Here is a 72,089-nt window from a genome sequence, read left to right as displayed (position 1 = left end):
GCAGTAATGTATTTTAGCTATAAATGGTGTTTAAATTTTTCACCATTACAGTCATACAATTTAGTGTTCATTTTCCTTTTAAAAAATAGCATCTCGTTATTTCATAGTAATATCATTTTCAAATACCCCCCCCCCCCCCGGTATATCAGAAAATATGTTGTATGAATTCTACATATTAGTCTGTATCCGTACAAGTTATTAGTATTGTAAGATGTTTCCCAGCGTCAGTTTGTGTTACGTCGTCGCGGTATCAATTTATTATTAGTTTGATAGCATTATGATGTTCACCCTGTAGGTACAGATCCTGATAAATGTCATCTTTGATTCCATTTTGTCGTGAACATTCCTTTTATTTCGTTCGCTTTTATGTGTGAAATATTTCATGATTCTAATAATAATCTAACGTCTGCTAGTATTCCTGTATTCGTATTTCTATTATCACAACAGTCGCTGATTCCGAAAATGAACATGTGAAATATTAGAAAAGCTTCGGCTCATTTTAATACGCGTCTTTCTTTAATTATCTGCGCATGCTCACATATATTGACGAAACGATCTATGTGCCACAGACTGCACAGACTCTGCCTGCGCTTTGCGATGTGAACGTTTCAACAGTGTCCTACCCTGATAATCGAGGTAAGCTCTCCTATTTACAGATGAATCTAAAAGAAAATTAGCAATGATGTCGATGTATTTTCTTCAGAATTATTCGGTAAGAGCTAGGAAGTCTTAATCATACAACTTGTGACGACTGTACGTTTGATCTGTCTGCCCCAACAGGTTGTAATATATACATACACCGTAAGATGGTGCTTTCTTTAACCAAGTCAATGTTATACTCAAAGCTTTGTTATAGAAATGTGTGTCGCTTTAGTTCAACGGTGCCAACCAAATATGGTAAGGTGTCGCAGGATTAAAATTACCGGTGTGATTTTGAAATACGCGTATTATCTTTTCGAGGGAAGCAATCACAACATGTCACGCAGCACTGCTATGCACTTCGCCAGCCTGCTTATGTGAGCCTCCTTAAATGGGTCTTCATATCCGATCTCATTTCTTACTCCATCTTGTTTCTCAGATCTATAATCATCAATATTGAATAAAGTCCATCAATGGAAGTCAGGGGTTACCTTTTTATAAATCTTCAAGTATGGCTAACAGCTATCGCTCAATAACTCAACGGTGAGGTGGTGACTGCTGCAACGTCAATTCAATATGTTTCTTGTACATGGTAAGATCTATTTACATCTGTGTAAATATACTGAAGTCAGTTAACCCTGAAAATGACATGCTGCAAATGAGTCTGACGTGATTAAGCAAAGTATCAATGGCTTCGAGCAGCATGTGTATTACTGAGAAACACATTCGTCCGCCTACGACAAAGTTTAGACGATGCAGTAAATATGCTACGATCTCCGAATGATGTTATCAATGCTCGGCAGCTATGTGTCGCATATTAATCGTAACATAGCAACTATGCGACCTGTCGGCATGAAAAATTTACAATATTTTTTGCAGATTGTATACATGTGTCTCCTTCATTCATTAATTTCTTTTTAAATACATATATATATATATATATATATATATATATATATATATATATATATATATATATATATATATATATATATATATATATATATATATATATATATATATATAGATGCCCATAGCGGATGAGATAAAGCTTAAAACCTGGGCAAAACATTCGATAAGGTAATATGGATTTGTCAGTAGTCCTATGAGCAGCTGTCGCAATACCTATAGAATAACGATGTTCAGTGAATATGTGTTTAATGGCCCAGGCTCATTTATTATTTTTAATTGCCGGTGTGTACCACACAGCAATTGTTTGAAGGTCAAACTATCATTAAGTAAATGGTACATCAAAATGATTAAAGTGAAAAAAAATATTAGTTTTGTACTGCCAATACTATTTGGAAAAGGGAAACAGACACTCCTTGACATGAAATGGACACAATCATATACTTTGCGACAAACAGTCGACGACAAAATGGTTTATTTATCAATGAATGATTGATTGTGAAAATAGTCTTTCCCTGCTATTGTGGTGAATGTTACTTAGATATTCAATTATAGAATTCAAAAACTTCGACAGGTATAATAATATCATAAGGAATAGTCAGGAAGGAATTGAATATTTCATATTATTTAAATTTCCATTTTTAAGTATTGGGTGCAATAAATATGCCTTCTAATAAATGTTACAGTATGTTAAGGTATCGACAAAGAAAGTCTAATAATTAAATGATGGTAACCTATGTCAATAGTAGTGACCATGCATCATTTGAACGATCGCCTAGGTCTAGTCTATCGTGTACGCTGCAACCGCTTAGAGATCGGAATTGGTTTGACGTGTCAGAATAGCGTTAGCAAATGCAATTTCGTCGGAAACATCGACACTTTCTTTGAACTTTCTTTGCGTGATTGGAAATTAGAATATTGTCGTAAATATCGACTTTTTTCTATGTTATTTATGTGCCGCTTTTATTATCTACAACTCAACATAACCGATAAGGTCTCTGCTGTTGTTCACGTTCCTTGCGTTTCTAGTGAAAAGAGTATAAATCTCACTTTTAGAGGACATTGACAGTTGCTGTCACTTATCATCCTAAACTGTCAATCATTGGCTTTCCTCCTAATTGACAACAACCCAGGAGAAAAGTTTCAATATCTAATATGCATCGTTATCAAAATTGAAACATTTCTCGTTTGGTAACACTTGACCCTTGACCTCCGCCCTATGTCTGTCATTGAGAAGATTATAGGCAACGCAGGCTAATATCAAAATCAGGAAAGCTTCAAGTTAAATGAATTGATAAATCGATAGTCATATTGGCATCTATCTGGAATACATGCTAATGAAAAGCAGACATGGTTTTTTTTAACTTTTGGAATTGTGACTTCGGAATTATGCTGATAAACCAAATGTGCAGTGTACGAGAGTTTGAGTTCGTTAAAACGATAGCCAAAGGCTAACACCGAGGACAATTCTGCTGTAAGGACAAATTCTTTCCGACCACTCATTAACTTGTATGAAAATACCTCCCTGTTAATAATAACAATAACGCTAGATTGACTGTTGTCATAGAAACTACAACATTCTATTTAGACCTTGGGGTTACAGATTGCTCGACCTCGGAGGGCGACTCGTGCTCGTTTAATCGCATTATTAATCTCGAAGATGTCATAACAACCACCTCACTCACGCTAGAAAGTTATCAATTAATCGTTTTGTCCACGAGGTCACTAATTTGAAAGTGATGAAAAATCAATTTCAATTTGATATGCCATTGAATCCTCTTGCATCAGCCACTGTGGCAGAGTTAACTTCCGGTATACACTACTATTAGAGTTTTAAAATTGTATAGTCGTATTCAACGCTTTTGGTTAAAATTATTCTCTTATGAAAGTTGTAAAATGGTGTATTTAAGACAGGAATGTAGGAGTACACAAAATTGATCAACTAACTCTACGGAAGGACAACAACTATCATAGTGGGCCACTACCTTCTCCTTTTGTATCGACTACCGTGCTTATTTTAATTGGCTGTTTGTTTTTGCACAGGAATTGTATAGCTGCGAAATACAACGTTGATATACGAGCAACGAAATAGAATTGATACACGTGCAAGTCAAATTTAATACATTAAATTTGCCTTTATAGCAGCTTTAGGTTATGGTTTAATCCTTTGCCCGTTTTATACGCCACAGATTGTTGCTTTTTACTCGAGGAGAAAGTGCTGTCAAACGTTATATTCTCCTTTTCTCTGAGCGTTATCGTCAGTCATACCCCGTAAGGTAGTTAACTTTATTAGAGTCTTACTCTCTGCTACTGCTGTAGCTTTTTATGAAGGTCAAACGTGATGCACACACCTGGAAATATATTTACTACAATACTATTTCCTAGAATAACATTTTAACGACTGACCTGCCGTATAGTCGTGTCATGATTACCTCTTTGACATCAAGCGTAAACTTTTTTTTATTTACAAATGACAGGTGATATTATACTGCTTTAATCATTGTCTTTGAGTTATATGCGAATTTCCTTGATACCTTAAAGCTAGTCATTACCTCAAAAGTGGTGTGTTAGCTTTACTCCGTCATAAGGAGACTTTAAAGCGAAGAAACCCACTTACTAGCGTTTTCACTATCGCTAATTGTGGCACATGCCTAATTTACACTTTGCACTCGGGGAAGTAGCGCGTGAATGATGGAGAACCCTTTACAACAAACATGAAATGCATGTCTAACTGATACTTTAATAGACTCGTAGTACATTCTTGACAGGCACCATCATCAACGATTGAATTCTAAAGTTGACTCAATAAACTCCATTGTATATGCAGATACTATAGGTTAAACACTGTATGGTGCATTGGTATGAGCAGGTTAGACACCCCTGTTATGTAACATGATAAACTTATTCAAACTTCGACATAGACAAACCAAAATTAACATTAAAAAGAACATTTATATGGCAGTATAGCAATTAGTTAATTAATATGAAAAAGAAATAAACTGTAATGTGTTATTTACGTTAGGTCAAAAGGAATCAATCACACTTACTCTAAGTTCAAGGTCAGTGAGCTACTTATACAGATATAAGTTCTAGATCCTTATCAAGGGATGTTTCGGAAGGACGACTATTAATCATCGGTTCAATTTTTCTGTAGAATTTGATATCCGAAATATGACCCTAGGAAACCATGAACGAGCATAAAGTGTACACGTTACAGGTTATCGTGATATTGAAATAAAGCTCCTGGCTCCCTATTATGAAATTTCATCGTTAAAGGAATAGTCCAGTCAGATTCATTTATGCATTCACAAATATAATGTAGTACCCTTGATTTGATGACTTCATCAATCAACTTAAATATGATTTGAGGTATTGAAATAGCACCTTGGTAACTTACTTAACTTGGAAATTATGTAAAGAAGCCATACCGCATTTGGCATGTGTTTGGTCATTTTGAAGATTTCCTTCAAGGATATATGGGAAAACCTATTGTGATGCCATCACGAATACCGTAATATCTTTTTTTTCAATATCTTTTTTTTTTGCGAGAAACAAAACATTCACGTCCCATTGTGTGCACATATTATTTCGAAACCATGGATACACATGAGAAAATATCATCCTATTTCCTGCAATTGCAAGTAGATATGAGTTGTTAACTTATTGTGATGGGAGTGCCATCGATAAAGGACTTGCAAGTCACTGTCTTGGCTTATCAACATACACAATTGGTAAATATTATACTTACATATCATTATATCCATAACTTCTTGTACAAAAATGACATCAATTAAAACATGTCTTTCAGACTTGGTGAGATATTTACCAGTTTTACCTAGTGAACTTCAACTGAAACAGCTATAAAAGATACTTGTACTACGAATTTATCATGACACACGTTAGGTCGATGTGAATTCTACTGTTTGCCATTTTGAATACTAGTGTTTTGCTCCGTGTGAATAAAGCGATATTTGTCTTTGCTAGTTCCAGTAGGGAGTCGTAGGGCCATACGTAACCACACTGTGTTTCCGTATATGGACTAACAATGCGACATGTGTAGCTGTGTGTTAGCCGTCAATCAATTAATACAGGAAGTGTGGTGACCATGCGATTAATGCAACTGTACTTCAATTTACTTCTATTCAATTCTAACTAAACCAAACTGTGCCTGTATGTATGTATGTATGTATGTATGTATGTATGTATGTATGTATGTATGTATGTATGTATTATGTGTGTATGTATGTATGTATGTATGTATGTATGTATGTATGTATGTATGTGTGTGTATGTGCGTGTAAGTATATACGCGCGCGCGCGCGCGTGTGTGTGTGTGTGTGTGTGTGTGTGTGTGTGTGTGTTTGTGTTTACATGCATATACACTAGCGCAATGAAGTGTCGGCCAGTACAGTGTTGTTATAGAGCTATGAAAAAAGTAAGTTACGTTCAATATAGAGACTACAATACGGCAATACAGTATCATCTAGTTGTGACAGCACCATTGATTGGTATTGACCATACACCCTGAAGTGAAAACTAATGCCATCCTTTGCCACACGATTCTAAATAATTAATTATCCAGACCCTTCCCAAGCCGTTATTATTCTAGAACATACGAGAACAGTCCACAAAAATGTACATTTTAAACTTTCTGTATCAAGAGTTCATTTTCAAAGAAATGGTGAACTTAATTAATAGAAAAATCAAAGAATTTGTATAGCGCCAAAATCCAAATTGTGATGTTCTATGGCGTTGAACAGGGACAAGAGTAGATCGTAGTAAAAGTTAGAAGGCTCTTGCAAACAGAAGGCGATGCGTCTTGATATCTCCTCCTTGAATTTAACGACAGAGGGTGATCAACGAAGTTCAAGTGGTATACTGTTCCATAAGATGGGCGCTGCTCGCGAGAATGCAAGCTCAATATTATTACTTTGCATTAAAACTTAATGATACCTTAATTATATAAACACTATTGGTTTGTGTGCTAAAATTACATAAAGAGCCATGGACAGAAGCTGATGTTGTTTCTGAATTTAGGTACATCATAGCAAAGTTTAATGATAAAAACAATCATTTTCAATATTAGACCACTCAAGACACACTATTTCAGAAAGTTGTGGCACAGCTGACACTCCCACACTATTGCGCATGTTTCAGCTGTTGCTTAGACATATACGAATGCACCTCGAGATTGGAGTTTCAACATTGTGTACAATTTATTTTCCTCTATTTACCTCAAAACTCTACCGCCAAAATAATCTATCAGGTTTCCAAGTGATATCTAGTGACATTATCAATGGCGTGAAATTTATTTACAATACAAATATGTATTTGTAAGCACAAGATTGATATATGTATAAAATGTTTGTTATTGTTAGTTCGATAAACTTTTTGGACGTGTTTTAGCTTGTAATTTATTGAGTACACAAACACAGACTTGGTCAGTGTTATTTAACGTCGAGTTTTCAAGTAGGAAGCCATGAAAAAATTGAATTATCCATTAAAAATCCAAAATAAATACACAATCCTCATCATATGGCAACTTTAAATGAAAGCGTTGGTAAGTCGACAAGAATATAATGATGTTGGATTACCTTATAAATCCGTCTGATTTGATGCAAAGTTGCCAAGAGTGTCGATTTAAACCTTTAATACCAATCGCTCATATGTTCCGTCATGGCAAATGAAATTAATATTCCAGATTTAGTTTTTAATTAATAATTTACAGAAAGTAATGTGTTACTTTCAAAGAAGATACCTACCATGGTTTTAGACCATTACTTTTCCCAATTCGACTATTTTCCCCTAGTACTCATGACGAGATAGTAGGAAAGACATACAACATCCAGGGGGGTTCGCAAATTGTGTTTGCGGCATGATTTATGTGAGAGAACTTTCAAGCGGGAGTGTGTCATTTTATAGAGTTAATACTATTACCGCTGTTTTGATATCTCTTTTCTCTTGCGCATATGACCTTCAAACAACTGGAAAAGTCCTTTCTAAACCTTTGCGAACGGTTGCTATTCTCAGTATGGGACAAACTCATTAATCGATAAAGGAAGTCAAAGTAAAAAAGTGAACCGTGCTTCTCTTCAACAAAGAAGCTATTTTAAAGGAAGAGTGCCCCCCTGAGCGAACTTTGAAACTCCGATCAGAGTGCATTACTTTCTAATTGAACATGGTCGGGTAAAATAACGATTCCGTGCAGCAGTCAGTTCACAAATAATCATTTCCGAGATATAGTCCAATGGACACAGCTGTTTGATATAACAACATTTTAGCAAAGCTATTACTCAAACATATCGCATAAATATTTACTTTTCGGTACTTGATAAATTTCCAGTACTAAATGAATCATGCAAATATGATAAATGTACCACATTTATCACTATTATACGATACAGTCGGGATCCTTTAGGATTTAAAATTCAAACGAAGTAGTTGTAATTTGAGCGTATCGCTCCGGGTAAAATTAGATTCTGTTTCCCATCTTCTATTCCATTACTTTGTTTTAATTTTATAATGGTCTTGATTTTTATTCGTATTGACTGGCTCAAAGTTTATTAAGACCGTAGATACAAACCGAAACGTAGCGTCTGTGTACATACTAGACTTGTGTGTCCACTGTTTGTGTGTTTTAGTTTAAAGTTTGAACATCATGGTGTTATTTATATTGTTCTTGACGTGCTCTAAACTCTATATGAACATGATAAACGATAATTATGTAGATGTATTGTCCCGCGATATATTGAATAGGGCATAGACAAACGAAAATGGAAGAAAGGTAAATCAGTTACGTCTGTGCTTAGGGCTCCGAGGAGCCATTATATCTGAGGGTACTTATTCACCATATGCATACATGTCACTAGCATCCTTTCATACTGTGGTAAAGGTGGGCATCGGGGACTTATGTATGATGGATATCGCTTACTTCAGCATTAGATTGATTGTTATATTATGCATAATATGGGACCGTTGTAACAACATGCCTTCAACTCTGATGTTATAACAGTGACACAAATGCTGCCAGCAAGATTTGTTTTCGTCAGTTTCACTTTTAATATATTTATCAGTTTGAAAATATGGCTATCCTGTACCTCTAGGGCATAAACAGCGTTTTTCACAAGGAACGAAAAGAATACTATTAGACGGAAATGCTCAATAGATAAGGAAGGATGAGACGGGTAAATTTGTTAAGAACATGTCCATAATATATTAAATTTTATAACATAACATTTATTAGAAATTAGTTATTTTATTTCATAATGCAAGCAGCTTTGCAATCGCATCGTTCAGATTACTTAATGGATAATTTGTAGCCTGCACTTATTTAACCCGAAATCTTCGTAAACAGAAAAATCGCCGACACCTTCACAACTATGTCCAGTAATGAGTGCTCAAAGAGCTTTGGCTTTCTCAGCTCAATCTATTTCTCGGTGATTACTCCTAGATATGGCTTTAAATGTTTGGCTTAGTACGCATATGTTATAATGGGTCTATTTTCAATCATGCTAGAGAGGTAAACCAGATAGTTGCCCCCAATGTCATGGACGGTCGTATTTCTAGCATTTAATAGTCTGACAGCAGGACAAACCAATCTTTGACATAAAATTTATTCAGATGCAGTGTTTTATTATCTTTTTGTTAGTAGATTCTTTCCCGATCTACTTGTCTCTATCAATTTGTACCAAGTGCAACACATTGACGTCACGCTGTTCTCTCAGTATTTTACGATGGAGAGTAAAACATGACTGCGATTGATGATTTGAAAGGTTTGTCTCCATTAAGTGATGTGAACATTTTCTTCAATTGTCCCGTTCTTCCTAGAAATTGATGGTACATAAAGATGCAAATACCAAGTAAAACTATACTTGGTTAAGAGTGATATCTTGCAATTAGGCCTTCAGAAAGAGACAACATTGCGTCATTTATCTTTATAGTTATCGCTCGTAAGTAAGAAGTCTGACTTAATGTTCAATGTATACTAGCTTCTCGCACCGTACTTCAAATGTTTGATTGATCAATACTGCTGTTAGGATAGCGAATTCTGGTTAACGACAGAGTAGTTATCGTAGCATAGGTTTATGACGTCGGCAAGTTTTCATTCAGACCTCAACTTTATGTGATAATATACTGTTCGCTAAGCCTTACATCTTATGCCATTTGTCGCCTATTGTACACCTAATGGCTCGTGAGTCATGAAATATGGCCTCCGCGCATGTCTCTTTTAACTTGGTGTAGTTTTGAAGAACTTGAGATTAGGATTACTCTTTCGAACACCTGTTGATGAGGTGTAAATTTCCATCCACATGGATTACTCACAGTGGTGTATCACAACATACACGTAATTAATAGTCATAATTTCCAGGCTGTACCGCTAGACGGCGTAAAACTGTAAGACGTGGGTGAAATATAATATATTACAAAAAATACAAAGATAAGATACTTAATGGTCACATTTGTAAAATAGCTACTACCATAATAGTATGATAACCTCGGTGACATTTTTTAATGTAGTTATCGGCTCTGATATGCAATTTCAGTTCAGGTGAGTCCTTAAGAAACGCAATGGACTAAGCTAAGCGACAGAGTGGACAAAGAAGTCTGTGAACGGTATTGAAGCTGTATAAGTAGTAACATATATGTATGTATGTATGTATGTATGTATGTATGTATGTATGTATGTATGTATGTATGTATGTATGTATGTACGTACGTCTGTCTGTCTGTGTGTCTGTCTGACTGTCTATCTATCTGTCTGTCTGTCTATCTGTCTGTCTGTCTATGGCCCATCCTGCAAACCTAAACGTGTGACTGCGTGTGTTTATTGCATCTGTACTGTACAAGTGCAATGGAGATTAGCCATGTGCACTTTTATACGACTTTTTGTTTATTTGCTTCGTTGCTTCAGCTCTGAGAATTGTTGGCGCCAATAAGCAGTGATATGTGCAGAGTGTCCGTTTGATTGTATCGAGCTCAACACAGTGGAATATAGGTATTACTGACGGGTCACTGAATAATGTACAAGTCAATATTGATGTAGGTAACAATTCTTAACAAATATCTAATATAGAATTATGTATATTACCGATACTTTGACGTGGTGGATGTCAAAATTTAATTTGCGTTTATAATACCTACTAACTTTGCCATATCACATTTACATACTTTAATTATGTGAAGTACAAATATAACTACCAATATTCCATGCTGGAGTGTATTAAAACGCAATGCTTTGATGTCATCGACATCACAATTTCGACCATGTAAAATTCACACTTTTGTACAAGTGGAAGTTAATTTCTAGTAAAACGGGTAATGACAATCTTCTTCGAGCAGGTACAGAACATTGATTGAAAATTCCTTGTTTTCTCTATAAAATATCACATCACCTTGAATGAAAAGGATGGCCGTTAGGCTTTTGATAACGTAAGGGCATTGCATCCACTTATTTTTACAACATATGCAGATAAACTCATTATTGCTGAATGCAAGTTCTGTAGGGTAACATATATTCATTTCCACATCATCAAGAATTAACGAATATCCATTAGTTGAACAAAGAAATAAGACATATTTGAATAATTTGCCACAAGACAGAACACAAAAGCTAGTTAGAGATAATTAAATTGCTAGTATAAAGAGACAAAAAGGAATATCAAATAATTGTGTAGTGCAAAATCAACCTGATCTAGCTGTTTTTTGTTTCCCAAGATAATACTATGTGCGTTGTTTACCAGAAACTCAGGGGTTAGCCAGGAAAGTTTGTGAATTCGTTGATCATCATCAAGCTAATTCTTTCGTAGGGTAAATGCATACATCTTCTGTCTTATTACAAGCCATCAGCTGTCACACACGCTAATATCAAATGACAATATCAGCTATCGCCATCATATCTATGTACGCTTGGTAAATTTCACTAGTCCAGTGGGACTCATTAAATTTTGTCTAATGCACACACGAAATAATGTTTACTGATGTTTTTGTTAACATTTATAGAATCGTTTCAAAGCTTTACATGCTCCTCCGTATGGAATTTACTTTTTATGAATACTACACAACTTAACGGTGCCTATGTCAATGAAACGTATTTGAATGCTATTTCGTTTGCGAACTGATGTCATTTATATTCCTTACTAGCAGAGATTATAAGGAAACGTTACGCAACTGCTTATTATACACAGACTTGTATATTCAGAGCTACCTATATTTGAAGAATGTCATCATCAACTTAAGATCTGTTGGGTGGCACCGATAGAGTAGCCAGCCTCTCATATACTGTAATAAAACACCGCCTCATATTCTATGTCTGCATTCTTATCTGAGGAGTTTAAAGCTGATACGTGTCTACGCGCATATTCCTCTCCTTCATTCTGCCATGATAAACACTGCTGCTTATCTCCCACCTAAATTACCTTCTGTACCGAACAAAAAAATCCCTCCTTAGGAGTTTGTGGAGGTACACGAGCAAATGACTTTGAATCAATATAAAAAGAAAGCACCAAGTGACCTTGCAGATTGCAGACTTTGTCTCAAGTGTAATGTTAAATGGAGGTTATATGTTTAGGCGAAGGATGTGGAGTTTTTCACATGATGAAACGTAAGTTGCGACAATAATACATGCATTAGGACAATTTCCCTAGCCACTCCGCCGTTGATGAAAGTTAGTAGTGATAATAGAATAAAGCCCAATAAAAATGCGGGGACATAATGGCGACGACTTAGAATAGGTGAAAGGGAAGTCACGCTATCAGATACCTGCATTAAGGCAACTCTCTTTCCATGTAAGAAACCTTCTGATTACCATCTACAGCACTGAAAGAACGTTTTGACAGGAAACAAAAAAAAAACTTTATGCATCTCAAAGATATAATAGGTTTAAGGCGAATCTATAATATCACGTTCATCTAGAAGTGACAAGGAGGACGTACAGCTTAACAAGCAACGTGTCTATTAAACCAAATTAAATTTTCCACAGTCAACAAAGCATGCAACAATGTATTGTAAATAAGCCATAAGATGGACTTAATCTCCTTTTACAGTTTAACTCCTAAAGTAACAGAACTACTTTGTACATTTCACAAACCGTAAACTTTAGCTAAAAGCTGTCCACATACAAAATATATAAGGATGAAATAAAAAACCACTGAACATTTATGTACAGTGGTGAATGCTATCTGCGGCTGATATCAGTATTTGCGTTTATAATGGGTCACGGTGGCCTACACAATGTTATGATGTGGTGTGGTATGGTGGGGATACACTGGAGTTGTAATATACAGTGTATATATCGGGTCTGTCACGTGACAACAAGATAATATATACATATACCCCACTGGCGGACAGGAATATCGAGGAAGGGCAAATAAAAAATGGAACATTCCTGAAAACAAAGTAAAGTAATCGCTTTAGGTCTAAAATGGACACTTAAATTATTAAACAAAATGTTCTATGTATATTGATATATTCAGATAACAATTCAAAATAATTTAAGAGGCTCAATTATCGACAATGTCGCATTGAGCAAATGGAAGATAACACTGTCCGTTTCATCTTGTTAGGTTTCATCTTGCTAGGCTAATCTTGGAGATAATTAATAAAATGACATAGCCTGTTAAAATACCCAAAACGTAATTATTTGCTGATACGGAGTTGTACTACAATACGGATACTGATCCAAATATCCGAAATTAGAATTCTCCTCACATGGAAATCGTATTTGCGAGAGAAATTAACGGAGACCTGGAGTGTTTATCGGGATGAAAATATCAGCAGATTAAAGATTATGCTTTATAAGCAGAAAAGAATACATGAAGTCTCCAGCTGTTGAAATATATTGCAATATTTCTTGTGGCAGTTGTTAACGATGTTGAATACATAGCAAAATGTTGCCCATACTGAAATTAAGTTGTGCACATGTTTATTTGGTACGTTTCTTTCCAAGCTGAATTTCAACACTGCATGCAGGCAACAGCTTAGAATTTTTTTTAATATGCTATGTTTTGGGAAAATATTTCAGTATTGTGAACGGAAGACGTTAGCATTGAAATAACAAAGGTTGAAAGGATAACAGCTTTTATTTAATCATCACAAAGTTGACATGAATTACGTGGACAGTGTCTGATGAAAGTAATCATATACACCCAATATCCTAGCATAACACGCATTCCATTTACTACGTACACACATTTACAAGTTATGTATGTGGGTTGACCAATACATTGCTAATTAGCTGTGGATGTGATACTAGGCACATGTCAGTGGACACTTGACCCTTCTCGTTACGATTATTCGAATGTGTAGGCGTGGCAACCTAAAGCTTATAAACCGAACTATATGGCAAATACCTGGTGATAGCGACGAGTGCAAATGAGTGGTGGTCCCCCAGTGCTTTCATTTGTAACTATTCATACAAATCCGTAATCAAGTTTGAAGTATGATGACTCACAAAGGCTGAGCATAATTCCATTGAAAAGGTTTTCTTGTGTTTCAGGTACCTGATTCACTTCACCGATTTCAAGCACTCCCTAAGTAACAATTTTCTCCCTAAATAACAGTTTTCTATGTTAAGGAGTATGGGTTGCGGAGCGAATAGCGAGGCTTGAGGATGAAGCCTTCAACATCCATTTGCATCAATCCAAATAATCTAAAATATATGCAAATTAATGGTTTTTTGAATTATTTTCCTCTAAATCAATCAATCAGTGATGGGTTTTTTAATTCTTCTTACTTTACGTGAAATCCATGACATACACTAGTATATAAGTTTCTGATGATATGTGAACCGGTCAGGCCTTCAACCACAAAGCCTATCAAAACACACTATTTCACCTCAAGCATAGCCACATTTGTTGCATTTTTAAAAAGTTGCAAGGTGCGGAAACGAGTGAACATCAGTCGCACTCTGTATCCAGTATACAAGGGAGGTCTAACAAAATAGCTGCTGCCATTTTCTCTGTTGACATTAAATCATAAAGCTTTAAACAAGCATAGAACTCTTCGCATTGTGTAATGTCGTGTCACCTTTGTAATACTACTGACATTTTTCAGTTAAAGGTTAATGAGTAATAGATGTTTGATGACGAATTATTGTTTGCAGTCTGATATCATATCACTGCACTTCGTTGACATTCAGTGACATCCTACCTATTCATTTTATTTATTCATCTAAATTATGGTCAGCTGTCGCATCACCCATAGAGCTCCCTTTTAAAATCACCTTTCATCTCTTGCCAGTTTACCTACCAACAGTCACCGGGTATAATTTCATAACCTAAGCGGATGTCATCCATGTTGGTGACAAGACATAAAAATCACGTAATGTTCACTTCAGTGTAGACATATGTACGCTAGTATAAAAGGCTTTTAGCCTTTACAGTAATATTAGATAGATTACCGAAGATTTGCACTCCATTTGGCTTTGGGATCAATTTTAAAATTGCCAAGTGACGTGACTGGAACATTAATCTTCAGTAGCTAGTTTTTAGTTGTTCGCAGTTTATTGGCTTGTTTACATTTGTCAAATACCACCTACGATTTTTTGCAAGCAGACGTTTGATTGCCTATTTCTTGTTTAATTAGGGTCGCGACCCAATGACTGAACAATTTGTCATTTTAGCGATGATGAAGGCTTGCGAATTGGGGGACAACATATCAATATAATGAAAAAATAGTCCCTTGCGTTTGTAAGTTCGGGAATACAATTCCCGTTTGAAACGGTTAGTCTTTAGTCTCCGTTTAAATGCATTGTGGTATGGATATACACAACTGTGATTTCCATCCACTGGGATGCACTCAGCGCAATTCAAACCTGGGGCGAGCCCGGAATTCACGGTCGGATTAGTTCTATCCCGAGTTGTTGTAGAAAATGGAAAGAAGGTGAATAATATTGTTGCCATAATTGATTGTTAGATTGGCTTACATGTTGTTGAACACAGTATGAGACTTGCAAACCAAATAACTCATCTGGTCGGACGCCTTAACGTTCAACGTTGCATTAAAAACATCATATCTCAAAGTCCGTGCTTGCGCTACAACCTTTCATAACCGTGACGTCAAACCACACAGAATATAAGCTTCACTCAATAATATATGAACTGGGAACAGTTTTATATTATCATGTGTATTTGAATAACGTAATACTCTTTTGTCCAACCTTAGGGTGGCTTCACAAAATGTGTACTTTTCATCAGTCCCTACAGTGATTGTTAATTATCTTCTAATTAAATATTCATCGGATAATGAGTCATAAATGTTATTATAATAATATTCAGTTGCCATCACGTATTGTAAATGTGTGTTGTAGATTATAATTTTGCATTAATGTATGTGATACAATCCCTATTCGGATTATACCCCTCAAACAATAACACATGTTCTTGTATTTCATTATTATTTTATCGACAACGCATGTTTAAATTAATTCTGAAAGAGATGTATGGATAGGATTATCGACCAGACAAGAAAATTGTCGAATAAAGAATCAGTTTTTCCGGTATTCAGGAAAATCAATATGCAGGGACATTCACTGCTGTATCGTGTCGTTTTAATTCTGTTACACATTGATCAAATCTTTTGTACCCTGTCAACCAGAGAAAGAACGACATTGGTGAATATGATGGAGTTGTGTGTGTGTGTGTGTGTGCGTGTGCGTGCGTGCGTATGTATGTATGTATGTATGTATGTATGTATGTATGTATGTATGTATGTATGTACGTACGTACGTATGTACGTACTATGTATGTATGTGTGTGTATGTATGTATGTAATGTATGTAATGTATGTATGTATGTATGTATGTATGTATGTATGCATGTGTGTATGTATGTATGTATGTATGTGTGTGTATGTATGTATGTATGTATGTGTGTGTATGTATGTATGTATGTATGTATGTATGTGTGTGTGGTGGGCGGGATATATGGATGGATTAATGGATGGATGGATGGATGGATGGATGGATGGGTGGGTGGGTGGATTGATAGATAAATGGGTGGATCTGAATGGATGAATAACTGGAGGAATAAACATGAGTGAGTGAGTGAGTGAGTGAGTGAGTGAGTGAGTGAGTGAGTGAGTGAGTATATGAATGAATGAATGAAGGAAGGAAGGAAGGAAGAAATGAAGGAAGGAAATAGAACCCAAAACTCAAATGCTTGACATGTGAATATCTAGATTGTTGAAGGACAATCAATCGGCTAAGTCGTTGTATCCGGCAAGTTGAGTTAAGTAAACCTAGCCATTTATCTTCTCCATATCAAGACGGATTATGTTTACATAAGTAATTCTATACAGCTGTCAATTACAAGGTGTGCTATAAAGTCAGCACTTTATTGTATAGACGATATCTAGAAACATCTCAAGATGACATTGTATTTTCACACTGATTAAAAACAAGCGAGCAAAGATATGAGTATCACTTAGCAACAGCAGTATCTGACTGTTCATATCAAAGCTTATATCCTTCCTCGCAAACTGTCCACCTTATCCCCCATGGGTACTACTGGATAGCGAAGTTGACCTTGCAGGATTTATAGGTCTTTTATTCTAACCTACAACATCGTAATAATCATAACAGTACACAGTATGATACTTAATATCACGCCTTGGTGTTTTATACCTCGTTTTGATGAGGAAGGGGGAGTAGAGATTTCAGATTGTCGGAGGTGAATGCCTTCATGATGTCAGTGGCTAGGGAAATCATGTCGAGTTGCGACGTAAAACAAGAAAATTATTCCCATGTGATAGCGTTGGTAAATAAGCCTGCTTCATTAGATTTGCCTTCGTTTATTCAACTAATTTTACATCAAACTGCTATAAATTGTCGTTCCAACCACTGTATATTTATTGCTACGTAGTTGAAACGCTTCTATTATGGACAATCTGCCATGAAAAGATACGAACCATTCGTATACAGTTACCGTTCGCGAGCCATATTGTCTGTTTAGTTTAATGGCATTTTAAGGTCTCTGAAAATCCTTCTATTTCGCATTGAATTTAAGCACATTTTCGGATTGTCCTGGTAATGTGAATTACCCAATCTTACAGCGATTGTCTATTGGCTTAATGTAATCACCACTCGTTTTTGATCCCATTGTATACTTATTCTGGAGACAACGTCGCCTTTTGCATTATGTTAATATTCATATACTTGCAATGCATGGCATTATAATGTTTTATTACACGCATTGAGCGCAAGACTGAGTCGTCGCACGACATACAGCTTTACGGCAGCGGTAATCGTGCCGGGTTTAGTGCGTTGTCTTAGAACAGCAAGGTTAACGATCCGTGGCAAATTTTAGATTCGAATACTGATCGTAATGTTTTATGACGCGTGATGTACTAGTATTTCGCCAACACAAGAATTTCCTGCGACTGGCTGCTTTAAAAAGACCAACTCGGTGGTATGGTGCGGAGTGACGCTGACACTTCTACAGGCATACATAACAACATCTATCGCTACGCTACTGCTGTACACATTGGCTTGTTGCTTTATTCCAGTTCTCATCGATGGCTGATTTCCTTCGTCGACATTTGCAAGGTACATAAAGGGGAGGGGTGATTTTTAATAATATTACTCACTGTTACGATTTCACCGTTTTCATTTGACTTCGTCGTCGTCGAAGAGTACACAGTAGTGCAACTGTAATCGTAGCGGTAGGTCAGTACAAATATTTATAATCGATTGTGCATGCAGTAAAATTGAATAAGACATGGTGCTGTAAGTAGCGTTTATGGGTAAAACGTTATCGTCGCATTCTATGAATATAGCAATATATATATCGTAATTTGATTTTAGTTCAAGCTCTCAATGACTCTTGTTTCTTGTCAAACGGTTTTTACATCTACAAAAGGTTGCAACTACATTAACAAGTGAACCTTTCAACAGGCCTGAGACAATCAGCACATAGCACTCGCCACTTCTCAAACCATCACAGATGTGACATGAATTGCATTGCCTGCTTTTTATATCTAATATCATGTAGGTTATCGAGTCTCAATTGTAGCACTGTAAGTAGAGAAGCCAATCCTTTTATCGACATACTTGATAGTTTGGTTAGCAGGGAATTGATGTGTCATATCAAAGCATACCTTTGTTTCCATGTTCACCCCACTTGGCGCGAGACAGGTGCACGAAGTACGGTTTAGTTATACAGATTTGTAAGGAACTCCAAAAGTGACGACGTGCCAACTTTGAGAATAAAAACATATAGTGTGGAAATAGTGTATTTTCGGCGATATCGTAAAAACAATTTATGTATGGGATATTAAAACGTGAAGACTTGAAATCTTTCCATAAATCTACACTGTATCAATGCAAAGGGCGGATACACAGGCTAAATATGTATTTAATGTATGCTTACGTACAACCCGAAGTCAACTACTGTCTTAAACTGTCTGTGCACTTTTGTTTATTCTCGACTTGGCCTCCAACTCGCTGCAAATGATGTCACATCTGTTAGGGCGGTTATGACTACAAATGTTTCGTTGCTACATAATGATTTTTTGATTGCATGTTCTTTGATCTTTTGTAATTCATGCGGCTTCTGTGTAATTATTTCCTGTATTTTTAAAAAAAAATAGACTGAAAGCCCCTTCAATTTCCATTTCAATTTTGTTCCTGTGTTGCTGTATCCAGTGTAATTAGCCTGAGTAATCTTCACCAATGCGTGTACATACATATCATAGCGAAAACAGATTTGTTGAAGCTCGGTATACTATCCCTTCCATATCGTCAGCCTTGTTTCAAGGCGTCGAAGTATAACGTTGACTTACATGTATAAATGTCGCCTCTTATCACGGTGTCAGGAATTCATAATTCCAACCAACAAAGACCAGCTCGTTTTCTACCTTAAAGATTTCACAGATAATAATACGCAAAATCATAAAACTGTTCAGTGGCACGTCGATAGCATTCATAGATTAAACATGAGAAGTTCTCACTGCTCCATCACAGGTTGATTGTGCACAATGGTATACAGCAGTTTTACAATTGCACAATTTATATAATGTTAATTGTTACACCAGCCGTGCATGTGAATGTAAACTTACAATTAAGTTGTAACGGTCATGTGAGAAATTTTAATAATTACGTGAGCAATTCAGATGTTTTATAAAGGAATGCTAGTTCATTGAATCCCAAGCGAAAGAACACACAACAGTAAGATGTCATCTAATTGTTACAGATAGCATGGTTTGAAACCTCAAGGTGCATTAGTATGTACGAGGTCTAAAGAAAATTCAGAATCAGCCAGGCGGGAGCTGACCAAGCCATCACAAATAAATCATTTTGAGTTGTCGTGCTTTTTGAATTTAGCGATTCTCCATTGTTTGTAGACAGAAATAATGAGTTAACGTCTCAATAATATCCTGTACTTTAATAGGCAACATATACTTATGCAAATATCAGACATGTTATCATAGTAATTAGTATAACAGAGTACGCTGTCATTATACCATTAGTATTGATGACATGCAATCTTTTCAAATCCCTCCGTTGGTACCATAGAGTCACAGAATTATGAAATATAAAAAATTATGCTTAATTGATTGATAATGACTCCAAGATACTTTAAATACTATGAACGCACCATTTGTTACCTTCCGTAAGGGAAGCTTATAATGTAGGGATGAAAAGTCTGTGTGTCTCTGTCTGTCTGTCTGTCTGTCTGTCTGTCTGTCTGTCTGTCTGTGCCATCATTTTCCCAAAAACGAAACAAAATTTGGTGAATATGTTCATTCGGGTAATGGCCAGAACTGATTAGGTTTTGGTAAACATAATCTATTTGCATAATTAATGGTCTTCAGTTATTAGGCTATATCTTAAGAACACACACTTCAAATTCAATATAATTTGGTACACACATTGATGATAAAATGCAGGGTGTCATGTCAAGTTTGATAATACAGCTTGTAGTTTTAAGGACTCATTTGCATAAATAATGATTTTCAGAAATGTATGCAAGCTTCAAATTTCACTTTGTTTCATATAAGTAATTTTCCAATTAAGTGTACATCACATATGATAGCTATAGCTCAGAATTGTGCACTACAACAATGTGTGTAGGGACAAAACTGTATGGTTTTGCCCTTACGGGAGGCATTCGGCATTTAGCTTACATCTGGTGTTATATATCATATATTCGCGGAAGTTGCTATAGCAAATTGGTGTCATATGATGGTATTTCATCTCTGTGCTTTGTTTCTTTCCTTTTCATTAACTATACAGTAATGTTGTATCGGTGACAAAGTGTACTTAATTTCACATAAAGAAGGAAGCTAGTGAATGTGTTACATATCTCGTTTTATTAGCCTGCGTTCGTTGCAGTTAATTGCCTAGTCTGGTAGTTTGACCATGTGTTTTATGTATTTCATTTCAACGCTTTCGTTGTAAGTTTAGCGAATTACCATCGGATTGATGGATCAAATATTGCATTTGAAAGCATAAGTGTTTCAAGCTGTGTTCTTTGCGTGATGCCGTGGCATGTTTGATTCACACCATCACAATAACGATGTCAAAATGTAATAGGAACGTGGTAACATTACATTATGGGATTTAATTTTGGTCGAGTGTTAGTGTTTAGTGTTGGGTATAACTATACTCACTTGTACATATGGTTCATATGTGATCACATAATATAATCTAAACAAATAGTAATAGAACATCGCATTGATTTCAGCACATTGGGGATGAACACAGTGCCGAAATCATTCAAGATTATGCATTGTCAGTTGCTATATTAATATATGTTGGCTCTGATCTTTACCGCTAACGCATTTCATTTTAACTCTATTTACAGGCTGAATATGTTGCAAACATCCAGCTGTTACACTGATAATTAATGGTCGAGAGTTTTTTCTCTGTATGATGAACTCTTCATAGATGAAAAATGACGATAACCACTAACTATTCACCGTTTAACAACACGGGATTTACCATGAGTTCGCTCGGACAAGAAGTTGTAACTTCAATGTTTCACAATACTTGGGACCCTTCTGTGGGTGACGGTGTATTGTCAACCATAAATATGACACATTCCAATGTGACTACCAACGCAACCGACGGAGATAAGTATTCACCTGAAAGACCGGGATCTGATGTCGGAATCGAAGGAGTCCTTGTTCCCATATTTTTCGCAGCCATCATATTGATCGGTGTCAGTGGTAACTCCACAGTGCTGTACATTATTTTCAAGCACAGAGAGATGCAGACGGTGACAAACTACTACATTGCTAACTTAGCATTGGCTGATATAGTATTTTTAGTTATTTGTACCACATCGACAGCTGCGCTTTATGGTATCGAGTCCTGGATCCTGGGAGATTTTATGTGTCGATTTATCGGCTATATGCAGTATGTAAGTATATTCTAGTGTATTTTCTCAATTCCTCTCCTGTAGTTGTACCAGGTCGTTATTTTACACATATATCACTATATTCTTCAAATATAAAGATGTAGTCACACACAAATGACCATAGAAAAGTTTCTTGCCGGAAATTGAGAAGGAAAATCCATCATATTGTAGTTTTATGTGATTTATTGAATATATTCTTGACAATTTGAATATACGTCCTTCACGCACTCGATGTACACTAAGATAATTTTTTATTGTCAATCACAAAGTGTACAATGTATATGTGGTATGATAGATGTACAACTGACGTGTCCTCGGCACCATATAACTACATATCATAAATTATACACCTAAAGGTTTCATTGTCCCCATGTTCAATAAAGCTTTGGATGACAGGCTATCATGTCGTGAAATTCAATAGCATAGCCGTTCATGCTAAAAGAAAGGGTAATAGACCTGTTGCCGGTTCCAAGATGCATTGCGCGTCTCTCCATACAATGTCATGTATTGTGTATGTGCTGAGGGGTTTGCACGCGCTACTCGAGGGGGGGGGGGGTTGTCCGATGACCGTACCCTGGGTTTACCCTTAAAACACCGCTCTGTCACTGATGGCGTTTAGTCTTTGTTCTATAAAATCATCCATAATTAAAGAGGTCAACATGTCTTTCCATCATTTCTGAAAATGTTATTTCAAATGTGATAAAGACAAAAGAGACTAAATGTAACGACATAAGCGACATTCTCTGGAGTAATGCATCTTGGTACCGGAAAATCGACTATCTGCCATGATTAGCTACAATCGGGAGATAAAACATTTTTCTTTATAAGGATACATATTTTAAATTTGTACCGTCATAAATCTCTCTAAATGTTCATCTTATGTAATTCACTAAATGTATGACGTACTTGTGAAATATTATAGCGGTTGATGGCCGTATACCTGAATAACTTAGGCTAGTGCGAGTGGATACAGCTTTAAGCAATGTGGAGACCATATTATGTATATACATAGTTCGTACACTGAATTATTTTCTCACAGACACTGTTAAAATAAAAATAGCAAGTTGTTATACAATTCATGAAATGACAAAAGATAAAATTTAATTTCTGTCGGATACTACTATCAATATAGTTTAAGTATCGATCATCATGTAGTTTGATTGAATGAATGACAAGACACATTAATTTTTATTTTAGTTCATTTTAGTTTTACATATTTTTGTCATCACATTACATTTAAAATCATTCTGAAATAATGGAGCATACTTATTAAGTTATCAAGCCGACAAATGTTTGATGTGGTGATGATAATGTATTAACTATATGGCAATCACCCATAATGCAAAGCAACACAGATGGCGACTGAAAAATTACGGAAATAGTAGTTGTTGCTGTCTTTTCCGGTTGTTACGTTTAATCGGTTCAAGTGGTGATTGTCGCCACAACAGTGCTAGTAATAGGAAATTAAAGGAATTTTCTAGGCAAAATATAAATCTACTCAGTTGCTCCTTTGCTGAACATCAAAGTACTTTAAACATCTCCAAACTTTCATATAACAGAGTTTTCCTGGTTCTTTTGAAATAATAAAACAACTTTGGGCGGTTCTCAGTCTTATATTCAAGAGAATCGGCAATCTTCATTTTCCCAAAAGTTAACACAGTTTCCAGCGGCCATATTGAATTCTAAACAGGCTTAATTTTGATATGAATTTGACTGACAGCTATCTCAAAAATTAGCAGCGTGACCCTCTGATATGATTTCTTCATTGATATGATTTAAACTGAAAAAAAGCTTTTTGAGTTTTCTTGAACAAAGTAGCAGCAGCAAAAGTTTAAGCATTTTCCGAGCGCATACGATATAATTTATATGGAAAGACTGCCAGGAAATAAAATTAAAACATGGTGACATAGAATTTGCATGGTTCACATAAGTAATGACGATGACGTATATTTGTATATTTATTTTCGAATAAAAATGTATTGAGCTATAGCGTTTTTAAACTCAAAACTCCATGGCGTTTGAAAACACGTAACGCTGATTTAGACGATAAAACATTAGTTCTTGTTGAACGTTACATTTTGAAGTATCGCAAATTCTATTTACCGATCAAGTCTGTCCACTGAGCGAAACATGGTCTTCGGGTTTTGAAATGTTACCAAAAACTAAAATATACAGATAAATTTTCAAATCTAATCGAATTTCAGAGAGAAACACCCAGCACAAGAAACACAATATATAAATTGGAAAAGAGATAGCATTCCAAAGTGTAAATGTGAATTTCACTGTGTAATCCCTCCATTAAAAAGACAAAATGCAAATTGGGGTAAAGCTCTGTTAGTTGAAATAATTCTTAATATAAAAACAGACAGGGAGACTGTCCTATAGGATTTAAACCAATCACAATTGATCCGATAACAGTCTTTCAATTTACTTTAATGTTTTGTATTGTTATATTAGTACGCAGAGCAAGACCTGTTTCCGTCAACCCTTAGCGGTTTTAAACTCCAAAATAACACAACTAAAAAGTTGCTGTTTTTTACTAAAAACGTCATTCAGTATTTTACTCTGGCTGCAATGTCTAAGTGAACTAATTAAGAGTTAAGAATAAAGTAAAAATGTTTCTTTCTCGAAACCTAATTGCATGACTTATTTTACTTCGTGTAGCACGAATCCCATCAATGTCAATGCATGTAAATTGCACATTTAAGTACAATGGAGTCTGGGGTATAGAAGAGTGTGACAAAGTAGAGTAAAAAGCGTCGGTCTCTTGATTCCTAAAGTAACGCCGATTTGCGCTGCGATTTTCTCTTCAATGCGTGTAAGCTAGATGTGTGCCAAACCTTGCCATTTGACACATGGTAATGTTAAATGACATATTTGCTTTGCTCTATTTGAACTAGAAGACACAAAGAGTTTATGCACCCAAACACCTTAACAGAATCTGTAAATTCACAACTATGGCAAGTACAAATAATTGTCAAATGCTTCATAATGTGACCATATGGATGTCAAATGGTTTATATAATTTGGATGCTGTATTTATAAAACAACTTTAACAAGTTTCCAACTTGAACAAAAATATGAAACATAGACAAAGTCTGTGTTTGTAGGTCAATCAATTGTAAACCTACACAAACATTATAAAACGTTTGTTATTGTACGTACAGGAAGTGATTTGTAAACAGATTTTTCACACACTTTAACATTCTGCTATTTTTTGAGTTATAGTCACGAACTTAGTATGTGTTGTCGTTTTTTGGCGTATTTGTTTTACATTTTTTCGTTTAAAAATCTATATCAAATATCCATTCTCGTCTCATTCCATACTATATTTATGAATAATTAGGTCGTTTAAAGTCAACGCAAAGGTTTAAGACGATTGCTTTTAAAGCAATGAGTTGTAAATTGTGGTGAACACTTTCGTAATGAGATCCTTGTGGAAGTCTTAGTTAACTTTGCCTGTGACTGAGATACTTGTGAAAGTCATTCACCCACAACCCCATTAACCAACTGTGATAAACTAAGTTATACACGATGTTTGTCCAATGAAAGGATTTATAGAATCGGACTTAAATAGTGTTTACCCTTGTATGCAGCCATGCAAGGTACCGATGCCATCAGGACTTTGTCCCAAATAATAATAAACCACAAAAAACGTTGTATTCGTCATGTTATATAACGAATCAGATCGTTAGGAGAATAAATTGCTATTCACTGGGTATGACATAAACCGTAAGCAAATCAATTAATGTGAATTTATCATTTGCCCATGGGAACAGAGAACGATGTATCCAGTTAGAGATGATACGGTGAAGAGGTTAAACTTTGAAACCAAAATGCAGTTTGCCATGAGTTTAATAAGCAACAAACACCAGGACCCAGTAGGTAGACTGGAAGGCATTAGAGTATTGGATAATTTGAGCTAGGGAATCAGTTTTCAAGGGTTAGGAAAAATCGGTGCAACTATATTCACCAATAGCACAATTTGTCCAGAATTGGGAGAGATAAGTTATATACACAAAGGAGTAGACTACAGGTTAAACCAAAAATTTTACCGATCGAAACTTTTTAGTATATGTAAATTTTCAGTATGGCTTGTTTTAAATTAAACCTGCACTAACCGCGCCACTGGGAGGTTGTTTATCAAATAACCAAAGATACATTTACTAAAAATTTGTTAATGACTTATAAAAAGACACTGTATCTGTTAATCAGTGGTCAATATTATCTGTATATTGTGTAGCTTGGTACGTTTAAATCTTGAGCGAAAGCTCGGTTTTAAATCTATCATCATATTAAAACTTTACTAGTTGAATTGGAGTATCACTTTTCGATCAGAAAGCCACAACATATTCACTGAACATTGCTAAAATATCAATAGTTAGATATTGTACATTTTAATCATTAGTCGATATTATCCGTAAGCAGGACAGAAACAGGTTGAACTCATGCTCGCCGTTAAGGGCGCTCATTTTGTGGTGCGGACCCAAAAATGTATTCGATTTGATTTGTCATGTACACAGATTCAAAACAACGTGATGCAATACTGTTCACGATATACGATATTACGAATAAGTTATTGTCCCTAACAAAACGTTTCCAGCTATAAGCTTTCCATAGGCATAGCGATAAGAATGAGGTGAACGTGGATGAAAAATGTATTGCTGAGAAATCAAGACTAAACATCAGCTTTAACACAAAGCTTTCTCTCTTATCTTAGCACTCTATGAATATTATGTCCCTTTGTTCCCCATTTTTTGTCAGTCTTCAGCATGATCACGATTCCATGCAAGGTTTAGCGCTAGAGACGCCACGTTAGACATGCGCATTGAGTTTGTCGTCTGCCAATGTATCGTTTGGCGCCAAAGTATAGTACGCATGATTCACTGACAAACATAGTTTGAGTAATAAACATATATGATAATGAAGTTAAGGTTTTTCGTGTGACTAGTCATTGCAGTAATTTAGCAATCGTGTTGCCATAAACGTCATCTTGAAAGATTTTTGTTAAACCTCTGAACTTCTCGATTATTTATTAGAATACTTTGTCATAGTTTGCGCAAAACATATGACCCTACTACAAGAACAAGCTACAGAAAGGACTGAGTAGATACTATTTTCACATGGTATGATATATGCTTAACTGTGTTCCCGTTGTCTAATTTTGTCATTAATGGCAAGGCTATTAGACTAAATTGTCGTGAAGCCTACAAAAACATAATCTTGGATTGACGGAAACATTTTCTCCGTTCTTGTCGATTACGAAATGCTCTTTGATATGCTAGGTTGTTACAAGGTAATCGGCTTTGAGGTTTCCTTGTTATTAGATCTGGATCGATGTAATTGAAAAGCAACACTACAAAAGGACTGGCCATGTAAAACATATGGAGATTAAACCATGACCCTCGTGCAACGCTTGAATTATCTCACCAATCTTGTTTCCATGTAATTGTCTATCGCGTCTTCACTTTGACGTTCACAAATGGGATGTACACGCGATGGTAGTAAGAAAGAAAGATGTTAGTGATATGAGTTTGTTCCAAGAAAATTAAGAATATAGGCCAATTGTGAGACTCAGAATAAGAGGATGAGTGCCACAGTGGCAAGGCTTACAGTGACTTATAATCACTGACCCAAGACAAACCCTCTCTACTCCAATCTATTAAAGCACATATGAGGAGGTGTACTTATAACCCTCTCTAGATATAAATAGGAACCCGTTGATTTCTTAATAGAGTTTTCCAGGCGATATGAGTGTTCCTAATGGATATTAGATGACATATTGAATACTTTGCCATAGCCAGTTTTAATATGTCAAAAGTGTTTCAAACTAATTAGGCTCCAGGTACTGATAATAATGTTACCATAAGCTTAAATTTACGCCACTTATGAAAGATGGCTTTCCTCCAATTGAATAACATGTCAACAGTTTAGATAAGTTAAGCTTACTAAGTATATAGCCAAGCAAGTCAACCATAATCCTCAGGTCGTGATTTATCATCATTTCTTTTATATAATTGCACAGCAGATAATGCTGTTATCATACTGTTAAATAACTATGGAATCGATTCGTAGGGTAGGAGGTTTTACATACAAATATTATGAATTTCCCATTTTGCGCGTGGCTTTCCCATCTTGTGATTCTCATGACCCCCCCCCCCCCATCTTTTTTTTCTTCATATTTTTCATCCAGAGTTTAGTTCTTTTGCGTAAGATGACATCAGAATAGTTGTATAATTTATACCTGGTTACTGATATACAATCCGTTTGTATGACGTAGGTGTGTTTGACGAAAGGGTATAATAACCGTAGTAATATCCCGTGGCATTATAAGATTTGTTCTCAAAGGACTTATTGTATTTATTGTAATATGGACTGTTTCGTTTAAAATCGTCCACCAATTATCCCGCCATCAACATGGCCAAGCTAGTTACTCAAATCGGATTGGTTACGTGATCGAAATTGATTCAATCAAAGAAATGTTGTCAGCAGACTTACTGGAAAGGGAATGCCATGAATGATGAAAATGTAAGCGTGGACAATTTAACTATAACGACCCATTATGCAATCTAATCACGGCATAGATATGGTGTTAATTGACTGAGCGCAGGGTAATACTTCAAATGAAACCATTAAGCCTTGTAATTACGGTCTACCCAACATAATTTCATCACGGGGGACACGACATTTTGATTGAAAATGTCAGCGTTGAATATTTCGGGTGGCTTGAGTACCGCAGAGTTGCATTTTATCAACGAAAGTCATTTAGCCGACGTAAACGTATGATTTTTAAGTAAAATACTGCTAATAAGACAGTGTAAAAGGTCGACATTAAAATTCCATTAGGGACTGCAGTTATGATCATCCCATTACTGCCACAGAAAGACAAAACAAGAACCATGTTTGATAAGCAGTTCATGGGTTCAGTCTATTTAGACGTCCTGTCATTATTTTAATTTCTGGCCGTTGCTAAAAAGGTAGCTAACTCCCGTCTTCTCCCTAACAATGTATTTGATGAATGCAGTACCCATTAGCAATATACCATCATTTATAGTTCCTTATTTCCAAACGTAACGATGTAGCGAATTACATGGAAGGTTTGATAAAATGTATGTCTTTACCGTATGTTTTGCATTGCTTGTCTTTTAATAATAAAACGTGAGTAGGTTCCATTTAGGTAGTAGATGAATTGACATGTATCAAGGCAAGTACGTAGGTATGATACAAAGAATTACCGCTAACGCAGTTCCCGAGCATTGAGAGTTCAAACACCCCTTGTTACATGTGTATATGCTTACAAGTGCCATAAAGTTTGAGGAGTGGGAGTATAATATAATTGGCATCTTTTATCTGATACGCGGAATTTTATGAGGTACTTTCCTATTATTTTATAGCGAATTCCATACGTTAGATCGATAAAAACAAACATTATCTGATGCCCCATTGTATTGAGTACGTACTCCGTGCTTTCTGTATTTACGTGTGCTATCCAACAATGACTGCAAAGTTATTCATTCTTCAGTAAGTCATCTTTCACTCTGAAAAGCGAATCAATAAAAATGAAATTAGTTCCCTGTGACCATGCGCGATAACAATTGGCATCGTATTGTCCATTTAAACCCACGCATAAGCCAAAATACCACTACATGTTCAAACTTCTACAGCGAATTTGACACCCACGCCATTTTTTGTCCCACTTGGTGTAATTTTCCCTTCATATCTTGATCACTATCAGCAATTGATCTGTGATATTTACTTGGTTGAATTGGCTAGCCCCCATCTTGGTATGTTGGTCGTCACTACCTATAATGTTCTGATATACATCATACTAGTGTCAATTTCAGTTCTGTTGTATTTAAATCTAAATATATTTCTGCCTGTTAATGTTCTTCTTAATTTTATGTCTTCCAGTAAAAACACAAGTTCGTCATACCTTTCAAAGATTCCAAGTGATTTTGACAAATTCCATTATTGAATTCGTAGATTATAATGAACGATCCTTAAAGAAATATCAATACTTGTATGTAACAACCCTCAAAATTAACATATTTTAGTATTTCTCTCCTGTAAGATAACTGATTCATCATATTCTACCATCTACAGTATCATGATAAATGGTTAAGTCCTGCCCACATCCCAAAGCTTGACATGAACACAATTTGTTTTCTAAAGAGTTCCAGACCGTATCTTAAAGTGAAAATCGTTTAACGCACACTGTTCTGAGTTTAAAATGATATTTAAATGCTCTATCCAGGGGAAGATGGAGAAGTTTTGGTTAAAACAAATATTTGAAAGTTATCAAATTGTTTGTTTGAACCTGGCCTTTGAATTTTCAAGTGTGTCGAAATGATGCTTCTTTCCTTAATTTAACAAATATTATCATTCATAATGAACGTAGTGCATTCCTTGACCTTGAAGGGGGGGGATTTGTAATATACCCTTTGCATTAAATTTCTTGTCGATTACTTCCTTACATAGCACGTTTGGAATCTTTCAACACATTTAAGGCCCCAAGTTTGGTCATGTTTCCATGGAAACGTGACACGGCGACCCCTATTTTTTATATCGTTTTTTGAAGATTCATGTATCAAAGATCGTGTATGCCAAATTTCATGAAATTGACAAGACTTTCAAAAAAGTCTCATTTTGTAGTACATCTCCTTAATAAATCTGAAACACAGGTAACAAGCAAACAAACAAATGCCTACATTGACGGCCAACTGTACGAGAGATACATTTCTCAATGTTACCACTTACTGGGTAATGTTTAATAATGAATCACGTACATCTGTATCAACATAGGCTATTCACAAATAATGAAGCAGCGTGTAAGGCATCAAGACCGCTTGTTTTTGTAATTGGGTAGGCCCATTTTTATTTTAAGCATGCGTTATCAATAAGTTTGGTGCGTGTGGCTTGCATATTAATCAAACTAATTTGCATAAAATGGATTATCAATCAATAAAAAAACGACTATTAAAATCAAATGTGGGCATGATGTGACTTGTACTTTCATTATTAATTTGTATTTATATATTTATTTATGATTCATTTACATTTTATTCTATTTATTACTCTATGTTATTTAGCCAAGCATGAAGCAAGATAAAACTGTTCTCAGACATATATATACGTCTTTACGACGCACAGCATCAATATCATCAAGAAGTCTTTGCATAATTTATTATGCTTCTAATTAATTCATGATTCGACAAAGGTTACATCTTGATACTTGGTTCAAATTGTCCATGTCACGAGATATGAGTATTCCAATCAATAGGGGTTACTAAATTATTTACATAATTGGTGATATTGGCATTCTATTGTAAGGATGTCAATTTTGCATTGTGCAAACGGATTTCGTGTACCCATGCTTTTTACACCTCATCTTGTTTCTTTGGCAAATATTTCGGTATCGGAAACACACAAAACATACTTCGAACGACCAGAACATAATCTTCAAAATGAATCTAGAACAGGCCTAAAATCATTAATATTCCAATTGGATAAGTGTCAAGACGACTAGAGTATTCTCATTAGCCTTAGAATGACATCGAAGAATAAACAACATTGCCACAGATCATTTGCATAGAAAACGCAAGTCAAGTCAGTCATTTATTTTATTTTCTGCACTGCGATCCAAGAATAATATAGCGTGGTCTGTCATATTTCCTCTAACAACGTTAACATAGACAGTTTCCCTTTGCATTGTCAACTATAACCCCACACCTAGAGTTCATGTTTGTTTGTTTGTCTGGGTGGGAAAGCGCCATATAAAAACCAACATTATTAAAATCCAACATTATTGTTTGTTAAAGAAATTTCCAATAGCATTTACTGCTGACATATTGGTATCAATTTATTAGGTAAAAATTTATACAAGTACATATTAAAATACAAGATATAAAAATTCACCGAGGATAAGACATAAAATTATTTTTGAAACACTTATTTCCAATGTGGTCATCGATTGTAGTTTCTGTTTCCGCTGGCAGTTGGCGGAAGGTGAATAATGAAATAATCAATATAGCATAAGATGTATAGATGTAGGTGGCCATAAGCGGTAGCTAACCATAGACGTATGTATAACACATTCATAGGTAAGTGGAGATTTTTTTTGAATACATGTATCTTTGAAATTTCCTTAAGGCTACGAATTTTCTTAAAATGTTTATGCACGTTTGTATTGTACTGCATGCATCTATTATTTCCAATATCATTGAACAATATCGATAGAAATGAGACATTTCTATCATGCGCTCCATTTGATATTTTCATAGCAAAAACTCTTGAACTGGCTACACGCAACGATTTCTGTGTATATTTATATTCATAGGGAAAGCTGACTGAAGTCTGATTGGTTGAGAAAGGTCACGCTAAAACGGATATGATGAATCCTTTCTGCATAATTCATACCTAAAAGCAACCTTTAGTAGAATGTAAAGGTTCGGGAAAACATTTCTGGCGGCAACTTTTATAACCATAGTGGAGGATACGTTTTAGATCTGCTTAAATACACCCGTGTAGCTTACACAGCGGTAGAAAATAAACTAAAACCTACAAAGGTCGTTGGAAGAGATAAATCACGTTCGCTTGACTCGACACACACACACACACACACAGCAAGTATTTATCCCTTTTAGTGATAATGCATAGCAATGAAACGACAGTTTTTTTAGGCTTAAGCCGAAAGAAACCTCTTAGCGTTAATAGTAATAGTTTATATCCTATACAAGGTAATACAAATTGATAAAGGAGAGGGAAGAATCAATTCAAAATTTTACAAGTGATTTCGTGTTTAAAGAAGACTCTTGGGAAATCATCTCGCTGGAATGATTGATTCGAAAAACAAAACTGGGTGTACGTACGTTAATAACCACATTATTTCGATAAATCACAGCTGTGAGGAAAACATCAAATATTTGATCCGTCACTGACGTATTGACTTCGGAGTCATTAGTGTTTGCTACTGTTTTGTGGTTCTGTCTTGTCTCCTAATCTTCTGATCAAGGCCTTTTGAGAATTACTCAATGAAGTCAGACAACATCGGATCTACTGGGACTTTATTCTCTTTTTACTTCTCAGTACCCGATGGGGTTGATGGATTTCACATTGGTCAAATAATCGGGTTGGCAAAGAAATATTATGCAAGTACTAAGCTTTGCCGTTATACTTCAGGCAGTATTCAAATTAGCTACTTCACATGCTGATTGTAACTTTGTGTTTCGGTTGACGTATTCACTCGTGATATACGTCAACAAGTTATTCATAAGCATATTTATTAAACAATGCATGCGAAACCTGAAGACTATTTTTGTGAAAATGTAGCACTGGTGAGGCCTAATAAAAACATTGTGTGGTTCCGGTTACACTCAATTTTAGAATAGGTGGGGTAGGTAGATTTTTTAATTTATTTTATTATATTTTTTTCATGAGTGAGTGTCTAGTCCAGGTTTTCCAAATGGTCTCAGTGTTATTTATGTCTTCCTATCAGACGTACAGCCATTACAGATTTGAAGAACAGTTTTATATTGTCTTTTTAAGTTGTCAGTTTCCACTTCAAATATTTCTCGTGACACTTCACACAATCTTTGCGATTTTATTTTTTTCTTCTCGAATACGTAAAAAAAAGTTAAGGGTCGGCAGTGAAAAACTAGGTGGGGTCAGGTAACCGGAACCAAACAATTATTTTTTTACTCCTGAGCACTAGCTTCACCATCCTATATTATTCATATGCGATTGTACATAAATACCATTCACTTGTTAGATTCCATATTATGACATCCACTAGACCTGTTCGGTTGTGAAATGGTGAAATTCAAAATAGTGATTCTCACATACTAGGCTACATGTATATATTCATCCCCATCCACATAAGTACGCACAACGAACGTCTTTTATTTCAACCTGACGCACTATTTATTCAGCCAACCCAGGACTGTCAGCAGTCGAGAGTCAAATTTCTCTCTTATGATTACTTTGTTATGTTTTCAAAGTACCGAAAAAAAGAGTAGCTAAATGTAGAAGTCATGAAAGAAAATGTATGACAGAAATGTCCTGCATTTGTGGATAATGAGTCCTAGAAGACAATTTACACACCAAGAACATCTTAAGCGCAATACCCAGGTGTCTTAACATCTTAATTGATTCTATTAGTTGTCAATATTATTGTCAAGAATAAAAATGAAAGACAGAGCGGTGACTGTAGTATACACATATATATCATCACAAGTAAACACAGTACAACAGTACACATACATACATACATACATACATACATACATACATACATACATACATACATACATATATACACACACACACATACATACATACATACATACATACATACATACATACATACATACATACATACATACATCAACGCCAATGATGAAGTAGTTCAGTATTTAAACTTGGTTCAGCAGCAAACTGAACGTTTTGTTGCTATATTTGACTTGCATGAAATGTTTTGAGGCCAGAGAGTAAATCAAATATTTGTCTCACTGTGAATTAACGTCTGTAAAAGCTATACGTTACAATTTAATGCGTTTCGAGTGTGATTAAAGCAAACACATAGCCTAGAAATGGCATATTAAAATGTATCCTGAAGAAAGAGTCAAATGGATAAGTTATTCTGATTGTCTTTGTTTAAGGCGATTTGGAGTTAAAAGGGGGTGCTAAATATTTGTCTCGCTCTTGAATTTACGTCTGAAAATGTGATTTGCTAGGGTTTTATACTTTGCAAGTATGATTAAAGCAAACACAGTTGTGGGGAAAAGTGGCAGGCAATTTCCTTTATTAGAATACAGCGACACGAAAAAGCTTTAAGCTCTATTAGCGCTACCTCATCATGTTTTCAGTTAAATAACAAAATACAGACAGGTTCAAGGTATGTTGGCGTTATTACAGTAGTTTCATATCTGACATTTTATCGGAATTAATCAAATCGCATCCTTCCCAATATGTTGATGGTGATAATATCAATCAGTGTGTTGATCTGTAACTCCAGACTGTTCTTTTTTCGTAGCGTACTTCGGTTAATTGTTCAGTTCTTAGTGATTGCTTGAATTGAATTAACATTCCGATTACATCAAGCAAGAACTCAATCAATCGTAGTAGTTGGATTAAATTTTGTTTTCAAAGAAATCAACAGATAAAAAAACAACCAGCTCTTGATCATATGTTTGGAAACCCGTTACAGTGTTACTAAGATGCTACAATTACGTATACACTATGTTCCGAATTGCTTTCCTTTTTCTAGTGCGAGCTAACACAGGCTGTCAAACTCGTTGGTATGCATATACTTCTGTCATCACTATACTTGAAAATACTTGATAGAGACATCTGGCATCTGTCTCCTTGTACATACTTATAAACAAGTGTAAGACAACATTGTCGAATACGAAGTAAATATGCCAATGTTCTATAGTATGATTTATCATGTGTCAATCATCCAACACTTACTTCTACTTACTTCTATACAACAAAGTAGTGACCTAGGTCAATCTTTATCGCATGTGCATACTTCTAAGATCTGGTGCTATATTTCAGAAAATTGATCGTACTAGAGTGACACTAAACAAAAATTTTCAAAATTTTAAATGTTAATTTTATCATATAGATTCACCTTTAAGTCATGTTGTTTCATATCCTATAGCGTTACGTTCAATCTATCTATCTATCTATCTATCTATCTATCTATCTATCTATCTATCTATCTATATATATATATCTATCTATCTGCCTGCCTGCCTGTCCATCTATCCACAGGGTAAAGGACCAATGATCAATTTTGTACTCGCGATTTTCCGGATTTTAATGTTATTTTCTGTATATTTCAAATAAAGTTTTAAATACTGTTTCCTCTTACTGTTTTTTTCTATTTCCTACCTGATATCAATGTCTTATCTGAGTTTATCAGCTTTGCATTAATTAGTAGCTTGCTAGAACAAACTCACTATTTGCCCAAATTAACGCATTATGCCGTGAGTGTAAACATCTACTGATCCGACTAAATGGTAATACACGGAAAGGGGTGAAACTCCAAAGGGACGTGTCCAGAAATTTGCAAAGAAATCAACTTTCAAACGGTACAATGGTAATTCCACAACCAGAAATCCCTAAAGTACAAATGAAGGGAAGCATTGATGAAGTTACAGTATTGAAGCTTGTCTGTAAGTGCCCTAACACGAAACCCGGCCAACACACTGACGATGTCCCGATGACATCCGTAAAGCAGGAAGTCGGAAGTTGAAACCTTTGACCCCTGAGTTGTTTATTACTGGCGACATGTGCCTAACTTGTAAACAAATTACCCAGGATTCTCTGGGAATAAACTCGCATTCTGTCAATGCTATCTTCGCTTCGTACAAATGTTGGGACATAAGGAAGGAGAAAAGGGTAAAATACACTCATGAAACACTGCACAGAAGTCAATACTTTTTTCATTTTTGAGTTTCGTCCTACATTTTCCTCATTTTTGTGACGTTTTCGCACTATTTAATAAAAACCAAAAGTCCTATCATGTACCAAACGACGCGACGTTCTATTTTCGAAAATGTCGATCGTGCTGCGCTGCACGGGTTACATTTTGGAGACATTTTTGGTTTTCAATCGTGAATATCTATCATGCAAGTATTTCTTCGAATACGTCGGCTTTTAAATATATCATCAATGCTACATTTTTCACGATAGACATTTTTGGTTTTCAATCGTGAATATCTATCGGGCAAGCATTTCTTGGACAACGTCGGCTTTTTAATATGTCAATCCTACATCCATGATCCTAATGAACGACACACTGTTTTGTCCAGGCGACAGACGTTTTTGGTTTTCAATCGTGTCAAAACTGTCTTCGCAAGCATTTCTTCAAATACGTCGGCTTTTTAATTTGAGAATGAAATAACAATATGCATGATAATAACATATGCATGATTTTACCATTTGTTTATTTCCTGTTGTTTTGTGAATTCATGAATAAATTAAGTGGCAGGGTGATTTACGGATGTCCTCTGGACACGTCCCTTTGGAGTTTCACCCCTTTCCGTGTATTACCATTTAGTCGGATCAGTAGATGTTTACACTCACGGCATAATGCGTTAATTTGGGCAAATAGTGAGTTTGTTCTAGCAAGCTACTAATTAATGCAAAGCTGATAAACTCAGATAAGACATTGATATCAGGTAGGAAATAGAAAAAAACAGTAAGAGGAAACAGTATTTAAAACTTTATTTGAAATATACAGAAAATGATATTAGAAATCCGGAAAATCGCGAGTACAAAATTGATCATTGGTCCTTTACCCTGTGATCTATCTATATATCTATCTATCTATCTATCTATCTATCTATCTATCTATCTATCTATCTATCTATCTATCTATCTATCTATCTATCTATCTATCTATCTATCTGCCTGTCTGCCTGTCCATCTAATATATATCGGTCTATCTAATTTATGGTATCTATCTGTCTGTGTCCGTCGGTCCATTAAATAAATAAATGTGTTTGTCCGTCCGTCTGTCCATCCATCTATCAACCCATCTAATGAATATCTGCCTGTATGTCTACCCGCCTAGTTATTTCTTCAATGCTTTATTTATTTCTGTATTTATTCCTTATTATTGTTTACGCATTTATTCAATGTACTGTAGCTGTGCGTTGAAAAAGCCCCTTTTACACAGTTGGGTTTGTGTTCAGGTCTCGGATGAGTGAAAGAGAACCGGTTTATTTATGTATAGAGAATTTTATCGATGGTTCTGTTTCATCCAACGCTTCTGAAGTATACATCACTTTCAGTCTTCGTGCAAGCAAGCATACAATTACAGATAGAGTTGTTGGATGTGACGCTTATCGACTAATTGGCTAGCACTTTCAGCGGAAGGCTGGTGGTCAAGTTAATAAATTTTCATTCTGTTATTGGAGGTACCATGCAATAATGCAGACATGGAGACCAACGCTTTGCATACTACTTGTATAGCAAACACACTTAAGTTTGTAGACCACATTGTTGCATAAGGTATGTTATCAGTGTACCAAAAATACAATCCCAAATTAAAATACTCATGTCAAAAAAAACCGCTGAGATTTAAAAAAAATACAGTAATTTTGGATTTCTTAACTTCTCCACTATCGTTTGAATTCGCATACACCAATTTCAGAGTATTGATGATTCCAATAAAATAGATTTCCATCAACAAATATTCCTATTTTATAAGTGAGTGGAACACTTTGACATCAAATATTACGGTTCAAGAGCTAGAGAGACATACCTCATTAAACAAAATGTTCTTTAGCAAGTCTAGCTTCGTCACAGACATTAGCTGACATAAATGCGTGGTATCTATTTATAGCTAAAAAGAAAAGTTCATTCTTCACGTCTGCGTCAACACCAAACTTGGGAAACGAAATTGTAGTTCTTATGCGAGATTTTATATCAAGGATCGTTTGCAAAACACAATTATTGCAAGATGTCAATACATTCTTGGTGCTATGTGTGTGTCCCATTTATGTTAAATGTTAGTTATATTTGGAGAATGTCTTTGTGTATCAGCTGTACATGAAACTGGTGTACACATGTGGTTACTGCAATATAAGGTTACCCTGGTAAATGAGAGTCCCGTGTATTTTAACGTTTGACTCAAACTAATAACATAATTCATAGCATAAGCTATGCTATCAATCTTCCTGCATAGTTTTCTGCTTCAAGTATTACACATCAGATTCTGAACGCCTCAATCAATAATGGTTTTATAAACGTTCATTTGTTTTTCAACATTATTTCATCAACATGTAGTAATAGCAAGGCACATCCACAAATCTGACAACACTTCGAAGTCGAAACATTGTTTTCTGTTTATTTCCACATTGTCGACCTATAAAGCGGTCCGGTTTATGTCTGGTGGCATCGATTTTGTAACATTGCGTATTCTGTCAGCATTACTACATGATTTAATGAATCTGTGATAATGGTTTGCATTGGCTGGTAATGACGCAGTATCAGATGTTTTCCTTTTATTGCGATGGCTGGAAATTACTCACTGTAACATTCTAGGTATAACTCACTTTCATTATCCAACTGCGATTCATTGAATAAGAACAAAAAAGTAATTAGAAGTCGGAACCTTGTCAAAGCAGGCAATTGCCATCGCGGAAAGTCGTGTTTAAAGCCACAAATGTTGTAATTAGAGTTTATTCTCGTAACTGAAAAAAAGTGACGAAAGTTGTAATGAAAAGTGAGCCACTTTTCTGAGTTTCTGCTTTGACCTTGCGCAACGGCCTAAATCTATTCGTCGCCTTCGTTGTTTATAATTGTTATTCCCTCTCGTGTATTGAAAGTTATTTGTGAAACAAATACCATCAGTGTCATGCTTTTGTCGTGTATGCAAAACCCTCTTAATGGTCAGCACGCAAGGAGACTGATGAATTGTATTGCCATGTCAAACACACCAATACTTTTCTAAAATACCATGGTTTCAAATAGCGTAAACAATGTAATAAAGGAATTTCACTGTAGAGCGACATCGGGTATCGCCCTTTTGATCTCTGTCAGATGCCTTCAAATTGGAAAATGGCGTTTATTCAATATTCTACATTGTTATTGTCACTCGATTCAATTTCCAATAGGAATTCGGAATAGCTTTTTTATTTCAAGTAACATTCAACTTTTGACCCACTTTTCACACCTGTATAATCCATGTTTTCCGTGAGCGGCTTACAAAGGTGTAAACTACATCAATAGAAAATATGAAAAACAGAAATTGGGCGTGCATTCCATTTCAATGTAATGAATATAAAGGTTTTGCTTCGAATATCTCCACTAGCTATATCAACAGACTAAGACGACTCACGACTTAAAACTTTATCAGGCTATATAAACAGATTTAGACTACTCACGACTTAATACTGTATCACATCATGTAACAGATGAAACTCTTCATCCTCAAAGTTCCACGCGGAAATGTTTAAATCATATTAATATTTCTGTCGCCACTAGAATTATCACATACATAAAAATGATAAATGATATTAAGTAACTGTAAATTTTAACAAAAATGTTCTTTTTCGCCACAGCTGTACTGATAATCATACCCATCCAAGATGATTATGTGTGTTGTGAGTGTTAATAATCGCTATTAAAATGTATCTGCGTCATTCATTGATAATATAATATATAGGTCTGTGTAACACATCCATTGTTATCAATTCTGCTGTGTTGATGATCAATAGCTGATATGTTATATATTGTATAATCCCCAGGAGAGTAATCCGTGTGTGCCCCTATTCCGAAATATAAAGTAAAACACTCTAGTCAGTTTCGTAATTTATTGCAGGTGATTGCCCTAGCCCCTATATTCCTATATACAGGTAATCAATGGCATCTTTTATATGTAGAGCAGATAGTTTAGGAGAATACTTACGCCGATTCTCACCATCATTTTATCATTGGCGATTGTTGCTTAACGACTTAGGTGTGCTCAGAAAAAGCGACGAAACCGTTGCTTATTACCCAGGCTAGACAATTTGTCATATAGATATCATTCAGAATAAGAGCAAACCTATAACCCTTCGAAAAGTGAAACTCTTGATAATTTTCCCCTGTATGCGAGCTGCGGGGATGCTGTTAGCAGTAGTATATCAAATAAGCAGACCTATAGTTTGTCATTCTATATTACTGGTGAGATCTGGAAAACGAAAATTGAAGTGCATCAAATGACCCAAAAAAGTAATTGGCCTTCATGGGATTAAGGTTACTAGAGGTTGTATACATGGCTGAAAGAACGTTTCCTATTGGTTGTTTAACATGTTGCGGCGAGTAGTTGGATTTCTCACTGGTTTCCGACAAGCATCGGAAACCATAGCTAATAATACTAATGCTAATGTAATTTAGCTGATTCTGCAGGCTAGTTTAACACGACGCATTGATTACTCAAGTATGCAGTATTGACGAGGACTTACCAAGGGGAGAATCATTATGATTCGAAAGTGTACGTTTTCGATGAACAACAAGCGTCTATCTTCAGAACATGAGAACATGAAAGAAATACTGAATAAAATAAATCAAATAATGTATGCCTTGCGTACATAACCTCTCCTTTTCTCACTGTACGAAAATAGCCATTATAATAAGTACAATATACGTAGATCGCGGAGTGTTTTTTCTTACAAAGGACATCGCACGTCACAGTAATGATTCGTGAGTATACATGTATGTATGATAAATGTTGGCTGTATAACATAATTGATGGAAGGGTATATGATATTCTACTACTCTACAATGTGTTGTGTACATCAAGACGATCGATAATGGCCCCTGACTGAGTATGCAAAGGCCCAACCGCAGGAATAAATATACTTGAAATGTAGAGACGTGGAATAAATGTAAAAAAAAACCTAGTACACATACCACTAACCTTCGTTTGTATAACTGTATCTAGAAAACGCCTAGGGACATACAATGAATTAGAAGCCTTGAAAACAGAATATTATAGCTGAACTGAAAAGGGTAAATATTTCCCTTGAAGTCATTTTTATGCAAAATGGGATTAGTGAGGAAACATAGATTATTAACATTTCTAAAGTTTAGAATAAGCTCGTCCGAGTCTTGTTTCTAATCCAATAGGCTGACAACCAGTAAAGATTCCAACCTTCCAACCTACAAGCAGTTAACGTTTATCAATAAATCACTCAACATATTTATCAATAGAACGGCGGTTAGTCAATCATGTCAGTAGTCAGTCGCCAATCAATCATCCAATGAGTGGATTATCAAATTGACTGTTTAATTTAAATAGGTAGTCCTTAATCCAGTTAACTTGTTATCAAATTGAACAATTAATCAAGCATTCAATAAATCAACAAATAAAAATGCAACATACATACCGAATACAGCGCCAGAGAGCTTACTACATTAAGGGCAAACTTTTGATTTGCAAATGTTCTATGTCTAGCTAAAGTTTGAAAACACTAACGTAAAAGAATAAGTTACATTAGCTGAATACGGAGAGGTTAAAATATTTTTTTTTATTAAAATTGCCATTATGGCCGGTATGTTATGTATATTCACGTGTTGAAATCACGTGGAATCGATATGGTTCACTTATATTACTGCACGACATATTATTTAAGCAGTGTGATATCAACAGCTGTCTCTCACTCAAAACACTACTAAGCACGGCATTATTTTTTTTTTAAATATAGTCTCTATACCGTGACTAGAATCAATATTCGTAGACAATTGCGTGTATTGAGGAGACGATGCACTCGATTCTAAATAAATACTGTACTTAACTCCCATCATCTTTATCTGCAAAGCAGACATGTAGAAGAGTGATGCAATGGGGTCAAATAATGTGGCGACAATTCAAAATGCAAGACAAACGACTCTGTTAGATTAGCTGCCTACGATGATGGTTTTACGATTACTGCATAAAATACTAGCCGACACATGATAGCACTGCTTAATGCAAAGTCTAACATTATTTATTTAGGAATATTTCTGACTCCAGTAAGGATTATGCCCTATGTTTTGATGTGTCGATGTTAGATTTATAATTAACAAGGTACTTATGTCACACAATTCTTCTCCTAAACCTTACTCAGGGCAGAACCGGCAAGACTTTAAAAGAAACAGAAACTGTCAAAAGTTCAACTGATGCCATGTCATTATAAGAGACTTTTTCTCAATTTCATTATTCAGATCGGGCTTCAAAATGACTGTTTGTCTTGGAAAAATTCAACTGGGCACAACTGGTGTGACTTATTTATTAAAAAACCAGTAAATTATCTTGTTAAACTATAACTTACCCCAAAATCAATACAAAACATAGTTCGCAATCGTCTACTTGGGTCTGGAGTGACATATTGTCTATCGTCCCTATCCAATCACTCTTCGATTCCAGGAATTAATCTAGTGTTGTTTCCTATTATTTCCAGTTGAATGAATTAGTTCTTAAATCGTTTCCATATAAACACACTTTGAAGCTAATAAAAAGGGGTTTTAAACTTTAACAAAGAGAACACATTCACACATAAAAAACGTACGACTCGCTGTTTAATCTATTTTCATACATTCAATTCATTAAAATATACACAATTTTTCTCATTCCAAAAACAGAAAATCATCAGGCAATGTTATATTATTCAATATGGTACAATATAACTATATAACACAACATGTGACGTGACATGCCATGACACGACATGACATGACACAGTGTTACGTAGGTGTGCGCGTTACAAGGATAGAATGTGCTAATGTAATTTGTTGTACAGTGAACTGTGGTTATCTGTTCATTTTCCGTAGAGACTGATACGGAATTATGCTATGAAGAGTATGACTTAGGAAGAATAACATGGCAAGAGGTCGTCGTTTGTGCCTAATTTTGCCATTTGACTGTCAGTATACTTCAACAAGTGTGAGATGACTCGAATCTTTTTATTTCGTCCACCAGCTAGTTATTTCGCAAATTTGTTCAAATATCATAACTGTACATTATTCTCATCAATATGTTATATATTAACGTTCGCTCAGTTCATTTTGAAATGAAGCATCCTAACTTCTAATATTTATTCAAAAATAATTTTAAAAAATTGTGTAACATCAGCGCTGAGCCTCTTTTCCCAAAAAATCAAGATCAGCTGAGTCAAGCCCTGACGTTGTTTAACATGGCCACACCTATCTTTACTTCCTGTGAGGCAGGTACATATGCTATATGATGGCACCCTACTGCGAAGAATCTCGCCCTAGTATCTGTATATATTTCATACCAAACAATAGATATTTCCGTGCTATTATCTCCTCTTAGATCTTTTCCCGCTCCATAGCAACCAGTGCTCCCTAAGTAACTTTATTCATGACTTCTTCCGATGAACTCCCTAGTTCATTTGCGTCCAGTGCCTTTTAATGTTGTAAACATATATGTTAAACCCATATAACTATAGACTTTTTTCATCAACATTTAATCAATGTATCGCAATATATAAATCCGCATTTATTGGTAGTCTTTCTGAAAACAAATGTGGCGATGCTCGTAGTTATATATGACTTTGCATTAAAACAAAACAGCCCATGAAATTATATCGAGGCGTATTTCCATCTAACCCGTCGCATAGCAACGACTATCGCTTTAGCTGCAGCCATTTATTTTCAACTGAATGGCGTAAATATATCTCTTCTTATCAATATATTTAGCTAGGGTGTATAATACATGTCTAACTCAGCGAAAAGATATGATGTTTCGTGATTCTGTGATTACTATCATAAACGGCTTGCTAGAAACTTACCAACGCAAATTCCACAATATAGGCAAGTACATTAATAAATGATTTTACATTACCTTTTTATTCATGAATACAGTGCACCAATATTTAATGCATCCATTTAATATACCATGTTATGGATTTATTTTAAATATTAGTAAGCGGATAGTTTTCGTTACAATATCAAATATAGACGAGGCAGTATATGGAGTAGGGATACAGCAGATTTTTATCACGCAGTCAAATTGTTTCGGAGTAAGTTTTCCTTGTATTGTCAACGACCAGCATTCAGTATGACTGTATGAAGAAAGTTTACAAATGTACAATAAATCCAACTCTCTGAAAACATAACTTTACATCTCCTGTAACATTTTATGAAGACACTAAACACTCGTTAAAATGATTACAATCGACGTTATTGAAAGAGTAATCATTAGCTTGTTATTGAAGCCTTCCACGTCTATAATCTTACTGTTGTTTGTTTTGTACCAGTATTAAATTGCTTTTGGTGCATATATGACAAACTCAAGATTTGCCCTTCTTTTGAATCTTTAATAAGACGACGAAGTTTATTGACTGCTAAATTTGAGACATCTGGCGTACCATAAAAGGGCATACATGGTTAGCCCACTTGCATAATGTTATGTATGTTATGTGCTTCTACTTTGAATGACTCGTTCGTTTTATCTCGTATATAATATTGAAGCTCTCAACGCATAAACAGGCAGTGATATTGTTATCGCTGTGAAGCAATATTGTATTTGCAATTTGGTAGGGGCAATCTCACATCAGGAAACGTTAGTGGCAAATTGATAGATATGAGTATGTCATTATCCAATATGTCACTTCCATGAAACAATAATAAAATAAAATATACATTTTAATGGCATTGTTCGAGAAACGAGACTTCCTGTATTAGACGAGTGTCACGAGTATTACCAACACGCTCACCATAAGAATACTATGACATCAAATCTTCCAGAAAACCAGCGTTGATTGTATTTAACTTCACACAACTGTGATTGTAGGCTATTTTTGCAAACCACTGCCAGATGGAGATTTAAAAAAAGCTATTACCAAAACTGATTAGCATCACAATTGTGCATCACGTCAACAAGACAGCACTCTATTGGTTGGCGCCCACTCGCTCATTTAGAACTTGTTTACTATCAGATTTTCAAGTGCCACATATACATTTAAATTCGTCCCTAAATTTTTATTTTAAGCAAGTTTTAACTAGTTGTTTTTACATTTCTTGGACAATTAGGTGATAGAATACTACGCATTGTAGAAAATCAGTATGAGATATGTGTATGGACATATTCGACTATCCAGTGAAGACCATTAATTGTTCAGCAAGTCATTATTTTAGTGTCTTGCAGGTAGTGATACTCTACAGAGTACATCAAAGGGCCGACAAATGTTATACTCCCGAGGCTTTGATGAACGAGGTCGTGGTGGTTATGAACGAATGTATAGAGAACGATATAATATTAGTCATTTTCTTACCATAATAAGAAAATGTGTCCTGCAGTAGCCACTTTTCTGATCGTTTACACAAGAACATAATGAAAGTTGGAAAAATCTAAAATAGATGGCATAGGAAATGGGAGAGTCAATAAAGCCTTTTAAGTCAGGAACAAAGCAATTCAGTAGGTAAAGGTAAGACAAGCAATATAAATGTGTTTTATCCCCGAACCTGACAATATGTAGAGTTCAAGGTAAACATGTGATAAATGCAGTCAATTGCTTTCATTACAAAACATGTCGGCCTTGAGGACTCGTAAAAGTTGAAGAATCAATTTCACCTAATACAGACCACGAGGTGATTGTGTGTCAATCAAGTGCTTATCGTAGTGGAAAAATTCTTTTGACATTATCTGGTATAATTTATCTTGAAAGCGTCTCTATAATATAAGGCACTCGCCTGCCTCCTGAGACATCGTGGTGTTGGTACGATTGGTCGGGTTCCTTATTTAATCATACATTACCTACCTTGAAGTAAATACTCTTAGTATGAATTCAGGTCCTATTCACATAAGTCAATTTGTGAGAAGGTAGTTTCGTGATTGCTTTAGGAGTAATTATCTGAGATTTGCAGATTTCCATGTACTTGAACTTGTCGATATTACTTAAATACATTAATATAACACGCTTTTCATTTCCAGGGTATAGAAGCCTTCTTGTCCTAATGCAATGGTAACACATTACTTAATCGATAATCAAACTCCTTACTAAAACCGAACGGACGGATGTTGCTATAAGGTGATTTTCACTATCATAGCATGGGTATATGTCGTTAAAAGGTATCCATATACATGTATAAGCTACGAATGTAAATCAAAGCCCCAGGGCGTTATTACGATATTTCTCAGCGTTTCTTGGACGATATTTAAAGTTAGTTGTCTTTTTTTCAGTATGTCATGCACAGGTCATTAACATAACGTGATTTATGGACGACCAAAACGAAATTTAAAAACGCTGTGGGGCAAGATCAATAGTTCAATGCATACTTAGGCCTCAGACTGCCCCCCCCCCCCCCACCAACTAAATTGGCCAAAATTGAAAATTATTGCAGACAGCAGATGGATTTCAAATCTGTGCAGTGCTCTGAATACAAAGTCGGTATGTAGAGGAAAAATAGCTTTTATAGACACTTCACTGCATTTTAGTGCCATTCGTTTACTAGGTGAACATTCTTCTATTTCTCAATTTGATGACATGTTTTAGAAATGTTTGTATTAAGGGGCTCAAAACAGATTCCATTAAAAGTAAAATCGATTTTGTAGGAGGAGACCTAAAATGGCTCAACCCCCTCCCCCCGAAGTACAATAATTTAGTTTTATATCCTACATTAAACTATTGATCTTGCCCCTAAACAAACATGGAAGTATTCAATGAAGTGATTTTAGCGCATAAAGCTTACCTTATCCTGCCTGGGACTCTAGAGGTAGAAATGTACTGTATATTACTTCATACAGACACTAATAAATTGTTACTTAAATGACGTAATGTTGGTATTATTACACTGAATATTTAATAATTTAAACAGTTTTAGTGTTGAAGTAGAGTACGTCATACGTTTGTTGACCAGATGTAAACTGAATGCCTCCCGTACGGGAATCACTAATTATGCAAATTAAACTAAAAAAACTATGGTAACAGGCTTTTTTGGGACAAGCGTGCTTACGGAATTTGAAGAGTGCATGATACTGCTTAATTACTGAGTATCGTTCATTACTTAAAATCATTAATTATGCAATTTTTTTCATTAAAACTAAGCTATATCAACAAATTGTATAGGGCATATCCGCTTTGTTATGGTTAATGCATTCCTGCCAAAATTAGCGTCAAAATCCCATTACGGTGCGTCTTTTCCAAATGTGCATGCACTCTACATGGAAATGCGTTATAAATGTATAAATACATGTACATGTACACATCAGTGTCATTCTCCCGCACATCCTATACAAGTACATATTAGTTTGCACTTCCAAAAAGAAAACATATATATGCAACAATACTCTATACAGTGGTTTAATTTTATCTTTCTAGACGTTCGATTTTCTATGGTAATCACTCTCTAAAAATATGTGCTCCGAGAACGAACTCTGGATGAATCTACGTTAGGGCGGTTCTTGGAGTACAGAGTACATAAAACTACACTATGATACAACACCACAACCAACAAACTATTAGTTCCAGGACATGAAGTATGAACGACAGCGTGAACTTTCAATTTAACAGAGACACAGTTGTAAAAGTTTGATATAAATTTTGTGTCGCTGAGGAAAACTATTAATTCGGTATACACCAAGATAATCGTTTCTTCTTGAACGATGCCTTACTAGTACTTGTGAACCATCTTCACCCCAGAAGCTTCGAAGAGCATGTAGTGAACTGTAAATTCACGTATGTGTTCGATCCCGTAACGAAGCTCAAAAAAAAGTTTCAGTTTTAGTGAGAATGAAATGGTGAGGTGGCAGTTTGAATTTATCTACGTGAAGTTTTCAGCATAGACTACTATACTGTCCACCAATGTGGTCTATTTAATCATCGCTTCGCCGCTAGGAAAGATGCTTCGCTGTAATGGCCGTGCTATCGACGGAAACCCTTTCTAAATTCTAACCACCTCTGTTAATAAGTAGCCAATCACGTGGATAAGTAATGATAATATCACGTCGTTTCTAAACTACTCAAGATGTGCTCTCCACGTCAGGAAATGGTCACATGGAACTGTTGAAACGTTTTGCATACGATGGGTATTCAAATTTCACAGGTCACACTACACATAGAGCTTTAGAACTTGAAGGTAGTTACAATCAGAACTGACTAATTACATGATGCCTTGTTCTACACAACTTCGAAGCAAAGACGACAACCGTACGTTTGCCAACAGTAAGCCCCATTTGTCCCCTGTTTATGAGGCATCCCCAGTGACGCATACATAAAAAAAATGCGTCCAAGTGTCAAATATGGCGACAAATACGCACGAATAACACATTAACGCGACCTCTGGTACTATGTACTGAATTATATTGAAATTGAAGTAAGTATTCTTAAGATATGGCCTAATTACCGAAAATCATTAATTATGCAAATTATTCATTATTCAAAAATTTTATAGGACAAATGTATGCTGTTATGTTTAACGAATGCACTAAATTATACTGAAATTGAAGTATGCAGTCTTAAGATATTGCTTAATTAGTTGATTTCATTGATTTGCAAATTTCCATAATTAACATGAACAGATCTCGCTCAAGAACTAATCAGGTCTAGCCGTTACCCCAAACATTATATGTACTAAATTTCATTATAATTAAGCCAGCCGTCTTTAAGAAAATGATGACACAGATAGACACACAGACACACAGACAGACACACACACACACACACACACACACACACACACACACACAGACGGACATCTGACAGACACACAGACAGACATCCCCCTTTTAATACCTCCCGTACACTTACGGGAGGTAAAAATCACAATTGCATTTTACCTTCGCCTTTAATTTAACAAAATGCAGTATCCCGTTAATGCACTTGTTTTCTCTCCACTGTACAAAGTTGCAATATCATACGCTAAACTTTAACCTAAGTTATAATTAAGTACAATCTGTTTAGCTATTAAAATGTTGTAGACAAGTAATGGGATAGTGTCAATAAACATCACATTGAACATTAAAGTCTGAAAATGTTTAAGTACCAAGAACTGTCTTCATTGTCCTTCTTGTCTCTTGTATAACATAAACTATGATCTTTGCATATTATACATTATATTGCAGTGTGAACAGTCTGTGATGATGCGGTTCTGAAAGATAAGTTATTTATTTACAAGCCCAAACATCTTTTAACGACAAGATGTTATCAAGAATACATGTTTAACTAATTAAAAAAATGACCATGGGTAGACTAAACAGACAGGGCAGGAATACCTAAGTATATGTATGTTTGACATTTAAACTCCTGCTATACATTGGTGAAATAGGTAACACGGTCCAACAATTAGAAGTGAAATGTCTATGAACACATCTGTACAAGGTTCCATTTTTTCTTTGATATATATTACATATCACGTGACTAAAGTTTTCTTAGGTGGGATTACCTATAGTGTTTTGGGTATTCATTCCTTGTAGAGGATTCTTCTGAATCAATGGTCATTATTTGTGTGACTAGGAGAGAGGTTGATTGTCGCTGAGAATTTAAACGCACATCTCCGATTTCCCATGAATATACTCTTATATTGTACTGAAAGACCAATTCTGTGAGAGATAAAGAAATGTTTCACACCAAGGGTATTTATTCTGAGTGACACGTCCGTCAGAAATGTTTAAACATACATATAAGTCAGACAGTTACCTAAGAATTGAACACAAGTTAGCACTTAATAGTAAACAAAACCTCTTCCTGAAAATGACTTGAAATATTGTATCCAATTAAAAGATATGTACTACCAGTGCTAGAAAGAAGTAAGAGTTTCTGAAAGCAAGAGTTACATGTGTAAGTTTGTGAAATAAGACGTTTTGTTTAATGAATATTGACATTCGAAAGACTACACTGACCGTGACTTGCAACACAATGCCAGTGCATTGCTGTACTCTTTTCCAACTTTCAACCGTTGCTACGGATCAACAGCGTCCATAGCTTACTCATTTACAGTTCATTTTGCAGGCCAGGCAACTCATATTATTAGTTTGCTTGGTAACATGATAAGTTGTAGGCATTATCACATGACGGTATTAAATGTTGCCCCTATACATTAGATAGGTTCCTATGTACTCTGCTATATTTTATTAACGCTGTTAAATTCATAAATCTCCCATGCACATTTTCGTTTTCCCTGCCTGTTATTCTTTGCCAGTGTGTCATCATTGTTTTTGCGTTTTTTATGGATTTTGTTGTCATTTTTATGGATTTTCGTCAAACGCGTTTATTTCTAATATGACTCTTGCGGTCTCTGTCTACTTCTGTACATGCACCATCTGCCGTCTTTGTGTTTGACTTTGAAAAGACAAATTGAAACTTAAAATTGTCCATGAATCTCTGTTTTCCTTAAGCATAATCCTTGTCCCTCATCTTGATAGTGAATTTGGTCTTCTTTCATTTAAATTTCCGACAATATTTCTATTTCCGATCGTTCCTGTGTCAAATCTTGCTAACAGTTATCTTTGTTATTAGACACTTTTACAATTGGTATTTTTCGATTTTTTTTAAATCCATAAGACAACTCTACTACGATCAACTAAATCCGTGTTTGTAACTCAATAAATTACTGGAAAAATTTGTAAAAACTTAAGTTTGTTATTGTATGAACAATAACATTTGCAATTTCTTGAGTTGCAAATAAGGATTTCATATAATATGTTGTTTCACACAACGTTATTTCAAGTATAAAAAAAACACATAGTTATTTTATGAATTGATAATCCATAATGAATACCCATTTGCCATCCGTATGGCCACTTTAAATTCTTGTGTACATCTTACTTTTCCGATCGTTTTTTTTTTTTGCATTTGCCTGTACCATATTTTGTTTCAATCTTAGCCTGTCAAAACATTTCGCCACAATTTGTATCTGATCTCTGATCCTGCAAACGACTCTCCGAATCATACGTCTAGACATTTTATTTGGAAATAGATGTGTTTGCAATGTGGTGTTAATGGTGTTATTCTTGCAAGCTTCTGTTGGTTTCTGTAATTACTCTTGCCAATCGCAATATCAAGTGCCTAAATGTTATAACTAACGAATTCAATGTTCATGACACACCTTAGTAATGAAATCAAATTGTTGCCTGTGCCTTGCTTTCAAGATTAGCCATTTTACCATTTCCTAATGAAATACGACTTAGTTCCGCTACTCTTTTAATTCCGCCCAGGACGTTAGTTATGTGTAGCGTAGATACATAATGTAAAATCGGTTGCTAGCCTTACACATACACACAGCTTGCCTCGAACTATGACATTTACGAGTAGCGGCAAGGCGCTTTTATCAACACAGGCATGAAGCTAAACAGATGATAGATTGCTTTTAGAATTTCATAAAATAAAGTCGTCGGTAGAAAAGAGGAAATGGGGAAGTTAAAGACCAAGAGACTTCGGAATTGTTTCCTTTTAAAACCACAGGCAATGCAAAAAAAGTCAGGAAGGGGAAATGGAGAACCGAACTTACGTCGTGAGAGATTAAATTAGTTCAACTTCTGCCTTCTCATCATAGCATAATAATGTTACTGGAACTTTGAATAGGTCTAGTATTTTACAAAGTCAACCAGCGATCCAAGTTGTGTTAATACAATCAGAGCTACCATTTTGTACACATTTTGTATTTGGATGTGTTTTATCCAATTCCATATGATTTCAATGAGATGTTACTAGTTTGCTTTCACTGTATAATGAACAGACAAGTCGTTTTATACTTTAGTTTGCACTGCACTAAATAACGAATAATAGTGGAAATAAAATCCGACTTTGCATCCTGATTTCAATGCGCGTACAGGGTCACATTACATTACATTTTATATGTCACTCCTTCTGTTTTATTTCTTCCTGCGATTTCCTAAGTGTGCATTGGTACTCCCTCGTTTCCGACCGTCTCGTAAAAGGGGTCACTTCGAAATGTGAGAAGGCCACACTCTAGATTTTTTATGGTTATAATATGATTTTGAATCTCATTGGATCAAATATCAATTACAAAAATTGGAATGACTGTAGCATCGTCACTACCATTATTATTTTCGCTTATTTCTCCTTTCCTTCAACGCAAACCGACTTGAAAAACAATCCAGGTGCTTTCCAGTTGATACTGGCGTCATAGAAAATGGAAACGCCTATAAATTCCAAATTTTCAATACTATTACCATGGTAACCATGTGTTATGTGTACTACTACGTCGGTGAGAGAGGCCTGTTGGTGTAAAGATACAACAGAGATCATGCAAAATGATTGAAATTGAAGCACGATGCTTTTATTGTTGACAAGAGCGCATATTATTGCCTTTATAATGGTGATACTAGTATTAAAAGGAATATTGCTTCCATTTTGTAATTGTCTACTTCGATCGCGAGGTAAAGAGACTTTTTTTGTAATTGAAACAATTTTCACAAAATATTTCGTAAGGGAGATGTAATCTGCTACTGCTAAAAGCATTTAGCCCTGGAAAGATAATATCCCTATCTAATTTTCTCTTTCAACATAAACGTATTTCAATCATTTGATAAAGAAAACGAAATAGGATATTCTTGAAAATTGCACGAAAGAATTGCATATCGCAGATAATTTTTCGAAAAATGGAACATTCGATACAGATAACAATCGATCTAGGTATGGTTTTACATAACGTTTTTTTAGATATGAAAACAAACTGGGGAAACTGAGATTCTAAGACCGTGGCTTCTCATCTACTTGTGTTATTAATATTGCCGAATGAGGTATTTGTGTCGGCATTTGTGGTATAAATGTTCTTCATTTGCGATTTTTCAACCGGCTTGACTTTCTCTTCTGCGCGATTGCTTACATGTAGAGTCACGGGAGACTGGTTAGATGATGTTCTTTGTTGGGTTTTCCGCCCCATTACTACTCTTGTCACTGAGAACAAGCTACGCACATGTTTCTGCATCTTATTTTTTATTTGCAGTCAGCTTATTTTACCACCGTTCTTTTCTCCATTCTGTTCTTTTAGTAATACCGCTGTTTCTTTGAAACTTGAAAGTCTGGGTGATTTTCGACCTAGTATTATCTGATGACATTTCAGAGAATAGCTAAATTCGGCGGGGCGTATGGTGATAAGGTGACCTATCAAAGCGATCCAAAGTGAATAAAATACAACTTAAGAAGTGTAAATATTAAATGTGAGCATTTTCTTGTGGGAGGGGCACTAAACAGGTATTAATCTCGTATATTTCATCTCAGTATCCAGAAGTACGTCATTGGTAAAGGTTTCTAATATTCAACTTGACATTTAACATAGATTGACATTTAACATAGATGGGGACTGTTTCATTTAACTTAAACCAAATCGGTCAAGTTGGCGGTAATTTCATGGGAAAATAATCCGAATGAATCCAGAATAACTGATATGGTAACAGCTACCTCTTCATTACACGTGTTTCATATTGACCTGTTCGTCGACGTTGTTCGGTCATCGATTACATGTAAATGCAGTAACTCGGCAATGTAATAGAACTACAAGGCAGAGTCCGTGCCACGCTGGTACTGAACGGAATTAGCTTCGGTTGATTTGAGACTTCATTAAAGAAGTGACACGGGGTATGGCTTAGTAGCTTACATTAACGAAAAGTCTTTTTGTAGCATTGACTAGTTAGCAGCGGGCTTGCTTACGAACACACGATATGAAAGCACGACTACAAAACAGCCCCTAGGTATTCACTTCCAGTCATCATTATTCGCCCGCCATTGATCTATATAAAACTAGACTGAACTCTTTACAGATGATATATTACACAAGCTTTTAGTTTGTTATTTCTGCAGATATACACTATATCTCTATTCAGTAAGGCTTCTAAATTACAGACATTTTGAAATATGAAATATTGACGATACTTTTACCACGTTAACGTGGTATTGAATGATGCCTTTCGTGTACTGAGTTTAAAGTTGCGAAAAGGGGTAGATAATTAAATCAATGCACGGTGAGATTCGGTGGATAAGCGGGTACTTCCAGCTTTGGCTGCTATAGCAACCAATTACTGAAAGATAGAAACGCTTCAAATAACGCCGAACAATCAGCTTGTTCTATGTTTAACTAGCAAAAGTTTCGCTGGTTGCAAATGTGATTTGTCTCTAGTGTAACATTTCATCCAATGCTCGTGCAATCTTGTAAACAACATTTAATGTCATTTAATTGTAAAGCGCTTTGAGAACAGAGTGGGAAAGCCCTATATAAAATTTACGTCAGTAAATTCGACTCTTCGTAAATTGTAAAAAAAAAACTGTCATGCGGTTTTCAATTTCTTCCAGTGGAGCATAGTAACTATGGTCACTTTGTTTTCCTTTGATTTTCCGCAAATGGCCATGGTTTAATATTTTGGAGTAGCCTTGAAGCATATAGCACACATGCAAACGTATAGGTAAAAGCTACCCTATACATATTTCATTATCATTCACCGGTAATCTGAAAAATATGCGTAATACTGCCTAGAACGCATGTTTTTAATTAACCTTCGCCAGAATCAGACGATTGGCGTATATGTGAACTAACTATTTTCTCTTAAATATGAATAGCTATGAATACTCAGACAAGTAGTTGTTACCAATACTTCAAATAAACTTACCAAAACATCACATACGTATATATAATACAGGGACGTATACTCATTATATATATATATATATATATATATATATATATATATATATATATATATATATATACTCATTTTATATATATATATATATATATATATATATATATATATATATATATATATATATATATATATATATATATATATATATATAAACTCAGTATATGTAAAATGTCTATGCTGGAGTAAACAGTGCTCAATACATAATATATATGTAGAGTGGTTCCAAATTCAAAGTTCAACAATTCCATTTCACATGATATGGTGCCACAGTGGAAGTTGGTCAATACATATATATTTTGATGTCGGCAGTTTGATATTAATTAATGTCAGAATTAATATCAAAAGTGCCGACATCAAATTAGATATGTATTGAGCAACTTCCATTGTTACACCCATATCAGGAATTTTTGAATTTTGAACTTCATATAATTATACCGTTAGTCGTCTGATGATCGCCAACAACGTGAAACACTGTGTAACGGCTCATCAAACCCATCAAACACGTATATAATATAAGAAAGTACTCATCAATTTTCCTCAGTTCGCATGATTATTAACAGTGTTAGTGGTTAGCACAAGTACATGTTTCCTTTATCTTGTAAAAATTACTAATATAGTTTTAATCTGAAATTCACTGTGCCTTTTCTATATTTAGAACATTTTGATTTATAAACATGAATAATTGATATAGCTTGGTTGTCTGTCATTCGTTTTGATTATGCTAGCTTAAAGCTCCACAACTCACAATAAGCACATCATATATTGATAAGGGAATACGTTTTCTCTTCAAGATATTTTCCTCTGTTCCAGGCCATAAACATGAAACAAATATGATGTGTCCATCAAAGTTCCACACTTATATGTGGAAATAAAAACTCATGTATTCCTGATATCAGTGAATATTTGTGAAAGGTGCTGTTGGACTACAGAATGTGATGTTGTGTGAGAAAACATAAAAATTCAATGGTAGTTATTACATTTCCATGTCTTTTTGTAGTCATATGCAATAACGTGCCATTTGTTTATTTTTGGTGGTATAGTATTCATTGAAGGGAAGAACACGTCTAGATGTCAATGTTTTCGTAAAATTTAGTTTTGTAGCTTTGCCAAACAAGGGTTGTGTCCTGTCTAAATCAACAAACTATATGGCACCTACGACTACGCAATGTATGATACAACCCCTGAAAAAAAAAACAAGTGCGTTTGTTTAAATTTGGTGCTCTTAGTAAGCAAGCATGAGACAAGTTAGACAAGACATAAGAGTGTAAGTAGTGTGGGCAACTTATCAAAGTACAAACATTACATGACTGTTTACTGATACTACACATTATAATGATCACGTCCAGCTGTAACTGCTACATTATAACTTCCTCAGATATATTTTTAAAATCTGATAAGAGCATCGAATGAACCTACAGGCACCCTCTGTTGTCTTTATATCAGTTGTATTGTTGTTTTTGCCCAATTTTGTCTCAGCATGAAGTCTCTCCTGTGCTCGCTTTATTCAAGCAAACACACGTGTGTTTTCGCCGGTTGTAAATATATATCAGTTACGTTATTATAGGCTTTAGTAAAAAACGTTACAATGTATATGAATTCCAAAAGTGTTCAGGAGAACGCCACCTACTCAGAAAACGTGGTTGGATATTCAACGTCTCAGTACTTGAATTACCCCTTGTACAGTTGACTTCAATCTTTCCTATTTCAAAAGAGGCCTCTCACAGTGACTCTTCCAGTTTAGTCATAGACCTTTTCGTGCAGGGTCTATGGTTGAGCATTTCCTGTACTTGTTTGTTTGTGCCATCTTGTTGTTTTTAATCGTAGAAAAGTTTCATATGCTGATGATTAATTTTGCAAAGCCCTTGGCTTTCTTAAGACTTCATTTGAAAGCTAATGCCATAAAAGACAGTAACCTGGGCCGATCAGTGTCCTTGTACTTATTGAAGTTCATATTAATCCCTCCATTTTTTTCGTATATGGTTTATTGTGTGGAATGAAAATACACCATTCAATCTGAGGAATATAGCTAAAAGGCCAGGAAACAATCCACCAATAGCATCTATAGCTATAAAATGGGGTTGTGTAGTATTGCGCATGTGTTTTAGTACATTATCTTTCACCTTGTGGTAGCGGAGATGTACGTGACTTCCATCTTTTGGCCTATTAGCATTAATTTGTTGGCAATAGCTTTAATCTGTCTCTTGACTTGGGATGTCTTCGATGAAAGAGTACACCTTCTGTCATCGCAGATAAGGCTGACCCTATTTTTTTCTGTTTGTCATTACCCAACCGACCCAAATGTTCAGCTCTGACATCAAATTTAAATTTTTTTTCTATTTTCGCTCACCCTTCGTATTTTGTAGAACAGCGCCCTTGCTGGCAAAAATTAAAAAAGTGTCTGGACTGTCGACGTCATCTACCGTCATGGTGGCGGCGACGACACTTGTTAACGAACGGAGCATTCTCGCCGACCCCACTTGAATAACTTTTCTCATACGTAAACAGTTATAGTGATAAAAGTTAGTGATGGTGTAGTTATTCATAAAGAATATTATTTGGTAGATATACATTTTGAAGTGTCCGTGTATTGAAAAGAAGAAAAGACATCCTCTGTTTCGTGAACAAGTGTCGTCGCCGCTGCCATGACCACTGCAGATGATGTCGACAGTCCAGAACACTTGCCTATTCTTGCGAGAGGGCGCTGTTCCGCAAAATATCTAGGGCGGGCGAAAATTAACATGACATTCACAACCATTAGCGGTCCAAGTGCAACAAACCCGCGGGCTTGCCTGGCGAAAACGGGTGTCATAAAAGTTGTTTGCATCTCTAAAGCTGTTTGTAGCGTTACTTATAATAGCCTAATAAATTGATAACAACTGATATAAGACGGAGATAAGGTTTGCCTCAATTGCAGTCCATGCAGACAGCCGAATAGAGGTTTTACAGCTGTTTACTTGTGTTATGTAAGAGCCCATCATCACATGTGTAAATATTGGTACTCTTTGATAACAAGTCCACTTGCTTGGCTAATGGATTGTCCCAGTAATGACATACACTATTTTGATGTCGGAGCTTAAAATTTGGGTCGGTCGATCGGGTAATGAAAACAGAAACAAAGGATCACCCTCATATCAAAACAAACCTTATTATGTATTATTTTCCCCATCATTAATTTCGAATTCAATATTGACTGCTCTGGTTTATGCCCTTAAGTGATTCTAAATTACTCAGAATGTTACACTATTTATATGTTACATTACTTTATATATATGTACTTTTAATTACTAATAGGTAATTGATTTGTAAAATTTAATGACTTAGTAATATCAATATTGTAATCATCTGAAATTAATAGCTGGATTTTATGCAATTGGATACAGACGAATTCAAAGGATACCGACATACTAGAAATTAACTAAGACTCTATTCAATTTCCAATTCTGACAGTTTCTGTTACAATTAATTAGCTTTTCTTGCTTTCACTAACTAAACCCTCAAAGCAAAATTCAATATTAATTACTTATACAATTGAAAGTTAACTAACTTTTCATACAGCTAGTTTGTCTGTTTCATTATTTTCTGGATGTACCAACGTTAAAAGTAATCGAACTGCCATCTACGTCACTGTGTTTGATTCTAACATTTCTCCTATCTTCTCTCTTTTGACGTAGGTATCGGTGCAGGCGACTTGTGCCACACTGACGGCGATGACTGTAGATCGTCATTTTCTGATCGTACATGCTGTACGGTCACGTAACGCCACTATACGTAAGCCAGTGATGGCGATGATGATCAGCATCTTCATATGGATAGGTGGGTACTTGGCTTGCGTATGTGAGTCAAATCGGAACCACGATTGTTCTTTTTACATCACCCACGATTGTTGTATGACGTTTCAGACTTACACAAATGAAAACTACAATGATAGCACGCATGCACTATGACTGAGAGATCTCTAATCATACCTCGTTACCCCATTACTGTATTTAATCTTTGTGTTGTTAGTGTTTAAACAGACGAGTATAAATACTGCGTTTAGAGCAATATACATTATGTATGTATGTATGTATGTATGTATGTATGTATGTATGTATGTATGTATGTATGTGTGTGTGTATGTATGTATGTATGTATGTATGTATGTATGTGTGTATGTATGTATGTATGTATGTGTGTGTGAGTGTGTGTGTGTGTGTGTGTGTGTGTGTGTGTGCGTGCGTACGTGCGTTCATTCATTTATTCACTCCCTCATAGATAATCTCCCAAGATTGCATTTGCAAAATATTCATATGACTGCATTCACTATTAACATAATATATTGTAGATAAATATACAAACTTAAGTTTTTTAACAGGTTAACAGCAATTGGTCTGGACACATTGTACTAAAGCTATTGATGCAAATTAAAATGTTATCGTTACACCAATGAAACTTGTTATATGATATTATAACTATAGGTGTAACTCCTTTTGTCGACTTGGCAATGAAACCAACATGACAGTCCTGTTCCCGGATTCTCTGGCATATTCAAACAGTTCTAATGTAAACATTTTTCTCTTTTTAAATCCCAGGAGCGTTTCTCCTTCATGTACCAGTCGCTATTTACACAATGCTAGTGAATGACGAGGGTGCTTTGTTTTGTAGAAGGGTTTTTCCAAATGTGTTATCGCACAGGATGTACGAAGTCTACGCCTTCATCGTCATGTACCTTCTCCCGCTGGGCATCATCTCCATCTGCTATGGTATGATATTGGAACAAGTGTGGCGGCGCACTTCAAGTGGAACGGAAAGTGCACAGGCCATCGAACGATCAATACGACGAAAGAGAAAAATCACCCGGATGGTGTTAATCGTGGTCATCTTATTTGCCATCTGCTGGGGACCACTACAGATAATGAATCAATGGATGATGCTTGATGGCAGTTATCCCTTCAATTCGGTCCCGGTATATCGTTTCCGTATCTTCTGCCTCTGTTTGGCGTATTCTAATTCATGTGTGAATCCATTCGTCTATGCGTTCGCTACCAACAGTTTTCGCAAGTACTTCAAGAAGTTATTCAAAACCTGTTGGCCTTATGGTAATGGATTTTCACAAACTACTGTAACTAAAAGCACTAGAATATCTGAGAAAATGTCACGAGCCGATGACTCGGTTTCAATGTAACCCACATCAATAGATTATCATCCGAATAGAGGTCACATATGCTAGCCTATAGATATTAATGTTGATAATCATCATGTTATATTTTTCAAATTTCCCGTACAAAAAAAAATATGTAGAATGACAAGGTCAGATTTTCATCATACATATAGCACATACAAGGCTATACAAAGACTTACGTTAATATTAACCATTACTTAATCATAATGAATCAAGGAGGAATTGAATATTTACCCCGTTAAGGGTTTTTATGCGGATAGAGACATTTCCGACAATTATGAAAATGAATGAACGAAAAACATATTTTATTAGGCTATTGAATTTGACTTTTTTTCTCAAACAAGTAAGCATGTTAAAGTTATGTGTACTTGACGTCAAATGTTCGTAATATCCGGGCGTATAGATCCGTCTAGTCTTTACATGGTGGTGATTCCTCCCATATTTTCTGCTATGATATAGGCCGTATTCGAGCACCAAGCTTCACCATCAGGTCACGACCAACACAAACCTCGCTCCACTCAGGTGATGAATAAACTGCAATGCGTCATGGTTGATGGAGCCTTGGTCTGCCCACTGCTTGCTGACTACGTGAGTGACTGAAATATAATATCTTGACTTCATGACGTCATCCAAGATGGCATCATCAAATACGAAATGAACTGATATGTAGGCACATTTTGTAATTTACAAAAACAAATCCTGTAAGGAAACTAAACCCTTCTGATATATAAGGAACAGGTTGATTGTGAAGTCCTGTTATTGTTACCAATGGAATGCGATAACCTTATCCCTTAGGACTGACGGGAATATGTATACTTATCTCCCTTTGGTTATGTGTCAATTTATGTACACTTCTTTTCAATACACGGACACTTCAAAATGTATATCTACCAAATAATATTCTTTATGAATAACTACACCATCACTAACTTTTATCACTATAACTGTTTACGTATGAGAAAGTCGGTGATAGAAAGGGCTAAAAGTAAACAGTTCAAAGTTGAAAGTTTACAAAAGGTCCCATTTAGAGATGTCACTTTCTTTTTTGTTTTATATTTTGAAATGATTCGATTCTTGCAAAGAAGGAAATAGCACCAATGCAGCGTGGTGCAAAACTGAGTATGTTCTGTTGTATATAAATATATTAAAGGAACAGTAATGTAATAGTAAATGTTTTAATTCAAACTTGAGTATCATTTTTGACTTGTGGTCAAAATATGACTACCAGTCGATTTTAGTCGTTTTAAAGACTTTTAGATGCTGGCCTACCGTGACTTCTGTATATATAAGTCGAAGTCGCATTAGGGTTGAGTCGAACTGATACTGTAAATGCGATGATATAAGTGCCTTAAGTGACATACACTGCATATGTCAAATCGGCGTGTAATGAATTTGAATTTGAGATTTCCATCGGCGTGTTTTCAGCATTTTTAGTGAAGCAGGTACATGTATGTTCATGCATTACAAGAATGAAGTTAACCTTATTTAATATTTTATCAATATTATACTCTTTAATTTGTAAACTAATGTGTAGATGTAGTTAATTTTATCTTTGAATGAACCAGATAATTTTAATCTAAACTCCAACCAGTCAAGAAATTAAACATAGTAGATATTATCTATTCATATAGTAATACAGCACAAATAGTATAGATGTATAAACATTTCTAGATCTATGTCTTGAGTATTTTTGCCAATACACAGTTCAAGATAGATTTTTCCGGATCTGCATGACGTAATGACAGTGTTTCGTTTGATTCGTCTCTAAGTGACGTGTGTATATTGTATTTTGTAAATGAAAAGTCAGTTTGATGATGGTCATAATATTGAGCATATTAATGATTGTATTTCCTTACCTTGTAATTGTATTGTAGTGTGTGGCTTTATTAAGGACCCATTCTTTGTGTGACATTTTAAAAGTTCAATGTAAGGCCAGTCTCTAGCGGGTCCTACTTGCGATCGGAGTGAAATATTTTCAAAAGTTGAAAATTAAATCTGGGGAATGGGGATCGAAAATGTTTATTCTTGATATTTGCCGACCTATAAATTATACATCTTTAACTTTTCAAATCGTGCTTTCTGTATAAGAATGCAAACCCTGGTTGAGCACATTTGGAGCAGTCAGATTAAGCATACAGGTTTGAAGCCCCAGCTGCTCCAAGATTTCACTATTTCAACAAAACGTTTCCCTAGCTAGAACAGGTCAATTCAGTCTACATATTAATTGCGTTGGTGACATTGTGCACCACTTGCTTAACGTCTAATATATGTACATAGTCAGAAAAGAGTAGCTATATCGTACAGGAGTTCCTTTCTTCTGAGACTGGAGATTGTGGGTTGGGGAATTCTATCTCTACTCGCATGCATTTGGCGCCAAAAGCCAGCCAATATCATGTTGTGGTCTATCGCGTTCAATCCAGCACTCTCCTATCCGACCATTGAAAAGCACTAGTCCCGGAATAAAGAATTTTGAACAAATTTTTTTAAATGGAATAAAATATGCTGTGAAGCCTCGTTACCCTTTATAGAACCTAGGTAGGGACCAAGTCACCTATATGTCAACAAACTGTAAATCTACGGGATGTCCAAAGAGTTTGATGACTGGATGCACGCTTCAGTACATACAGCAACATAAATAGGTAGAAAAAAACTCTGAAATTTCGATAACATCGATCCCGCTACAGCTACCGAGATTTAAAGGAAACGACGTATTGATTTGTTGTCAAAGGGAAAGATCAAAATGGCGCCATGTGGCTGATACAAATTATGTCACCAAATTACGATATCAGATAAGGCTACTAGAATTTACTTGACAAGTTCTGGAAAAATGAATAAAAACATGTGACCTCGTGATATTTATTATATACGATGTGATATTGCAAATGTGTAACATACACTTGAGGGCGCTGTTCATGATTATGGTTTATATTCGTAGTCGCTATTACATATATGTCCATACCCACTCGGGTCCGAGATATATGAAACGCCAAAAAACACAATTAAGTTATCCTTTATACACCTCAGACACGTGATGATCTGAGTTGTATGAACCACAAACAGACATCCATTGTAGGGTCGTTTAAATAAAACACACTTTTGTCATGTCAGGACATGTTATGTATGTTCATAGACTCACACCTTGGTCTGACTTGGCCGAAAGAACAAAAGAACTGCGAACAAATTCAACCTTCAAACGCGGACCGTTTGGTAAAACAGAATTTTCTACTCCACATAGTTTTATGTACAAATGTAGAAACTTTGTGATGATTAATGGTTTATTTTAGACTATATAGAACGTGTAAGTTGATTCAATTATTAAGATATCAATGAGGCGAAGTTTGCAGTTATCTGCCTTGACTGCTTTTTGTGTTAATAAAAAAAAATTATATCTCTTGATCTGTTAAAATTTTAATTCACTGACAAGAATGTATACCTGTATAGCTGTAATTTGTATGTTAACTGATTGATTGTTATCACATTTATGTATTATTTGACTTGGCGTCATTCGTATCCGTAAAAAGTGAGCTGTTACATTAATGCCTTGCATGATAATTGGCTATTTACGAATCAATAAATGCTGTCTCATTGATGTACTTGTGTGTCTCTTTTTTTCGATCTCTCTCGCGTATCTTGGTTGGAATCATCTTCCAACCGCAAGGGGGCGGACTTCGATATACATTCTCGTCCCATACCGTGAGTAGTGGTGGCACTGACTATTCATTGACAAGTCAATTGCCAGGAGAAAGTTAAAATAGTAGTAAGTGCTTGGACATCGGAATAACTTGACAATTTAACTTTTCCTTGGTAGACGTGGTTTTGGTGAAAATTTAATAATGTCAAAACCTGCATCGATTACACTTATCGCTTAAACTATTTCTCGGCTCGAGTTTACATTTACATACACTTTTCACCAATGAACTGTACATACAACGCTATGTAAAAAAAGGGGGGGGCAAAGAAATTCGGTCAGTAATCAGACTGGGGGTTGTGGCGATATTGCACATTTATACGGGGGAATTAAAGGCCAATACGCTTGCCCATGAACAAAACCTTTTTACTAGAATTAAAATACAAAAATGTATGGATATAATATACACATTTTTCATATTTTAGAAGATCTTTCAAACCGATAGTGTTTAATTTGTTGTTTCGATTTATTGGTTACTAAAATTACATAAACGTATGTGAATTCCTGATAGGAGCTCTACCAGTTGGTAAACATGATTCGGCTTACACGTTTAAGTATGCAGTTACAATAAATTAGTGTTTTCAATATGAAACAAAATAACCACATGGAAATGATAACCTTCAAGATTCGGCCCAATTGTGATTCCTAAAAAGTGTACAGGCAAGTGTAAAAAGAAATCCGAGCAATTAACAGATCTAGATCCAAAGAGACAAAAGTCATCCAGTCGGGTTAAACGAAGACAAACAACTACAGCATTCAGAATTGTTTCGCTTATCACGTGATATTTGCTCAAGCTCATGGCAGAGAAATCGAGAAAGGTGAACAGGCCACTGTCTGTTATAGAAAACACGTAAAGAAAACACGATCTAGGAAACAGGTACATATTATTACGTACAGTATACAACTTTTCATCATTTAAAGTAACAAGGAATAATCAAGAATAGACACTGAACCATCTATGACATTCGTTTGTGTGGTTCAAAGAAAATATATTAAAAGGCAGTAAACGTAGAGGGCGCCTTCTTTGTCGTCCATACAGTTAAAAACTTGATTAGCCGATGATCAGAGAATAAGTTTGCTACAATACGCAAAATTCCGACTACATTTTGCATTATTCTCATCTTGGAATTAAATTGTTTGACTTCAATCTTACCACACTCTGATCAAGGAGAAGCCTCGATTTGCTTCAGCTACTGTATTTCACGTCTGCTATGCTTGCTCCTATTTGTTTATCAACCATGTGACCTCTCTCTTCCTCCATGATTGGAAGGCAATCGACGGATAGTAACCAAAAGTGATACGTGAAACAAGGTAAATAAAGATAATCGATCGCCTTCGCCCTAATAAGATTTTCTAAAAGATTGGTATCCAAGTACGGAGACTGAACTTTGAGCAGGCTCCCATCATCTTCATCATTACAATTTATATAGATATGGTACATGCAATCTTATTCGATCATCTTGAGTAACTATTGCCCAATTCTTGACGGGTAGATACAGGCAATATGATAAAAAAAAACATAAATGTATATCGATCGATCGAAGCTAAAGTAAGTATACTCCCGGGTGGTGGGTACTGACATAGTAATGGCATGTACATATGTACTTCGATTTAACCCCCCCCCCCCCCCTCTTCTTTTTTCGACTCGTCTAGACCTTTTACATTACAGCGGTTTGACGCCTCTTTGCATGCACATACGACTATTAACCCCATATTTTGTCCAACGTAGTTTCCATGTTGCCGATTTCCATATTTTTCCGAGTCTTTTGATTTTCTGGTAGATGCAATTGTCAACCCACTTGATAGCACAATAGAGATTTCCTCAAAATTTGAACTCAGATGACTAGTTCTAGAAATTGTGACAAGCGCCCTCTAGAGCCCTCTTGAAAATCTTCTCCGCAACCTAAAATCTACAGAAATGCCGACGACCGGAGTAAATTTTCGAAGGCTTGGGAGAATCTTTTTTTCACAGGATAGACCGTCTGGACCGACGTGCATGGCCATAATCGAGTTTTGAAAGGTGGTGTGACTAAAAATACCTGGAGTGAAGTCTTTCCGTAAGAAGAGGCATGGTAGCAACGTTTGAGGTAGTCGTTTGTTCTGAATCCTTTGTAACATACTACGGAAGGCCTATATATACACTATGTACTAAATGTGATAAATTTATATGTCATCTTTTTGATGCAGGCATGTTGACCTTTCTTAAGAAAGCATTTATAGTACAAATGTGTAAAACACTGCTAATTTTCATATACTACAAAACAGTAAAAAAGTTAATGCATTACAATTAAATATCTTCTTTTTTGCTCACACTCCTTTAAATATAGACGGGTAATAATGACATTTAGTTTACCTTCTGGTCAATGCATACATATTGACATACTATCTATCAATTTCAAATTGAAAACTGTTCAGAAAGTAGTCCTTACACTATGATGAGTAGTACTGGATATTGCAGCAAATGTTCCTGTAAATTGCCAAATTTACAATCCTTTCACAGCAATCTTAAAGTGAAGTTGGGGATGGCTACTTTCTCCAGCCGGTGGGGTATCGGTGGAATTTCTAAAACATGTCTATAACAAAACAGCAGCGTTGGTGGCGCTGTCCACTGATCACCTGGTGGAGTATAGGATCATAATTTTGATGTACAATGTTACAGCCTCAGCTCTTTCGTAGCATGCACAGTTCACAATGTCGATGTCTTGTCATCATGTAATCATTTTTTACCATGTGTGCATACAGAAATATTTTGAGTATCATACAATTACAGTAGTTTTGGTAAGACAAAAACAGTGAATATGTTTTATGAAATACGTACCGATATAAAGTCGGGGAAATGTGAAGCTTGTACTGTTGTGGAAATGTATGTCTCCCGGCTATTTATGATCAGCTGATATACACATGTGAATTAGACATTCTTAAAACAAATTTAAACAAGTACTGCATTGCTAGTTCTATTATGTCTTACGACTGCGTAACTTTAATTTTGCAGCCATCATGGTGGTGATGATGATGTTGTATCTCCTTCAAAATAAATATTGAAGATAAAAGATATGTTGGCAAATTATCATCAAGTAATGATCAGAGCTCACTATGAGATTTCTCCTTGAGAAGCCCACATCTAAATTTAAGCAAAGAACTCTTGTGTGGAAGCTTAAGTCCAAGCAAGGGCACGAGGCATGTGGACTAACATCAATAAAGATAGTAGTCGCTAATACACGGTGATACATGATAAATACCTCCAAGGTGGACAAAGTGACTCCTTTATCATGGCTGGCTTTTAGGTAACGGACAGTGACAAATACAATATGCTTTGTGTTTTCCGACACAATACTACAAAGAAACATTATATCCTAGCTATGTAAATTCAGCTTGGATGCACTGTCCAGTGTATGTGTATGAACGAATAGCGCTCCATATGGCTGTACTGTCTTTCTGTCTTTTTGCGCATGTTCACATACACGTGCACGTGCAGCAATACAATTCGAATCTTGGCTTTGGTTAACATCAATGCGCGTGTGTTCAGCATTTGCTCAATTTGCTCATTTGCTAAAAGAAGAAGGGGTAGGACACTGTCGCGCATTCGATTTGCACAATCATAATCATGATTTATTGCTCATTTGCTAAAAGAAGAAGGGGTAGGGCACTTTGTGGCGCATTTGATTTGCACAATCATAATCATGATTTATCTATCACAATCATGATTGGTAATCATAGTAATCATGCCCTGGATCTTGCCTCTCCACTCCACTCCAGATGGCGCAGAGACAAGACTGAGAAAATATTTTCATAGGTTTTTTTTTAAATGTTACATTTTATCTAGAATTTGATGTAATTTGAAAGCAAATAAAAACAAAATAAGCTCTTCAGAAAATAGTCCCATTGTTCAAATTAAAAGCTACTACAGAACAATATAAATTTAAAATTTGTAATAAAATTGTATGTGTGCATATATTTATATCACAGTGGCTCTAATTGTAAGCATATGGTGTAATGTATCCAGTTTATTTACTGGTTTACCAAAACCATTAAAGTAGGCAATTAGTAATACTCTCCAACAGTGTTATTAGATTTTGACAAGCAACATATGTTTGAGTGGTTTCCATATATATATATATATGGATTTACTGTTTTCAAGTATGAAAAATTTCTACCGGTAGTTTATAAAAAGCAAAAATGCATTTAGTTTTCTTTATGACACTCTTCTGCTACTAGTATTTAATAGATACCAAATTTACTAAAACATGTAGGTAAATTTCAAAATGGGACGCTACTGTGAGATACGTGTATACCATTTGCATTTCCATCATCATCTCCTGATGTAAACAATTATTGATAATAACAGTAGGGGTGAGGCATCGACAATAATACCAATAACACAATTTTACTCACTTGTCACACACAGCAATGGGCTTCATCGACAGCAACGACTACAACTTCTTCTCTGTGTTTTAGCAGTATGACTTGGCCTTTTTTACTCGAAACGATTGCTTCTGAGTGCGCAAATAGTATGTTGACGTTCCCATTTTTTTCATTGTCTATAAAGTCTCCTGACACCATACACAACTGTACCTCGCCATCATCACAAGTCATCTGGCATCTAAGCTACAAGTCCACACGAACCGTACATCTAGCATCTGCATGGGTCAGTGTCCAAATTTCTTCATAGAAAAAATGTATGACAATAACTGAAATATAAGTGAATTGCCGTATCCGGTTGGAAAGACAACAACTACATCGTTGCCATTGTAAATACTTTTGCTCTTATTAATTTGTTGATCTTTTAAGGAGATTGTTACCAATGTTAGATCAAATCGTCGGAGAGCCAGTCGTAATGCTTCCTTGAACTCCATGATGCTTGATATTAATGCAACTTTGCGACTTTTTAGGTGACACGTAAGTATCAAACAACGCCACATCAAAACTGACTGAAAGTTTGATTTGGTGTATCTGTCGTCTGCTGTCAAATTTGGCGCTAAAAAGTAAAATTCACATGATGAAGATTGACGATGACCCTATAAAGCACATGGAAAACTTGATTTATTACACACCAAAATACTTACCAGTACAGTTTTTCCCAACATTGTATTCTAGATCTCGTCATCCATTGTTGATCGTTTCAACTCCAAATACAGGCTGTGAACTTGTATATCAGTTGGTGAAAATTGTGACGCCACTCTTACCTGAAAACTGGCTGCCATCTTTGTTTTCGAGCGTATACTTCTTTACTTCTCTGTCCCTCAGCGAATCAATTGCCCCGTTTCGAACAAAAATCTCGCAACCTGATTCGCTCTTCATAGAGAGGTCGGCTTGGCGGCAATAGTAGGGAGCCCTCCACGACACTCTCAGGAGATGGAAATGATAATCAGGCCTAAAATAATTATTTGGTTCCGGTTATCCGTTCCCACCTAGCTTTTCACTGCCGACCCAAAACTTTTTTTTTACGTATTCGAGAAAAAAATAATAAAATCGCAAAAATGGTGCAGTCTCACGAGAAGTAGTGGATAAAGAAACTGCACTCTAAACTGCTGTTCTTCCAATCTGTAATGGTTGTGCATCTGATAGGAAGAAATAAGCAACACATCTTAGACCATTTGGAAAACAATGGAAAACCTGAACTAGACACTCACACACAGAATTTTTTTTTTTAAATCTTCCTACCCACCTATTCTAAAATTGAGCATAAACGGTGGAACCACACAATTTTGTATTAGGCCTAATGTATAAGTATATCCGCAAGCATACCGTTTTGCCAGCGTTTTGATACTGTAAACTATATCCGAATAAATTTCACATTTCATGCTCTTTTATGGCGCAATGCTTATTCATATGACCACTTTAACTTCAAACCTTCTCGGGTGTCACCATAATTGTTGCTTCATTTCCCTGGTCCGAGTTGATATTATTACTACTACTTATTTGTGTATTGGTGTACCATATGCATACAAATTACAAGGCGCCAGCAATCACATTCTTTGTTTGCCGTCCGCGTGCGGGTAGGTTTTGTGGTAAAACACTCTTCCTTTTGTTCAAAATGTCCGCGGAAGGTCGTATTTGATGCTTTTGTAAGTAAAACAGACTGTACAAACCTCTTCAGCTACAGATATCTATAAATAGTTTGTTTTAGTTGATCAAACTTTTTATCGATGGATCCATCGAATTGTCGCGCGAATTTCATCATAGTACAGCGCGCGAGACATGCGAGACTTTGCATTGATAATTTCCGACTGCAACTACGCACATTTCAAATGTCGATAAAGTCTTGTAAACATCAAAAATGAACCTTAACCCGAAACTTCTGTTTTATTTTTTTTATTTCAGGGACTATTTTAAAAATTCACCACTTCCAAAATTTGTACGAACGTGCGTTGTTTGTCTCAGTGGGTATGCTGTTTTGCCATTTTGCATTGTGACGGTACACCACCCCCACCCCACCCACTTCAGATATATAAGGTATGGTACACTCCATTAAACCAACAGTGGAAATCAACGTCAACGATTTCTACGAAGAGTAGATACAGTACACAGTTTTGCATAAATGTATGGGTTTTGCTATGAAAGAAACTCACCATAAAATTTGACTTAAACTTGGTTCTACTTATAAATAAATGACAGTATTGAAAAACTCTAAAGGGGAAAAAAGATCTTATCGGTTTCAAAAGTTGTGACGAAAAGATAAACCATTGTGGTTATCGATGGAGGATACAACTTTGCTTTGTTTTGTCAGAAATTCGACAAGTTCTAGAGTGCTAAGCACACCAAGCTTAAGTTCTGTAGTCTTTGTTATACATATATATACTGTTCTGTGTATCTGATGCGATATTGTTTCCGTGGCGAGAAACTTTCCGGCTTTTGTGTTTTGAGCTGTCGACATCACGAAATCATGGTGCATGTCTTCAATCCTTTGTAGCATTTTCTTTGTACCAATTGTATTGTACCCCAACTCACTACTTTTTTCACCTACAGTTGTTGAAAGCATGGATGTACATCCATGTTGACAGTGATATTGCCAACTTAAAGGAAATCAACCACATATACTGTTCACTGGAGTCTCCCTAATACATCCATGCTGGTCGCTTGTACGTAAAAAGCAATACTGTGTCACTACACTTCATATATATGGATAAAATCGTCTACTAATAACAGGCACAATGTCTGTGTTTTTCTTTTGAGTGAATATATCTTTAGTTATTTGATGAAAAATGCTCCAGTTGCAGCTAGATCAGGTTTTAAAATGCTTCACAAAGTACACATTGTGTACATGTTTAAACCTTTCACAGAATCACAGACAAGTATTAAATACTTACTTGTCTGTGACAGAATCAAATTCCAGTACGCCGCCATCGGCCAATCCTTTCAAAAGATCGTGACCGTTGAGGGCGGAGTGATATTGGGTATTCTTAATCGAGTAGCAGACGAGCAGACTGACCGTATAGCACATAGACTATTTTGGGCCATATGAAAATTATGATACGTTATTAGCCTGTCTTCATCAGTTATGTTTGATTACCTTGAATAGACTGTGGCAAACACACAATTACAAATCAATATAAATTATAAACGTGAAATTAGTGATATAGGTATACAGTTTATGTGACTTCTTTGAACTACAGCCCCTGTGTAGGGTATACGTTTGAACTTGATCATGGTTTGACTGGGATGGGAGGGCGTACTTAGCTTACTTCCACTGTAATTCCCCTATACCTGGTGATAACAACACGTAATCCGAATTCCATTCATTGATTTAAACTGATACAAATAATTTCAGATATCCCAAAATGAATTTGAATATTTCCGTACAGGCAACAGCGACGGTGTACCTACTCAACTTGACATTCCAGAATTCAAATCATATATGGGACGGGGATCGAGGTGCTCACTGCAGCTGGTTAACGGACGGGTTAACGGGTAACAAGCACTCATCAAATTCGACATCTTATCACCATTCCTCCATTATAGGCATGCTATAGGCCTAGTATACTGTACCAATGCTTCAATATTTCAAACATCTCCCATGAAAACATCACGTACTTTGATCGTGTAACAGACTGTCACCCCCCCCCCCCCAGCCGCTCTAAATTCTACTCGTTCCTTGGGAGCTTAAAGAGGGTATCTATTAAAATAACTGTTCTGTGTGTTCAATTGCAAGTAACGGTGCACGTAAACGTTCTGTCCGCAAAAAGTAGGTCGAAAGGCAGGCCTATAGGCCTATGCGTCGAATCGCCAACATTTGCTAAGTGT

The 72,089-nt window shown here is 35.6% G+C and overlaps 1 protein-coding gene across 1 annotated transcript; it reads left to right on the top strand.

Moving 5' to 3' along the window:
* Positions 1–21,375: 21,375 nt before the first annotated feature.
* Positions 21,376–63,640, top strand: LOC144443443 (G-protein coupled receptor 54-like). The gene is made up of 3 exons (XM_078132920.1): positions 21,376–21,905; positions 58,671–58,812; positions 59,571–63,640. Exons 1-3 carry the CDS (start codon positions 21,438–21,440, stop codon positions 60,161–60,163), a joined length of 1,203 nt encoding a protein of 400 aa, XP_077989046.1. The 5' UTR covers positions 21,376–21,437; the 3' UTR covers positions 60,164–63,640.
* The last annotated feature ends 8,449 nt before the right edge of the window (positions 63,641–72,089 follow it).

This window comes from Glandiceps talaboti, chromosome 12 (genome assembly GCF_964340395.1).
Source record: "Glandiceps talaboti chromosome 12, keGlaTala1.1, whole genome shotgun sequence".
In the NCBI taxonomy this organism is placed as follows: Eukaryota; Metazoa; Hemichordata; class Enteropneusta; family Spengelidae; genus Glandiceps; species Glandiceps talaboti.
This window is presented reverse-complemented; position numbering and strand designations above follow the sequence as displayed.

Coding starts and splice junctions, on each gene's coding strand:
- LOC144443443 (XM_078132920.1), top strand. CDS start 21,438: ATGACGATAACCACTAACTATTCACCGTTTAACAACACGGGATTTACC. Junction 21,906..58,670: donor TTATCGGCTATATGCAGTAT/GTAAGTATATTC, acceptor CTTTTGACGTAG/GTATCGGTGCAGGCGACTTG. Junction 58,813..59,570: donor CAGCATCTTCATATGGATAG/GTGGGTACTTGG, acceptor TTTAAATCCCAG/GAGCGTTTCTCCTTCATGTA.